Genomic DNA, 72,089 nt, shown 5'->3' on the forward strand with positions numbered 1-72,089 from the left:
TCTTGGATTGTTATTGTTGTGGCACAATTCCACAAGTTTTCTTTGTGTTCATTGGATCTCCATGTTCTCTTCATATTATCATGTATATGCTTGAGACAATATCTGTGCTTAGCACATGGAAACAACTGAGCAATGGCTGTCTGTAAACCCTGTAAGGAAATAAAACATAGTTAGTATATTTCATGCAAATATAGTAAATTTAAGATACCAATTACATACCTTTTGTCTATCACTTACAAATGTGAAGTTTGAGTTTGCATATAGGTCTGAGTCATCTCCTAAAATCTCAAGAAACCATTTCCAGCTTTGAGTATTCTCAGACTCAACAATGGCATAAGCCAGGGGGTATATTCCATTGTTTGAGTCTACCCCAACTGCAGTAAATATCTGTCCTGGGAAAGGGCCCTTCATAAATGCCCCATCAAAACCAAGAAAATCCCTCAGGCAAGCTCTAAACCTTTTCTTCATTCCACCCAGACACACATAAATTCTTTTAAATCTTCTTGAGGTGGCATTGGAGTTGGGTTCAGACTCAAATTCTAACCTCACAGCTGTATCTGGATTGGTAGACTGTAGCTCTTAGACATAATCTCTGAGAACCTCATACTGTTTTCTGTAATCCCCTTGCACTTGTTTTTTTTGCATTAGATTTAGCCCAAAATCTGATGTATAGAGAAACCCACTTGATATTCCTTTTGCAGTTGCTCTTTTAAAGCTTTCACAGGGATTGTTGGGTTTAATTCAACCTGATCCATTATTTGCTTCCCAATGAACTTTGCAGTTGTAGATCTCACTTTTCTTGTATGCAAGCATCTGTGTTCGTGGTTATATGTTTTAATCATCCAACTACCATCTTTATTTGACCTAGAACCTTGTATCACCCAAGTACAAGGGGTAGGTTCACCGACATCACCCTCATTAAAGGCTATAGTCCCTTTGCATAAAGCTCTTAACCTTATTTTGTCGTTTTTCTTGAAGAATATATTCCTCCTGGTTTCCAATGCATGCAATTGTATTTTTTCCTTTAACTCCTTTTTATTTTTATATTTTTGTCCTATCCTAAAAGTAACTTTATGTATCTCCCCTTGAGAGCACCTTGTCTCCTTCCTTAATTCTTTTAATAAAATTCTCCTTTTCCTTTCCATATCAGAACCCTCATCCATTGAATCCCATTGGTCATTATCAATTACATCCAAATCTTCATGGTCTTTAGGGTCTTCATCACTATCATTATGCATGGGATTTGTTACTCTCTTTTCCATAAATTCAGCTTCCAGATCAACACTCATGTAAAAATCCTTTATATCTACCTCTACTTCAGGAATTATGTTATCCTCATCTACCCAAAAGTCACTGTCATCACTATCCTCCTCCCCACCACTTCTTTCATCACTATCCTCCTCCCCATCACTTCTTTCACCATTATCCTCCTCCCCATAACTTCTTTCATCCTCAGCTACATTATGAGTAACTTCATCTTCAACTCCAGCATCCATCTGATAACCCCCCATATCTACATCATCTTCAATTCCAACATCCATCTAATAACCCCCCATATCTACATCATCTTCAACTCTAGCATCCTTCTCATAATTCCTCATATCTACATTAGCAATAACTTCATTAACTACCTCCTCCCCTTCATCCCCTTCCTTCTCTTCATTGAATCCATTATCAAATTCAGAATTAGATTCTAAAATCTGTTGGTACAATCCAAGATCAAATTCATTAGCTGCCTCATCAAAATCATTAGGTGCATGATCCTTATCCCCATCTATATTAGCTTCACTAACATCACCCATGGCCAATTTCTTATTGCATGATGACAAAGATTTGTCCTTGGTCCAACTCCTTTTCCTATTATACTCAGGGGATAATGAGAAAGCACCTTTATTATGTAAAACAGGGGATATTGACAAAGCACCTTCATTATGTAAAACAGGGGATAATGACAAAGATTTGTCCTTGGTCCAACTCCTTTTCCTATCACTAGCTTGGTTATAAGTTGTGGTGGTTTCATGTTCTTCAATTTCATCTAATTGCTCAATAGCGACCTTTTTAACAGGTTTAGGAGCCATAAAGTAAGTAATCAATTTTGTAAAACCGTGTTCAGTGTACACCCTTATGACTTTATGCTCCTTCACATATTGGGCAAGATTACGAACATCATCATCATTTCCTAGGGCACATAGTCCAAAATGCATGTCTCCTTTGGGCAACCGAAAATGATAATAGATAACTGGGGGAACTGAGTATCCTAACCCTTTCATGATGGCATCCATTTCATGAACATAAAACTCTTCTATATCGACCATGTCAACATATGTCACAATTCCATCAATGTAGTTCACATCTGGAAACTTTGTGAACTCTCCCCCATGATGTAGCTTGATGGTAAACATAGTAGGGTATCCATCTTCAAAACAAGAACAAAAAGGAAGTTTCAGATGAGAGGATTTCACATAAAAAGGCAACTTAGTGAGCAAAATAAAAATTACGTACCATAAACCACCCTTGCGTTGAATGCTTTCTCATACAACCTTACATTCCAGATTGGAACTTGCATTAACTGATCAACTCACTTGATCGAAGCGCACAAGCTGGAAATGGGATTAGGGTTCTTGATCCTCAGTTAATGAAAATCGAAGTGGAAACGACTATCTATGTAATTAAGACTATAAATGTGAGTATGATCGACGCTTTTATCCGTATGGCGGTAAGGGATGGATACGTAAAAGGAATTTATTAATTAAATATAGGGAGTAAAATAGGGAATGACGAAAATACCCTCCATTTGACAAGTCAAATGGATGGTAACGGGGAAAAAGTGACGGCAGTATGGATAGCAATAGTATGGCCGACCATTATGGGTATAATGGTAGATGCCCGGGACCAGGTTATTATTATTTCTTTTTCTGCTTTTGTGTTAAGCTTCTTTATTTTTTTTAATAAATTATTCGCTACAAACGGTTTTTTTTAGTGAACGTGTCACAGCTTCCTCCTATTTTTTTTTTTTGTAAAGACGAAGAAAGTTAAGGTTTTGGACCAAAGTGGCAACAAAATGCAAACCTATGGACCATCAATGCTAGCCCAAACCTTTTTGGCCCAAAGTGACAATTTCCACCTAACCACAAGGACCATTCTTGCAATTTCGTCTATTTTAAACATAGACTTTAAGCGTTCGACTTCTTTGAGATCAAAATTATCTAACATTGTTGACCATCAACTTTCAAATTCTTGTGGTGAACATTGAAGATTCCATAATGGTTATAAACATTGACATCAATCTAAAAAAGAAACACATAAACATCAGTATTAAAGTTGAAATAAATTAAAACTATCATTTGAATCTCAAAAAACAAAATAATTACATAAACATTAATATGTGAATCATGTACACAAATGATAAACTTTAGGATGTCTAGTTGGTTATAAACATAGATAGGAATCAAGAAACAAAGAAACATATAAACATAGATATACATTTTCAAATAACATAACAATGTGAAACCTGTACACAAATGATCATAAATTGACAAAAAATTTGAAAAAAGCACAATTCACAAGAAAATTTATATAAAATAATAACTAAGATGGATAGACAAATATTTACATATTATTTTTACAAATAACAAAAAAAAATCATGAACAAGTATACACCTTTTCCTCAAGTTTTTAAGTGATGTGCCACATGTATAGTCTATGCTTGGATTCAAGAAAAAAACTAACAACCTTCTTCATTGATTATTCTTGATCTATTACAATCATCATGGGTTGATTGACAAATGCTTTACGACACTCATCGAACAACCACACATATGCATTTGCTATGTCACGAGCTAGTAAACCATCAGTAAAAGTAACATAATGCTTGTGGTGGTCAACTCCATTAAAAAGAACTAATACCATAGAATACCTGAAAACAGTTTTTAAAAATTCACACAAAAATTATAGTTTTACAAACATAATAACTGAACAATATTATAATAAGGAATAAGAATTACTTGTTTGTTTGATAAGTAGCATCAAAAGATAATACATCTCCAAATTCATTATAGTTGGATTTCAAAGTATCATCAGCCCAAAAAAGTCCAGTAAGATGATCATTAACATGTGTTTGGACCTCAAATGAACATTTTGAGAAATAAATTATGATTTTCATTATATCCACAACCATTTAGGAATCTTTGACACCAACTTTAAAATTTAAATCTCTATGAAATTTTTTATAGTCGACTATAATCTCTCCCATAAAATCAAAGCCATCCTTCATACTACTCAACAAGTTATAAGCTTTTGAAGCACCAATGTTACAAGTACCAACCTTATATATAAAGGATTCATCAAGAAAATCGATTTTTCTATTAATTCTTAATAAGTGCAACTAATCTTGAGCAACAAGTTCATGGTTGTGATCTTCAACAAACACATAAATCTAGAACATTAAAGAACATACATTCTTGAACTTTGAAACATGGCATCTTTTCTTCTTAGATGAAGTTTTCCTTCTTTTAACATCTCAAAATTTTTCATCAATATTTTCATTCTTGAACGACTGTAAAACCAGAACTACTGCATGTAGAATATCTAAGACGAACTATGCGATCATTATATTTTTTTTGACATGAAAAATTGACATCAAAACCAGATTCTTGTCCATAAGACTTATAAAAGTCAATGCCAATCTCTAAAGACTTAATATGAAAGGCTTTTTATGTATTAACTTATCGTAACAAACAAGCTTAAAAGATTTATTATAGTAGAGTTCAAAAACAAAACGATCATGAGAATTACTACTACTTGAACGATCAATATTCATACTTTAAGATGAGTGATTATTAACTGCAAAAGCAAAAAAAACATCTTTTTTATTAAATTACATAGAAAATGTGAAATTATACTAAGAAAAAAAAAACTTACTAAATTCTTTATTAACACTAAAGCACAAATAAACAAGATAACAATTAAACTTTAAAATATATGCACAACATAACATTCTCAAAATCAATAAAACTTTAGAAATAATTTGAAATTATTTAAATATAATAATCTAATTGATTATTTAAACGTTGAAGATTCATTATATACAAAGAAATGTCGCAGATGAATGATTACAAGAACAAACGAAGAAAAAAACACTAACATCAAATGTATATTCAACATTCGACATAAAATTAACAAATTAACAATAGAATTATAACTATTTGAAGATTAAATGGTAAACTCATGACATTTGACAATCAAATAACTACAATAAAAATAAAACTAAGAGATTGAGATACCTTTTTTAGAGTAGCTGTTATTTTGTAATCAAATCATGTGTAGATTTTAATTGGTAAACTTCAAATTTGAAAAAGTGTTTATTATATAATCGATGTTATATATGAATGTATAAATTATTTGATTTTCTGTAAGGTATATAAATGAACCCTCTACAACTTTCGATAGACGAATAACCTGGAGATGATAATCTTGGTAAACTTATATTGTAGACTCATTTAAAGTAGGAATTTGCTATTTATATTGAAACTTATAAGTTAGTAAGTTTAAATCTTATTTTTAGTCATATTCATTAAAAATTGATAGTAACTAAATTGATGGTAACTAAAAAACAAATAAATTTATATCAAAATTACGTATTATTATTTAACAAACATTTACATTATTTTTAAAGAGAACTATATATTAATAATATTTATGAATTTTAACACTATTTTTATAATGCTTTTTATAGTTATTTATTTATTGAGTATATTGATAAAACTAGATTTGTAAGACTGATTACCCATGAATGGAATAATTATGAGTGGATCAATACATTGAACTTTATCCTCTCTGATTAAACCACGTTGAGAATAATTGAATATGCAAAATCTCTCTCTCTCTCTCTCTCTCTCTCTCTCTCTCTCTCTCTCTCTCTCTCTCTCTCTCTCTCTCTCTCTCTCTCTCTCTCTCTCTCTCTCTCTCTCTCTCTCTCTCTCTCTCTCTCTCTCTCTCTCTCTCTCTCTCTCTCTCTCTATAAGTACTCACATCTTTGAAGCAAATCTCATTCAAACTTCACTTGCTATCCACTTCTCTCTCTCTCTCTCTCTCTGTCTCTCTCTCTCTCTCTCTCTCTCTCTCTCTCTCTCTCTCTCTCTCTCTCTCTCTCTCTCTCTCTCTCTCTCCTTGTATTTCTATTATATCTATAGATATATCCTTGTATTTCTCTTTCACTCTGGTACAAGAATGTCTACCCCAAAATCTTCTACTAAGATCCAATCCCTTGAAGCCAACCCTCATATTGACGTGGGTTTTACGATACTGCAAAGGAACACATCCATTCCTCAGCCAACAGAAAGAAGAGGCCGAAAAAGGAGGCGGAGCCAGGGCGGTTCCTTGGTGTCAGGAGGCGGCCATGGGGAAGATACGCAGCGGAAATAAGAGACCCCACAACCAAAGAAAGACATTGGCTTGGAACATTTGATACTGCCCAAGAAGCTGCCCTTGCATATGATAGGGCTGCCCTATCCATGAAGGGTACCCAAGCAAGGACCAATTTCATCTACGCTACTGATCACGCTAACACCAATTTTCACTCTCTAATATCTCCTCTTGATGTTCAAACCTTATTCCAGCCTGCACAACTCTTTAACGCACAGCCTTCCCACCATGCTACGACCGCTAAACAACCAATCAACCCTACTAATTTCCCCCAGAATCCAAACCAATCAGGCCTTGACAAGTGCTACCAATCCTCCATTGATGACCACCATAACTTTTTGATTAGTGAAGGTGACAACTCTGGTTACCTCGGCTCCATTGTACCTGATGATTACTTAAACCCCAGAAAAAATAACGGGAATAACGTAAATACAAGTCATGATGATCCGACAAGTCAGCGATCATACTGGGATCAAAGCAGCCAACTTTTTCCTTCTAATGATCAGCATGAGTATGGCGATATCTGGGGTGGTAGTAACGATAGTTCATGGGAGACGTTGAACGGATATGAGCTTTCAGCAATGGTCAACTATCCAGATACATCATCCATGTGCGAGGAAGAACGTCAGATGGTAGGTTTATACGATTCAAACTTGAGTTATGAACTAATGGCTGGTGCTAGTAGCAACGTGACCAATAGTTCAACGAGTACTAGCTGCTCCTATAGTGACATAATTGGCGTTGGGTTTTAAGTTTTGTGTGTTGAGTTTTGTTTCTCGAGTAAGTTTGTTTCAATACATGTTTAAGTCTACCTTGATTTAACCGAATATATATATATATAAATCTAAACATTGAGTTCTGAATTATAACGACTAGTTTTAAGATATTTAAGGTGTTAACCCTATAAAGTGTTTACGTACACCTAAGTTACCCACACATGTTAATGTGTGGGAAAATTCCCACATATATTTTTATATGTGCACTGATAATTTTTAGTGACTATCAACACTTAGGGTATGTTAATAATACTTTTTACCGACACTTTATTTTGGTGTGAAAATTTTACTCAAAAATCGGTCATGCGTAACAAGTTTTGTATCCACACATGTAGCAAAGTTTATTAATACAAACTTAGAAATTGAATATATGTGTTGACAATTTGTTAACTTTCACCCGACACATTATTTTACTATTTTTATCAAAATGACGTGGAAATTTTACTACCGATACATATTTGAATATTACATATATGTTTGGAAAATTCATTAAATTTTAACCGATATATATTGTTTACATGTTTTTTTTTTTTTGGTGTGATATTTACATGTTAATGTGTAGTTACGTAGGATAACCAAATTTTGATCAAAATTTATTTTGACGAGTGTAGTTTAGTATCACATATATGATATATATTAATTAAAACTATAATATATGTACAAGTAGTGTATATATCACCTACACATATTTATCAATATTTTATTTGGGTGAAAGTTATTTAACTTTATGACAATAAAGAAAATGACGAAGAAAATAAAACCATGTCCAGATAATTATAACAAAAACAAAAAAAAAAAAATAAAAAAAAAAAAAAAAAAAAAAAAACCTCAAGGATCCTTTAGCTTTATTTATAATTTATTCTTAAAATAACTAAAAGACTGTAACGGACTTTTTAACAGATTATGTTTAGTTTTGTTAAATAACCAATATATATATATATATATATATATATATATATATATATATATATATATATATATATATATATATATATATATATATATATATATATATATATATATTCCGCTGAAATTAAAATAAAATAAAGATCATGAGATTTAACCTCAACAACATATTTTACATTTGTCCCACTAACCCTCCGACGTACCCAAACGACATACATGCTATAATCATAAAATGATTGTATAGCGCTACTCGTTCATTTCTCCTCCGCTACCATCCCCACCACCACAACTGCCATCGCCACCACCAATACCACCACCTCTGACACCATCCGACCCCACTACTGTCATTTCAGTCACTTATATCACCGTCACCTCTACAATCACTACCTCTTCTGCTACCAAATATCATAATCACATATGATTACTTAATCTGTGAACAAAGATATATGTATAATCATTTTTGATTAGGCGTACCCCACTGCTGCTGGTACGCTGGAGCATTAGAGTGACAAATAAAAAATATATGGCTGAGGTTGAATATCAAGATATCTATTTTGTTTTTAATCTCAAGTAAACCATCCCTATATATATATATATATATATATATATATATATATATATATATATATATATATATATATATATATATATATATATATATATATATATATATATATATAACACCCCGAATTCGAGAGGTGCTGTGGAAGGGCTTCAATTGTAAATTAAGGAAAGGGACTTGAAGAGTAGGCATGCTTACTCGCCGAGTCGGAGAGGGATTTGTCGCGGGTTTAAGTGGCCAACTCGCCGAGTCGGCGGCTTGTACTCGATGAGTTGGTGCTGAAGGGAGAAAACCCTAATCCCGGGGGTTGTGCCCTATATAAAGAACATTATAACCCACCCTCAGCCTCTTTTTCTACCCTTTTGAGATCCAGAACCCCTAATTTCGTTTGTGAGAAGACTTGGAAGCAAATTGGTGTGATTTGTGAAGGGATCTTGAAGATCAAGAAGCTTGGATCAAGGAGACTTGAAGAGATCCGAATTATACTTCAGTGGGAGATCATTTTGGAGGTAAGGAATCGTTATCCTTGGCCTTCTCCTTTCTAGTTCCATTTTCATGGAGTTTTAGGGTTTGGTTGGAGAAATATTGATGAGATCTTGAAGCATGAGTTAGATCTGGAGTTGAAACTCTAGATCCGAGTTCTATATGGATTATTGATGCAGAAAGCCTTTCTAGGTTTTATGCAAAAGCCCTTCCCCAAGATTTAAGTCCCTTTCTAGCTTGGTTTTTGGTATTAGTGATTCGGTTGGGGACTCAATGATTTGGTTAGGATGGAACTCAGAGATCGTTGGACTCGACGAGTCTTGGGGCGACTCGACGAGTTAAGTCGTGCTATGAGAGTTTTCTAGATATGAGAACTCGGCGAGTCGACGGGTTGACTCAGCGAGTAGAGTCAATCAGGAAGGTTGACTTTGACTGAGGACTTTGACTTTGACCTTCAGGGGTATTATGGTAATTTGGATATTTATGTCAATGGTTATTGATGGATATAGGTGTTGGAGTTTGAGGTGATGCTTCGGGATTGTGCTCTTGTGATTCGGTTCGGCAGTTGCAAGGTGAGTTATCCTCACTATACCAAGGAGAACCCGTTGGATATGTTATCCTAGTAGTGTTAAATGTTGAGTATGAGTTAGTGTTGCATGCTAGTGGTTATGCCAGTTAGGTAGACCTGTAGGACTACCTGTGATGTTATATGATTATTGCATGCTCAGTAGTTATGTTATATGTTATGCGGGTTGGGTTGAGGTTGTATTTGATGTGTGTAAAATGCACTAGTTTTAATCCTACTTTTAAATTATAAATTTAGCACACAAAAGCACTGAACCTGTCTTTTAGTGGTGTAGTTGAATAAGTAGAGTGTCAAACTCAGGGAATGAAAATTAAACTAATAACTAATTTTAACTAAGCAAGTAATAAAAGTAAAGATTTTTCTCTAGTTTTACAAGACTAGAAACTTAAACACTCCACCTAACAAGTGATTAACTAAAAACTAAAACAAGTAAAAATTCACCAAATTTGATAAAGAGTTTCTGTTTAGGTCCAACCAATTCACTCCTATGGTTATTTGTGTAAAAATGTGATAAATTAATTGTTATTGGTTACCAACTATAGTGGTTAGATTCATGTTCACTAATACTAACCCTTAGACAATTAATCAATTCAAGCAGTGGCCAATTGTTTAAACTAATTAATTCCCTAGTTCAATTATTTGGATTAAATAAGATTTGTAATTGGTTAATCAAGTGGGTGTTTCAATTAACCTCTTGTTTGTTGGTTGGTTTCTCAAACAAGCTTACACATTAATTTACCCATTCACTTATTAATTCTAGTTTCATGTTCATTATTCCTAGACATATGATAAATTGGTCACATAAACATACGAGGTTAACAACTAAGAGATGTTCATGCAACTTAATTGTCTTCCAATTAACATAAAATAGTTGTGGTTAATGCATAAGGTTCTTTAAAAAACTTAATTTAATAAAATCACCAATAAACAATTAACAAAAGTAATAATTAAACCATAGGAGTAATGTGGTTCTTCCTAAACAGAAACCATCCGAGTTTTAGCTCATGATTACAAAGAAAACAAGCTCAAGCACGAATTTGATTAAGCTAAACATAATTCAATCCTAAGATTAAGTGGAAAATATAACCTAATTCGCCTCGAAACTTCAAAGATCAAAGGTTAGGGTTCTTCAGGTCTTCGAAGGTTTCTCCAATCGTAGCTCTATCCCCAAGGAAGCCAGAAAGTCCCACAATTCAGATTAAGACCCCATATTTATAGTTATCACAAAATAGGGGCTACTCGGCGAGTACGTCGTGGACTCGTCGCGTACTAGTGTGAAATCCGTGGACGGTAAGGATTTTTGAATTTCTTCGGGAACATTCTCATGGACTCGCCGAGTAGGTGTGTGGTTTTTCCTTTTTCTTCATTCTTTGGTCTCTAATTGCTTCTCCTTATTCTTTTTTACTTCCAAGCATGTCTTTTGAACTGAAAACACAATTAAAGCATTATTAAGTACCTTTTGTCCACATTATGCACATAATTAGCTAAAAATGAATAAAAATATATGCTAAACATATGGCTAATTATGCGAATATCAAAATACCCCACGCTTGACTTTTGCTTGCTCCCAAGCAAAATTGAATTTTAACACATTAGAATCACATAAGACAACTCCAATCGAACCCAGCCATTATGCCAAGACCGCAACTCATGCATTTGTGTCTAAAATTTTCCTAATAACCCCCATACTCTAAATACTCACAATCCTCATAAACATTCGCCCACTTTTCCCGAACAATGCTCATTTTATGCATCCCTCCGAATCTATCCGCACAAAACCTCTTAACCTCAAGGTATTTTTGGTTTAGCAACCCAAGCATACATAATCTAGACAATTACAATTTATGATACCACATTGGATCTCTTTGGAATTCTTCACTTCTTTGATCTTTAATCTTTAATTCCTTTGAATTTACCACCTTGTTGTTTGATTTTTGGTATCTTCAACTTTCTAAATTTCTTCAGAATTTTTGATTTTTTACTTCATACTTTAATTTTGATGCTCCAAAAATTCTTCAAAATTTTCTTGTAATTCTCTCTTTTTTTTAACATGTAACTCATTTTTTTTCACTCAAAACCCTATATGCTTAAGCAGGGGCCCTCAACTTCAACCTTTATTGGTTAACGATAATAATTTTCCTGAATACATTTCTGGTACACGATGCTAAACATATTGCATCCTTCGGGCTAAGCGAGGTCGTGTTTTTGTCCCATGATTTCACTAGAATAAGGGGGCCACAAATGCACTATAACGTATATAGGCTCAACTAAACACTTGATTTTTCATGCAATCATCCACACAATTCTAACATGGAATCCTAATTACTTTTTACCAAAATTTTCTAAATTATATCCTAAGTAACATTTTTGGTATGCAATAATGCAATTTTTTTTAAAATATACCTAAATTATGATATTAGGATTCTAAATTTGCTAAGATGTAACCAACCCCCTACCCCACACTTAATTCATTCAATGTCCCCATTGCATGGTATGCATGAAAATAAAATAGAAAAAATGAAATATAGAGAGAATTGAAATAAACCCCCCTGGGGTATCAGTCGCGAAGGTGATTTTCTTCAACTAAGCTCCAACTTTGAATGACTTTAGACATGGGAATAGCTCTTCCATGTCTTGGGTGTCATGTCGCGTGTGGTAGACTTGAAAATGACTCAAATATGTAGGACAAAGCTCCTAGAAACCTCCAGTAATGACTCTTCACAAAAAAGTTGGATAAAACTGCAACGAACGTGCCCAAAACAACTCTGGGATTCAAAAAATGATGATGGACTCGGCGAGTAAGTCGTGTACTCGGAGAGTATATTGCCAACTTGTAGTAATGTCGTGTAATTACCCATGTACTCGCCGAGTAGGGTATGTGCACTCGGCGAGTAGGCGCTAAGTTCAGAAAAATGTTCTGCTCGTTACTTCTCGACTGAGGTGTTGAATTGGGGTAATTCAGTGACTTTTCTTCTAATTACTTCAGTAATAATGCACTTTATCACTCCCAACTATAACGGACTCAACCTTAACGGAAACCCTTCGCACTCTCATTTGAATATTCCTCTCTTGAACCTTGACCCTTAAGACGTCTAAATGCATCCTAGCCTTCTAATCCTGGAAAAAAATGCAACCACAAGTGAAAGCAACAAAATAAAAGTCCTAAAAAACACAATCATCCAAGTTCAACAATAATCCAAAACCAAACACAATAAAAACAAATAAAAACACAAAACAAAAAATCTTCAATCTTCCTCATCCATGTTCGCTCCTCCAGCACCACTACCTCCTTCTTCATTGTTCCTACGCATCCTTTCATCCCAATTCGTTATATAGGGATAACCGGGCCCGGGTCTTGGGTTGATGTTCATTTGTTGCAAAAGATATTCGATTGATGCATTGTTGTAGTTAACTCCCCGCCCAATGTCATCCAAGTACCTTCGATATTCAACTTGGTTCCACCCGTCATTCTCATCTTCCACCGGAATAACTGTTGGGTCTTCCCGGTCCCTCTCGCTCCTTTGCCTCACCCGTCGCCCCGGCTCCTCGGGAATAACCGCCTCGTCCTCATGTGGAATGACATAAGAATCTCCAAATTTTTCTACAATTTGTGCCCTCCGATATAAAGTAGTGTTGAAAGGAGGGGGAGAAATGACGGTTAGTGCCCTCGCCTCTTGCAAATCCAAGATCCCGTATGATCGCACGAGCCTAGTAACGAACATTCCTCCATTGATTTTGGAGGTCACATTTTCTTTGACAGCCCCATCCGAGAGATATTTGGCCAAGCAGTAAGGAAGGTTGCAAAAGACATCAGGAGTAATGATGCTCCAAAGGTAGAAGATATCAAGTGTCGGGACTTTGTCATCGTCCATCCGCATGTTGATTGTGTTAGCAATGAAGCGGTCGATGAGATGATGAATTGGTGAGCGGATATGGCCTTCTTGTGCGGAAGATGGAATGTATACCCGGTTGGCAATGGTGTTCCACCAGGTGGAAGCAACAACCTATTCAGGGAGGTCCTTATGGCACTGCTCCAAGAAGGTTTTAAAATCTTCATTCATCATGGCATTTTGACCATAAATGCCAATTCTCCATACTAGCTCCGCCATGCTGCATTGTCGCAGCTCCCCACCAAGTGAAAATGAAATAACATTGGAATTATAATACTCACTACCACCCCGGAATGAGATGGTAGCGAAGAATTCCCAGCACAACTCCGCAAACACCGGCTCTTAGATCTTGAACAATTGTAGCCATCCATCACAAATGATGGTAGAATCTCCCACATCGCAAGATTTCACCAAGTAAGGTTTCAGTTCTTCCTCCAGCCCAATCTTCCCCAACCAATCCCAGTTTATTGCATTGGGAAGGTGGATCTCCTTCTGCTTTAGAACTTCCAATCTGTTTTTAGCATGGGCCTGTGAGGATTTAGAAGTTATTTAGCGAAAAGAAAGCCACGGAATGTCTCCTTGGCTCCCCACTCGTGAAGTTTGGCCTCTTCTGGACATGGGTCCTGCAAAATAACATTAAGAAAGCACAAAAAAACAACACCCAACAATTAAAATTAAACAACACAGATCTGTCAAGTCCTATAATCGCCAAGTTCAAGAACTACTCGGCGAGTAGGAAGAACATCGGGACCAGATTTCTCTCAGACCCATATGGGTTAATTAAAACACCCAATTTTGCATAGGGGTTTGCTAATTCATAGTAAAATCAAAACCCTAGAAATTAAGGAAACCCCCAAATCCGAGTTTTGGACAAAATAAGGGCTAAGAAGTGATAAAGCTTTAACCTTTAACAAGTATTGGGAGTACAAGGGTAATTTTTAGAGTGAGTGAAAAACCCTTATTTACAGATTATATACTACCTGTGTAAATTTTCTACTCGCTGAGTAGAAGAGTGCTACTCGCCGAGTAGATCCGCGTATTCGCGATTTTCTGGGCTTATAAAGATGTACTCGCCAAGTACGCGTATAAACTCGGCGAGTAAGTCTTGCAGATTGAAAAAACTTATTTTTTTTTTGATTTTTAAAACACCACCCCACACTCTAAGCATTGCTTGCCCTCAAGCAATCATTTAAAACATGTTTTTAGAGGAAGAATGAAAATAAAACAGTACCTAAGATATTAAAAAGAAAATAAAGGGAAAATAAATTCAAACTCTAAACGCGGGTTGCCTCCCGGAAGCGCTTATTTTTAAGGAGTCATTAGTTGGACTCCTTCCATGCTATGTTTGTGCCATTCCCTCCAGCAACAGCCCTTCTTCTATGTCTTCATTCCTTGGGATTCCTTCTTCATATCTTTTTACTCTATGTCCATTAACCTTGAAAAGGGTACCATATTTTTATAATAACTCTATAGCACCATGTGGAAACACCTTCTTCACTTGAAAAGGACCATCCCATCTTGACTTGAGTTTGCCCGGAAAAAGCTTTAGTCTTGAATTAAAAAGTAACACCTTTTGCCCTTCATGAAACTCTTTATTACCCTTGATCCTCTTGTCATGCCAACTTTTGGTTTTCTCTTTATAGATTAAAGAACTAGTGTAAGCATCATTTCTAAGTTCCTCAAGAGCATTCATTTGCATCAACCGGTTGTTCTTGAGCTCCGCTATGTTGAAGTTGCACATTTTTAAAGCCCAAAAAGCTTTATGCTCGATTTCCACCCATAAATGACATTGCTTTCCATAAACTAGCCTACATGGTGTAGTACCAATAGGTGTTTTGAAAGCTGTTCGGAAGGCCCAAAGTGCATCATCTAGCTTGTCCGACCACTCTTTACGATTGCTCCCCACCGATCTTTCCAAGATTCTCTTCAAGGCTCTATTGGTCACTTCGGTTTGCCCACTCTTTTGTGGATGGTATGATGTAGAGAATTTATGAGTTACCCCATATTTCCTTAGCACATTTTCTAGTTGATCATTGGCAAAATGAGTGTCTCGGTCACTTATAAGAGCTTTTGGGACTCCAAATCTTGAAAATAGCTTCTTCAAAAATCGCACCACCACCCAAGCATCATTAGTTGGTAATGCTTGCGCCTCCACCCATTTGGATACATAATCCACCGCCACTAATATGTATTTGTTGCCTTTTGACATGGGAAATGGTCCCATTAAATCAATCCCCCAAACATCAAATACCTCGCACACTTGAATACTTTGTTGTGGCATTTGATTTCGGGATGAAATATTTCCCGCTCTTTGACATGCATCACATTCTTTGACAAATTGAGCTGCATCTTTAAAAGTTGTGGGCCAATAAAACCCAATATCAAAGATCTTCTTAGAAGTGTAGTGTGCTCCATGATGTCCACCGGTGGGCCCGCTATGAAAATGCTCCAAGATTTGTCGGCTTTCATTCCCGAACACACATCTCCGTATGATTCCGTCTGCGCAACTTCGGAAAAGTACGACTCATCCCAAAAGTAATATTTTATTTCTGAAAAGAATTTCTTCTTTTGTTGGCAGGTAAGATCTTTTGGGATGTACTTGATAGCTAAGTAGTTAGCTATGTTCGCGAACCATGGTTCTTCTCCCGTGGTCACCATAATGTATTCGTCCGGGAAGTCATCTCCAACTCTATCTTCTTGCAATTTCGGGTTTTCAAGCCTTGATAAGTGGTCGGCTACTACATTCTCCATTCTCTTCTTGTCGCGTATCTCGATGTCAAACTCTTGAAGAAGTAGAACCCATCGTATCAATCTTGGCATGGCATCCTGCTTGGCAAACAAATACTTGATAGCAGAGTGGTCAGTAAAAACAGTTGTTTTAGATAAAACTAAATAAGGGCAGAATTTATTAAAGGCATACACCACAGCTAATAATTATTTTTCGGTGGTGGTGTAATTCTCTTGGGCCGAATTTAGAGTTTTACTTTCATAATAAATGGGTCGAAAGTGCTTATCAACCCTTTGACCAATGACAACTCCTCAAACAAAGTAACTAGCATCACACATTATTTCAAACGGTAACTCCCAATTCGGGGTAATAATGATCGAGGCATTAGTCAATTTTTCTTTCAAGAATTCAAACGCCTCTAAACACTCCTTAGTAAAATTGAATGGTGCATCTTTTAAAAGCAATTGTGTTAGAGGTCTAGTTATTTTAGAAAAATCTTTTATAAAACGCCGATAAAAACCCGCGTGTCCAAGAAAACTTCTAATGCCCTGCACATTAGTTGGTGGAGGTAATTTGGCAATGGTGTCAATCTTTGCCCGATCCACTTCAATTCCCGATTTGGAAACCTTGTGGCCTAGAACTATACCCTCTTTGACCATAAAGTGACATTTCTCCCAATTAAGAACTAAGTCAGTCTTTTTACACCTAGCAAGCATCAAATCAAGGTTAGTGAGACAATCATGGAAGGAAGATCCAAAAACAGAAAAACCATCCATAAAGACTTCTATGAATTTTTCCAGAATGTCGTGGAATATGGCTGTCATGCACCGTTGAAATGTCGCGGGTGCATTGCATAACCCAAAGGGCATGCGTCGATAAGTAAAAGTCCCACTTGGGCAAGTAAAAGTGGTCTTTTCTTGGTCCATGGGGTCTATGGGTATTTGGAAATAACCCGAAAAGCCTTACAAGAAACAATAGAAACTATGGCCCGATAATCGTTCTAGCATTTGATCAATAAAAGGTAAGGGAAAATGGTCTTTACGAGTGGCATCGTTTAGCTTTCGATAATCGATGCACACTCTCCAACCGGTTACCGTTCGTGTCGGAATAAGCTCATTCTTCTCATTGGTTATGACCGTCATTCCTCCTTTCTTGGCACCACTTGGACCAGACTCACCCACGGACTGTCAGAAATAGAGTAAATGATCCCCGCATCTAAGAGCTTGGCTACCTCCTTCTTGACTACTTCTTGCATGTTTGGGTTTAATCTTCTTTGGTGTTGTACAACCGGCTTTGCTCCTTTTTCTAGGTTAATCTTGTGTGAACAATAAGAGGGACTTATACCCTTGATGTTAGTAATGCTCCATGCTATAGCCCGTTTCCGCTTCTTCAATACTTGAACTAGTTCTTCTTTTTCAGATTCGGAGAGGTCAGAGGCTATTATAACTGGCTTTTGATGGCCATCTTCAAGGAAAGCATACTCCAAGTGATCTGGTAACGTTTTGAGCTCGGTTTTTGGGTTCTACATGTTGTACTCGCCAAGTGCAGGAGAAGGAATCGGCGAGTCAATTGCTGAATTTATGAATTCCATCTTTTCTTCACGTGGACTCGGCGAGTAGATCGGCCCTACTCGCCGAGTATCTCTGTCAGATTGCTTTTTTATTTCTTCATACCCAACTTCTTCCAGCAGCCTCTCGATCTCCAGTAAGTCTTTTTCAGCATCAAATTCTTCATCAAAGATAGTGGACTTGTTGGAATCTTCATTATCACACTCCTCCATCAATTCATTAAACATGTCAATCGAGAATGCCATGTCATCACTATTCGTTGCATGCTTCATAGCTTGATCAACCCCGAAAGTTACTGAATCTTCTCCTACCCGTAAAGTAAGCTTCGAGTCTCTCATGTCCACTATAGCACTTGCCATGTTGAGGAAAGGTCTTCCAAGGATGATCGGGACTTGAGGATCCGCTTCCATGTCTAGAATAATAAAATCTGCGGGAAATACAAACTTGTCCACCTTGACCAATAAGTCTTCACATATTCCTCTTGGAAATGTGACTGTCTTGTTTGCTAAGTGAATTTCCATGCGGATTGGCCTTGTTTCCGGGAGATCCAATTTCTTGAAGAGTGAATAGGGCATGAGGTTCACACTTGCTCCCGAATCAGCCAAAGCATGGATGGTGGCCAAGTTGCCAAATTGGCAAGGAAAAGTTAAGGTTCTTTCTTCTTTTGTAATTTGTTTAACATGGCAGCTGATCAGTTTTCATTAAGAACTACTTCTTTCACCTCCTCCATCTTCCTTCTATTGGTTAGAAGCTCTTTGAGGAACTTTGCATATTTTGGCATTTGAGCGACGACTTCAATGAAGGGTATGTTGATTTGAAGAGCTTTAATGTGGTCGAGAAACTTTTGGTACTCCTCTTCCTGCTTTTCTTTCTTAGCTCAGGCTGGATATGGCAGTGGAGGCTGAAAGGGCTTTTCAGGAACTTGTTCTTTCAAATGTGGCAGTCGACTCGTCGAGTCCATATTATGGACTCGGTGAGTAGAGTCTGTGTTATGCAAAATTTTATTTTGATTTTTTTTTTCTGCATCCTTCTTTTGCAAGTCTTTGGGTGCTTCATTCTGAATGGGGGCCATAGGAGTAATTATCTTCCCACTTCTTGTTGTGACTATGTTTATGTGCGCACCTCGTGGGTTGTTTTCGGTTTTACTAGGAAGTTCGCCGGGTGATCTTTGATTGATTTGTTGAGCAAGTTGCCAAAGTTGCGTTTCAATGTTGTGGATGGATGCTTGCTGATTTCTAAGCATGGTTCTGGTTTCTTGGATTGCAACATCATGATCATTATGTCTCTTTTCTAAAGCAGCTACAAATTTGGTAAGCATCTCTTCCAAACTTGGTTTTCTTTCTTGTGCAGGATCCTCCGTTTGGTAAAAACCTCTCCCCTTTTGCTTGTACTTCTCCCCCTTAGCCTTCTTGTACTCATCATAAGGGAGCCACTGCTTCTTTTATTTACGCCAATCTTCATCATATCGGTCCCCACTTGAGTAACAAACTTGCACCTTTTTGTTGCCATTTTCATCCAAGTCACAGTCTCTAGTAAGGTAAGGCCCATTGCAATTCTCACAACCCACCCAAATAGCATGTATCGTTTGATCCATTTTATCCATCCTCCTATCCATGGTTTTTAGCATAGCCATGACTGCTGACAAGTCTTCTGAAGCTGCATAAGCGGCCCCCCTAGTCACATCATTTCTTGGATTATGGTATTCTCTAGAATGCTTAGAGAATTCTTCAATCAATTGCTTTATTACTGGAGGTGCCTTTTTCGTGAGTGGACCTTGCGAGTCAAATAATTGCCTTGTGGTAACATTTACTCCATCATAAAAGATGGAGACTTCTTGTTGACTATTGAGGTCATGATGTGGGCAATTCCTTAGCAAGCTCTTGTACCTCTCCTAAACTTCATATAGTGACTCTCCTGCTTGTTGTTCAAAGTTAGCAATGGCTTTCTTGAGCTTGTATATCTTGGATGGCGGACAGAATTGATCAATGAATTCTTCTTTCATTTGGGCCCATGTAGTGATCGATCCGGGGGGCAATGACTTGAGCCAATCCTTTGCAGCACTCTTCAAAGTAACCGGAAGCATGCGAAGTAGCTGAGTTTCCCGAGGCACATTTGGAACATTAAAATAATCAGCCACATCATTGACCTCATCCAAGTGCTTGTAAGCATCTTCATGGTCTTTGCCGGTGAAGGGGATCTCCTTGAGTAAAGCAAGAATGTGACCCTTAAGCTCAAAAGTAGCAGTTGCAGGAATTGCGGGTTGCACAAGTCCCAGGCCAGTGTCATCGCGGATCCTCTTCTTCCATTCTCCCATGGGTATTTCATCAATGTTAGCCATGGTAAGTGCTAACTCGTCGCCAGAATCGTAGTTGTGCCTGTATGTAGGTTCTTCTTCCTCCTCGGTGTCATACTCGGTGTCTTCTTTGATCGGGTCTTCGCCTGCTAAAGATGCGCTGGAAGCTCCTGATTTGCTGCTCTTCTTTTTCCAAAAAATAGTCTTCAAGTTAGACAAAGGTGACTTCTTAGGTGTATTTGAGCTTTCCACGTCCTTGCCTTTGTTTTTTCTCAATACGGATTCCGAGTCTTCAAGCGGGGGTACCAGCGGAGTGTTGGATCCTCTGGTTATGAAAGTCCTGAAATAAAACCAAAAAAACACGTAAAAAAAAAAAATGCAACTTAAATAAACGAAAAATAAATCAAAAGCAGGCTACTCGCCGAGTAGGTGCAAATGCACTCGGCGAGTAGCGTGTTTTATGAAAAAAATTAAAACTAAAGGTAAAAAATTCAGAAAAAAATACTAATGGATTCTAAAACCTAACCTACTTACTGAATGACTAAAAAATTAACTTTGTGCAAGAAAACTCACACAAAGGATCGATAAAATTAGGAATTAGATTTAATTGTTGAACCGTTCCCCGGTAACGGCGCCAAAAACTTGATGTATGTAAAATGCACTAGTTTTACTCCTACTTTTAAATTATAAACTTAGCACACAAAGGCAGTGAACCTGTCTTTTAGTGGTATAGTTGAATAAGTAGAGTGTCAAACTTAGGGAATGAAAATTAAACTAATAACTAATTTTAACTAATCAAGTAATAAAAGTAAAGATTTTTCTCTAGTTTTACAAGACTAGAAACTTAAACACTCCACCTAACAAGTGATTAACTAAAAACTAAAACAAGTAAAAATTCACCAAATTTGATAAAGAGTTTTTGTTTAGGTCCAACCAATTCACTCCTATGGTTATTTGTGTAAAAATGTGATAAATTAATTGTTATTGGTTACCAACTATGGTGGTTAGATTCATGTTCATTAATACTAACCCTTAGACAATTAATCAATTCAAGCAGTGGCCAATTGTTTAAACTAATTAATTTCCTAGTTCAATTATTTGGATTAAATAAGATTTGTAATTGGGTAATCAAGTGGGTGTTTCAATTAACCTCTTGTTTGTTGGTTTCTCAAACAAGCTTACACATTAATTTACCCATTCTCATATTAATTGTAGTTTCATGTTCATTATTCCTAGACATATGATAAAGTGGTCACATAAACTTATGAGGTTAACAACTAAGAGATGTTCATGCAGCTTAATTGTCTTCCAGTTAACAGAAAATAGTTGTGGTTAATGCATAAGGTTCTTTAACAAACTTAATTTAATAAAATCACCAATAAAAAATTAACAAAAGTAATAATTAAACCATAGGAGTAATGTGGTTCTTCCTAAACAGAAACCATCTGAGTTTTAGCTCATGATTACAAAGAAAACAAGCTCAAGCACGAATTTGATTAAGCTAAACATAATTCAATCCTAAGATTAAGTGGAAACTATAACCTAATTCACCTCGAAACTTCAAAGGGTTCTTCATCTCTTCAAAGGTTTCTCCAATCGTAGCTCTATCTCCAAGGAAGCCAGAAAGTCCCACAATTCGGATTAAGACCCCATATTTATAGTTATCACAAAACAGGGGCTACTCAGCGAGTAGGTCGTGGACTCGCTGAGTACCAGTGTGAAATTCGTGTACGGTAAGGATTTTTGACTTTTCTTCGGGAACATTCTCATGGACTTGCCGAGTAGGTGAGTGGACTCGCCGAGTAGGTGTGTGGTTTTTCCTTTTTCTTCATTCTTTGGTCTCTAATTGCTTCTCCTTATTCCTTTTTACTTCCATGCATGTCTTTTGAACTGAAAACTCAATTAAAGCATTATTAAGTACCTTTTGTCCACATTATGCACATAGTTAGCTAAAAATGAATAAAAATATATGCTAAACATATGGCTAATTATGCAAATATCAAAATACCCCACACTTGACTTTTGCTTGCCCCCAAGCAAAATTGAATTTTGACACATTAGAATCACATAAGACAACTCCAATCGAACCCAACCATTATGCCAAGACCGCAATGCATGCATTTGTGTCTAAAATTTTCCTAATAACCCCCCATACTCTAAATACTCACAATCCTCATAAACATTCGCCCACTTTTCCCGAACAATACTCATTTTATGCATCCCTCTGAATCCATCCGCAGAAAACCTCTTAACCTCAAGGTGTTTTTGGTTTAGCAACCCAAGCATACATAATCTAGACAATTACAATTTATGATACCACATTGGATCTCTTTGGAATTCTTCACTTCTTTGATCTTTAATCTTTAATTCCATTGAATTCACTACCTTGTTGTTTGATTTTTGGTATCTTCAACTTTTTGAATTTCTTTAGAATTTTTGATTTTTTACTTCATACTTTAACTTTGATGCTCAAAAAATTCTTTAAAATTTTCTTGTAACTCTCTCTCTTTTTTTAACATGTAACTCACTTTTTTTTTCACTCAAAACCCTACATGCTTAAGCAAGGGCGCTCAACTTCAACCTTTATTGGTTAACGATAATAATTTTCCTGAATACATTTCTGGTACACGATGCTAAACATATTGCATCCTTCGGGCTAAGCGAGGTCGTGTTTTTGTCCCATGATTTCACTAGAATAAGGGGGACACAAATGCACTATAACGTATATAGGCTCAACTAAACATTTGAGTTTTCATGCAATCATCCACACAATTCTAACATGGAATCCTAATTACTTTTTACCAAAATTTTCTAAATTAAATCCTAACTAACATTTTTGGTATGCGATAGTGCAAATTTTTTTTTTAAAAATATACCTAAATTATGATATTAGGATTCTAAATTTGCTAAGATGTAACCAACCCCCTACCCCACACTTAATTCATGTAATGTCCCCATTGCATGGTATGCATGAAAATAAAATAGAAAAAATGAAATATAGAGAGAATTGGAATAAACCCCCCTGGGGTATCAGTTGCGAAGGTCATTTTCTTCAACTAAGCTCCAACTTTGAATGACTTTAGACATGGGAACAACTCTTCCATGTCTTGGGTGTCATGTCGCGTGTGGTAGACTTCCAAATGACTCAAATATGTAGGATAAAGCTCCTAGAAACCTCCAGTAATCACTCTTCACAAAAAAGTTGGATAAAACTGCAATGAACGTGCCCAAAACAACTCTGGGATTCGAAAAATGATGGTGGACTCGGCGAGTAAGTCGTGTACTCGGTGAGTATATTTCCATCTTGCAGTAATGTCGTGTAATTACCCATATACTCGCCGAGTAGGCTATGTGCACTCAGCGAGTAGGCGCTGAGTTAAGAAATTTTTTTTGCTCGTTACTTCTCGGTAGGCATTCCAGACTCGTACTGAGGGCTCGATGGCAATCCAGATACGAGCTGAGGGCCCGGTAGGCATTCCATACTCGTACTGAGGGCTTGATGGCAATCCAGATACGAGTTGAGGGCCCGGTAGGCATTCCAGACTCGTACTGAGGGCTCGGTGGCAATCCAGATGTGAGCTGAGGGCCCGGTAGGCATTCTAGACTCACATTGTGGGCCCATGGGTATTACTGTCTGTAGGGCTGTGGAACCGTTACGCGCTGTTCTGTTCAGTTTGTTATGATACGTTATTGCTGACATGGTTATGTGGACTGTATGTGTATCGGTATTTTGGGGGTAACTCACTAAGCTTGAGTTTTAGTTTATTGTTTGAGGTACTTCAGGGGATCGTGGCAAGGCAAAGGTGTGATCGTACAACTCCTCACTTTTTATTACTTTGTTTTTGGGATACTCTGATATGATACATTTTGAAAACAAGTTTGTAATAGTTAATGGATTTGAAATGTCTTTTTAAAGTTTAAATTGGCTTGAATTTTTCGGGTGTTACAAGTTGGTATCAGAGCCTTGGTTTGAGTGAATTGGAGGAACACTCGTGTAAATCCAGTCTCAAATAAAGGAAAGGATTTTCAAAATGATTTTTCAAAAAGGTTTTCAAATGAGTAAAGGAGGATGCAGGGTGTACGATCAGTCGGAGCCAGTAAGTAGACCCCAAAATACCATACAAGCTATTTGATTATGAGATATGTTAGAACAACATGCTAGTACTAGGCTAGGGATCTTCAGGAATGGCATGATAGAATTGCCTGATTACATGATGCCTGCTAGCCTAGGGTGTCACACCCCCGAACCAGGCGGCGGAAACGTTCGGGGGCTGTCGTGACTCAATTGAATACCATAACATTGAATATATATGAAACGTAACAACATTCGTCACCATGCATTAATATAATACAACCAATAAAGTTTACATGAAGTACATTGTCTCAAAACATTACATTCCCAAAAATAAATTGTTCAGTTCGTTAATAAGTAAACTGCAAGCCATCACTGAGTACATTTTCCTTTGATTCACTGGTTACCTGAGAATACAAGTATTTTGAAAAAAACGTCAACATGTGAAATGTTGGTGAGTTCATAAGCGGTATCTGAAGAAAAACAATGTTCGTATTGTTTGAAAACCACCAGAAAATCCGATATTTTCTGAAACGAAAAGCTTTTGAAAACGTTTGTGAAGATCCATAGGTATGCTTGTTTGTTTCTATACTTGTAAAATTTGTTCATTAGAGCTGTGTACATTTGAATCCGTATGTATTGAAAAACCCTAGGAAAACCCGATATTTTCCTAATTCTTTGAATTCCATGAATTTACATTGAAACCATTGCAACGTGTGAAGTTGTTAATACCAGGCGACGTTGGATTATTTTTGAGCATGATTAATTGCTACAAACACGCGTTACACAAATGACTAGTTTATAGCTATACTAACGATCCCGTAGGCGTCGTCCGTACTAATCACGTTATCCAACCGCCCTGACTACGTGTAGTCCCACATCCGAAGAGAAAGAGGACATGAAGGCCTCGATGACACCATTAACTGGTTGGGGATAAAAAAAAGGTACGAGGGGTCCCAGACCCGCCTCGCATGAAATGTAGACTCTACTAGCAATACCAAAGGACCCTTGGGGACAAGTAGTATACAAGCCATTGAAAGTCCTTTTACGTTGTGTTAGATCGGTAAAACCCAACACTTCGTAAGATAGAGGTCTTCGGGCCTTAAGATCAGGTCATTGGGCTAGCTAGGCCCAACAAACAAGATTTTACACTTTTGGGGCCCAAAGATGGTGCGTAGACATCTGTGCACACTCGCATGTATATTGAATTCCCAAACGTTACTTGTATGGATCGTAGTGTCGTAGTGTCATAGTGTCGTCGTGTTAGTAGTTTCGGATTTTTATTGGTTCGAGACCGAACCAATTCGTTTAACGACTTTTGGTATTGTAATGTATTGTATTTCGTTGATAGTCGCGGTGCCATTATTTGATCAATTTGCATGTATTGAATAAGCCTTGGAAGTTTTCTGTTTTTAGCCCCTCATTGTTTCTAAAATTTACTTTTTCAACCCTTTAATTGAATACTTTCCGGTTTGGTCCTTAAATCAATTTTCTTGACATTTTAACACCAAAAATTATTGAAATTAATATTTTTCAGCATATTTTTCATAGAAAACAGTTTAAGTCCCTGAAATTTCAGTTTTCTCGGTTATAAACCTTCTTTTTCGCAATTTTGACAATTTTGGCCCAAATTGTAAAATTTTTGCAACTTTGGTCCTTTTTAAATTTAAAAAGTATTTTAAACCTTTGAAAAGGACTTGGAACACTTATAGTCCACTGTTTTGCAGAAAAATATAGTTTTGGCCCTCCAAAACAGAAAATCTCGCATAATGGGCCTCATTGGGCCGAAAATGTCATTTTTAGCCCATTAAGCCTGAAATTTATGTTTTTAATCCCCTAAATGAGTATATTTCCAGAAATTGTGTTAATGAAACTGTTTTGACACACCTCATCCATCAGAATTCGTGATATGTCAATTTGGGCCCTTAATTTTGTATTTTTCACATTTTAGGTCCAAAAATTGTGTTTTTAGCCCAAAGAAATTGTTACTAAGCCATTTAGCTATTTTTCTAGAAACACTTTGTATGTAGGAATATGTTTGATGCTAAGAACATTTAACATAAGGTATATCTCGGTTTTGAGGGATTTTATGGTTAGATCCAACATTGTAACACACGAAGTCACACATATAAGCATGGAAAATCATACAAAGCATACAAACACATATAGATCTACACTTTCACTTGTATTCCCCCCCCCCCACAAAACTCATAAAAACAGAAAATAGGGGGTATGAAGCTCACCTTGTTTGAAGCTTTCGGTTTTTGAAGAAAAGATGGAAGAAAATGAAGTGATTTTTCGGCCTTAGCACCTTTCCTTGGTAGATCTCGAGTTTGGTGACTTCTAAGGTGCATGATCACAAGTTGGAATAGATTTAGAAGAGGTTTTTGATGGAATGAAATAGCTAGATCATGGATATAAGTAAATACTTACCTAAGATGATGATTAGCTTGAAAGATCCTCTTGGAAGTTTCTAAGTTTCGAGATTTTTGAGTGGGGAGGGAAGAGTTTTCTTGAGAGAGTTGAGAGATTTTTGTGAATGTGTGTGTGTTTGAGTATGGCAGAGAGTGAGAGAGAGGAGAGAAGAGAAGTGATTTTGAAGTGATGTTTGCATGGAAGAATGAGATATAATGCATGGATATCCAATGAATAAAAATAAGGTGGCATCCAAAGTCAACTTCTCCTCTTATCCTCTTGGATTTGGGCCTTGGGCCGAGAATGTGAAAGGAAAAAGGAAAAATTTGGGCCTTTGCCCCTAAGCCCAATATTAGAGTTAATCTTGGGTATGTTTTAAGTCTAAAAGAATGTGGTAGGATTTTTATATTTTTATTGGACTAGTTTAGGTTATTCATGTATTAAAGCTTTTACTTCATTCCATTCTAGGCCCAACATGGCCCAAAATGTTGAAATAACCTGGTGTGGGTCCAATTAGAGCCCAAATTAGGGTTCTAAGCCCATGATAGTCAAATTGGAAGCTTATTGGTCCATTTGGATCCAATTAGGAAATCCTAGTCCAAAGTGGACTTAAACAAGGGCTTCTAGGGTCTCCAATTGTTTGATGACTATTTGTGGTACTTGCACGATGTATTTGATTGAAGTTTTTGAAGTCATAATCATAGGTGTTACACATGTTCCTAAGTTTTTGATTCACATTAGTTTCAGTGTATAGATTACATGACACAAAATTTTCAGTTGTGACATCATCCCACCGTTAGAGGGAATTTCGTTCCGAAATTCTGTTTGAAAGCTAGATTTGAGAATGCTAAAATAGGTGAGGGTACTATTGCTTCATTTGATCTTCGCGTTCCCACGTGAATTCTGGCCCACGCTTTGCGTTCCACCGTACCTTCACGATCGGGATGCAACTTTGCTTAGTACGCTTCACCTCCCTGTCCATGATTTCGATTGGTTCTTCGACGAACAGGAGATTCTCATTGATCTCGATTTCGTCAAGAGGAATGACAAGGGTTTCATCTGCTAGGCACTTCTTCAGATTAGAGACATGAAACACGGGGTGTACACCGTTTAGCTCCGCGGGTAGTTGTAGTCTGTATGCTACTGGGCCTATTCGGGCGACGATTTCGAAAGGTCCAATGTATCGCGGGTTCAGCTTTCCCCGTCTTCCGAAACGTATAACCCCTTTCCAGGGTGAGACTTTCAACAGTACTCGATCACCGACCTGGAATTCTAAGGGCTTTCGCCGTTTATCGGCGTAGCTCTTTTGTCGGTCACACGATGCTTGTAATCGAGCTCTTATCTGAACGATCTTTTCTGTGGTTTCGCGAATGATCTCCGGTCCTGAACGATCTTTTCTGTGGTTTCGCGAATGATCTACTGTCCCTATCCGAGATGATAGATTTTGGCACTCCATGGAGTCTTACGATTTCTCGTAGGTACAAACGCGTCAGTCTCTCCATCTTGTAGGATTCTTTGATTGGCAGGAAATGGGCAGATTTCGTCAGTCGGTCGATTATTACCCATATGGTGTCCAGTCCGTCCGACGTCTTGGGCAGCTTGGTCACGAAATCCATAGAAATCCCCTCCCATTTCCACTCAGGGATTGTCGGTTGCTGTAACAATCCTGAAGGTTTCTGGTACTCCACCTTTACTTTGGCGCACGTAAGGCACTTACTAACATAGGTCGCGATTTCCGCCTTCATGTTAGGCCACCAATAGTGTTGTTTAATGTCCAAATACATCTTGTCCGAACCAGGATGAATGGAGTATCGTGTCTTGTGGGCTTCCTTCATAACGGTCTCCCTAAATCCTCCGATTTTTGGGACCCAAATACGGTTCGTGAAGTAGTATACCCCATTCTCCCTTGCTTCAAGGTTCTTTTCCATCCCGCGCAATGCCTCGCTAATTCTATTTTCCGTTTTCATAGCCTCCGACTGGACTGATGCAATTTGAGTGGCCAGATGAGACTGAATGGTTATCGAGTGCGTTTTCATATGGCGATTAGAGTACTCCTTCCGACTTAATGCATCAGCTACCACGTTGGCCTTGCCTGGATGGTACTTGATCTTGCATTCGTAGTCGTTTAGTAATTCCACCCATCTTCGTTGTCTCATGTTCAACTCTTTCTGATTCAGGATGTGCTGGAGGCTCTTGTGGTCCGTGAAGATGGTGCACTTTGTACCGTACAGGTAGTGCCTCCAGATTTTCAGAGCGAAGACCACGGCTCCCAGTTCTAGGTCATGGGTCGTGTAATTTACTTCGTGCGTCTTTAGCTGGCGGGTCGCATATGCTATCACTCTTCCACGTTGCATGAGAACGCAACCTCAGCCCTGATTCGACGCGTCACAGTAGACTACAAAATCTTCTGTTCCTTCAGGTAGAGATAGTACAGGAGCGCTACAGAGAGCTCGCTTCAAGGTTCGAAACGCAATCTCTTGTTGGTCTGTCCACTTGAATGGCACGCCCTTTTGCGTAAGCAAGGTAAGCGGCTTGGCGATCTTAGAGAAGTTTTGGATGAATCTCCTATAGTAGCCTGCTAGGCCTAAGAACTGACGAATTTCTGTGGGCGTAGTCGAAGTTGCCCATCCTTCCACAGCTTTGACCTTAGAGGGATCCACATGAATTCCGTCTTGGCTAACTATGTGGCCTAGAAAATTCACGCTTCGGAGCCAGAACTCACACTTGGAGAGTTTGGTGTAAAGCTTTTCCGATCGCAGAGTCTCTAGGACTTGTCGGAGATGTTGGCCATGCTCCTCTTTGCTTCGAGAATAGACGAGGATGTCATCGATAAACACAATGACGAAGTTGTCAAGGAACGGTCGACAGATTCGATTCATTAGGTCCATGAATGCGGCAGGTGCATTTGTTAGACTGAAGGGCATTACGACGAATTCATAATGTCCATAGCGGGTTCGGAAAGCGGTTTTAGGAATATCCTCTTCCCGGACTTTGAGTTGGTGGTATCCGGACCGTAGATCTATTTTAGAAAAATAACTAGCTCCTTGGAGCTGGTCGAATAGATCATCAATTCGTGGGAGTGGGTAGCGGTTTTTAACAGTGAGTTTATTTAACTCTCTGTAATCGATGCACATTCTGAAAGATCCGTCCTTCTTTTTGACAAAGAGCACCGGAGCTCCCCATGGCGAGTAGCTAGGTCGGATAAATCCCTTGTCCAGAAGCTCACTGAGTTGGCTGGACAATTCCTGCATTTCAGCAGGAGCCAACCGATATGGTGATTTAGCGAGAGGAGTTGCTCTTGGAACGAGGTCGATTCGGAATTCAACCTGTCTCTCTGGGGGTACTCCTGGAAGATCTTCAGGGAACACGTCTGGAAATTCACACGCTACCGGAATATCTTGGATGTTAGTTTCTTCTTTGGTCTTGTCCACTATGTGAGCCAAGAACGCCAATTCGTTCTTTTGCAGATGTTTTTGTGCCTTGATGCACGAGATGAGACGAAGATTCGTGCTGAGTTTGTCTCCGTAAATTACTAGGGTTTCGTGATTTGGGAGACGAAGGCGAACGGCCTTCTCGTGGCACATAATCTCAGCATGGTGGGGGCTTAACCAATCCATGCCGATAATCACATCGAAACTCCTAATTGATACTGGCATTAGGTCTATTTGAAAAACGTGTTGGTTGAGGGTTAGGGTACATCCGATGTAGATTTCCTCAGTGGATTCGGTTTTCCCATTGGCCATTTCCACCGTATAGGTTTCATTTAGCTTTTGGGGTTGTTGTTTTAATAAATATTTAAACTTCTCGCTTACGAAACTTCGCTCCGCTCCGGTATCAAATAAGATGCATGCATAAGTGTGGTTTAGGAGAAACGTACCGGTCACAACTGCGGGGTCCTGAACTGCATCACTCTGACCCATAGTCAGCATTCTTCCTGCTCCTCTGTTTCCTGAGTTGTTGTTAGGGCCATCTCGGCGGAAATGCCCCGTCCTTCCACACCCGAAACAGGTGTGGCTAGGCCCTGCATTGTTGCCGCCGGCATTGGTGTTGTTGTTATTGCGGTAGTTGTTGTTGTTGTTGTGGTTGTTTCCCTGACTTTGGTTCTGAGGAGGGTATGTCCTGCAGAACCTTGCAGTGTGTCCCCTTCGGTTGCAACTGGTGCAATGGAGTTCCCTGCATTCGCCGTGGTGATGGAGGCCGCACTTATTGCATTTGGGGAGATTACCGGAATAGGGTCTTGAAGCATTTGAAGTAGCTGAGGCTGGAGCATGTGGTGTGGCTGGAACCGGTGCGGTGACAGCGTTCACTGCCACTGTCTGGTGCTTTTTAGAGGCCTCGGGGCCCTGACGCCCCTTTCTCTTGTTGCTCCACCCTTTCTTGCCATCACCCTTCTTTTTCTTCTCAGTCTCCACTGGCTTCTCGCCCTTCTTGTTGTTATGATCATATAACCTCTTTGCCAATCTCTTCGCACTGTCAAACGTTTCAGGGTTCGCAGCTATCACATTCCCTTGAATGGGAGGTGTCAGTCCCCAGATGATTCGTTCAACCTTCTTTCCTTCTGATGTGATCATACCCGGGCACAACAGAGATAGTTCGCTAAATCTCGATATGTAGGCATCGATGTTCGCATTCTGCACAGTGAGGTTCCATAGTTCCTGCTCCATCTTTTGTATTTCGCCTCGGGGGCAGTACTCAGCCATTAAAATTTCTTTCATTTCTGCCCTGGGGATAGAGTTGGCGACAGGGAGCGTCATAGCTTCCACGTGTCTGTTCCACCAAGTGAGTGCTTGGTCCACAAAAGTACAGGCCGCGAACTTCACCTTCATCTGCTCGGGGCAATCGCATATCTCGAATACCGACTCTACCTTCTCGATCCATCGCTTCAGAGTGATCATCCCTCCAGTGCCGTTGAAAGTCCGTGGTTTAGCGTTTGCGAAGTGCTTGTAGGTGCACGTTTTAGTGGGTCCTTGATTCGTCCCGTTGTTCGAACTTCCGGATCCTTGCCCGTTGCCTCCTCCGTTGTTCCCTCGGTGAAGTTGTGCCAAAGCTGCTGTGACCGCGGCAGACACGGCTGCCTGGAAAGCAGTGGTGTCGACTTCGGGCGGGGTTGGTTCGGGATTTCCGCGAGTAGCTCGGCGAGGCATCTTTCTGTCATGAAACGTGAAGATGTTGAGTGTACGTGGTTTCTGTGAGGTTGTGATCCTACTAACTAGGTGTATGGTACGAACCTAAACATTACTACCATCGGGCATACAATCATAACGTCTCAACACATAACAACTGGTAATATCATAGCAAAACACACAAAAGTTCATTAATATTATCCGCATGTAATACAAGAAAATTTGCTCGTAAGAGCATACATAAGTGACACTAATCCGACAACATAACGGCTCCATGAGTAGTGTAGTCACTTAAACATAGAGCCGAAGTACATAACATAGTTCCTAATGACCTACTATGATAAGTCTATCCCTAACCGCGATGAGCTGCGTCAGGAGGTGGTGCCGAAGATGTGGATGCTCCCTGAAGACGAGCCACCAAGCGTTCTGCGTCCTGAAGTCGAGACTCCCACCTTACCTGCCTCATGTGAAACTCCCGGAGGACGTCACGCGTCTCCTGTTCCGCATGCTCGACCCTAGTCCACAACTGGCGTACTTGATCAGCAGTGCCCTGAGCAAGGTCGCCGGTGTCCCGTAATCGTCTCACCATGACCGGTAGGGCTCGGTCGGCCGGTCCTCCGTCCCTCAGGTCAAAGAACTCACGTGACATGCCAAACGGGGGTCGCTGTCCCTGATGTCTGCTCCATCTCCAAAGATCAATGCCCCAAGGAGGGGTAGGTTCAGTGGGACCCACACGATAAGCAGGCACCCTGATCGGGTAAGGGGGGTTGATGACCTCGGAGTCTGCGTCCGAATCACCCCCTTCGCTGTCATCGAGCTCCTCTTCGAAATTTTCTTCTTCTTCTTCGGGTTCGGCAGGCTCGCCCTCGACTTCTGCCTCCGGTTCCCCGTCAGATTCCTCTTCGGGGTCTTCCTCAGGTTCCTCTTCAGGCTCTTCCTCAGGCTCCTCCTCCTCTAGCCATCCGTTGTTTCCCTGATTAGGGAAATAGGGGTCTCCAGGGTGATGAAAGCCAGCCATGCTGTCTGCGCGAGTACGTAAATATGCTAACATTATTCCTAGGGTACTATGACTATTATACAGACTAAGCGAACGTTCTCTTTTTGGTGATACGGGGTATAGTTTTAGGTTCCCTAGCTATCCCGATCTCATCAAGACGTGTGCTAGTTTTACTTTGGAGAGAATGTAGTTGATCAGGCTACATTCACTCCTAGGTATCACCAAGAACAGTCCCGAATTAACCGAGATACCAGTATTATTTTGTTTGATTCGGCGTTAGGTCCTTATTCCTAATGCAAGGAAGCGTGTTTTATTTACTTGTTTTGTTCAGAGTTATGTTAGTCCTTCTTTTGGTTTATAGTTGCATATCAATGTGTGGCTCGACATGCTAGTTCACTATAAACAAAGCTCTGATACCAACCTGTCACACCCCCGAACCAGGCGGCGGAAACGTTTGGGGGCTGTCGTGACTCAATTGAATACCATAACATTGAATATATATGAAACGTAACAACATTCGTCACCATGCATTAATATAATACAACCAATAAAGTTTACATGAAGTACATTGTCTCAAAACATTACATTCCCAAAAATAAATTGTTCAGTTCGTTAATAAGTAAACTGCAAGCCATCACTGAGTACATTTTCCTTTGATTCACTGGTTACCTGAGAATACAAGTATTTTGAAAAAAACGTCAACATGTGAAATGTTGGTGAGTTCATAAGCGGTATCTGAAGAAAAACAATGTTCGTATCGTTTGAAAACCACCAGAAAATCCGATATTTTCTGAAAAGAAAAGCTTTTGAAACCATTTGTGAAGATCCATAGGTATGCTTGTTTGTTTCTATACTTGTAAAAATTGTTCATTAGAGCTGTGTACATTTGAATCCGTATGTATTGAAAAACCCTAGGAAAACCCGATGTTTTCCTAATTCTTTGAATTCCATGAATTTACATTGAAACCATTGCAACGTGTGAAGTTGTTAATACCAGGCGACGTTGGATTATTTTTGAGCATGATTAATTGCTACAAACACGCGTTACACAAACGACTAGTTTATAGTTATACTAACGATCCCGTAGGCGTCGTCCGTACTAATCACGTTATCCAACCGCCCTGACTACGTGTAGTCCCACATCCGAAGAGAAAGAGGACACGAAGGCCTCGATGACTCCATTAACCGGTTGGGGATAAAAAAAAGGTACGAGGGGTCCCAGACCCGCCTCGCATGAAATGTAGACTCTACTAGCAATACCAAAGGACCCTTGGGGACCAGTAGTATACAAGCCATTGAAAGTCCTTTTACGTTGTGTTAGATCGGTAAAACCCAACACTTCGTAAGATAGAGGTCTTCGGGCCTTAAGATCAGGTCATTGGGCTAGCTAGGCCCAACAAACAAGATTTTACACTTTTGGGGCCCAAAGATGGTGCGTAGACGTCTGTGCACACTCGCATGTATATTGAATTCCCAAACGTTACTTGTATGGATCGTAGTGTCGTGGTGTCATAGTGTCGTCGTGTTAGTAGTTTCAGATTTTTATTGGTTCGAGACCGAACCAATTCGTTTAACAACGACTTTTGGTATTGTAATGTATTGTATTTCGTCGATAGTCGCGGTGCCATTATTTGATCAATTTGCATGTATTGAATAAGCCTTGGAAGTTTTCTGTTGTCAGCCCCTCATTGTTTGTAAAATTTACTTTTTCAACCCTTTAATTGAATACTTTCCGGTTTGGTCCTTAAATCAATTTTCTTGACATTTTAACACCAAAAATTATTGAAATTAATATTTTTCAGCATATTTTTCATAGAAAACAGTTTAAGTCCCTGAAATTTCAGTTTTCTCGGTTATAAACCTTCTTTTACGCAATTTTGACAATTTTGGCCCAAATTGTAAAATTTTTGCAACTTTGGTCCTTTTTAAATTTAAAAAGTATTTTAAACCTTTGAAAAGGACTTGGAACACTTATAGTCCATTTTTTTGCAGAAAAATACAGTTTTGGCCCTCCAAAACAGAAAATCTCGCATAATGGGCCTCATTGGGCCGAAAATGTCATTTTTAGCCCATTAAGCCTGCAATTTATGTTTTTAATCCCCTAAATGAGTATATTTCCAGAAATTGTGTTATTGAAACTGTTTTGACACACCTCATCCATCAGAATTCGTGATATGTCAATTTGCGCCCTTAATTTTGTATTTTTCACATTTTAGGTCCAAAAATTGTGTTTTTAGCCCAAAGAAATTGTTACTAAGCCATTTAGCTATTTTTCTAGAAACACTTTGTATGTAGGAATGTGTTTGATGCTAAGAACATTTAACATAAGGTATATCTCGGTTTTGAGGGATTTTATGGCTAGATCCAACATTGTAACACACAAAGTCACACATATAAGCATGGAAATCATACAAAGCATACAAACACATATAGATCTACACTTTCACTTGTATTCCCCCCCTACAAAACTCATAAAAACAGAAAATAGGGGGTATGAAGCTCACCTTGTTTGAAGCTTTCGGTTTTTGAAGAAAAGATGGAAGAAAATGAAGTGATTTTTCGGCCTTAGCACTTTTCCTTGGTAGATCTCGAGTTTGGTGACTTCTAAGGTGCATGATCACAAGTTGGAATAGATTTAGAAGAGTTTTTTGATGGAATGAAATAGCTAGATCATGGATATAAGTAAATACTTACCTAAGATGATGATTAGCTTGAAAGATCCTCTTAGAAGCTTCTAAGTTTCGAGATTTTTGAGTGGGGAGGGAGGAGTTTTCTTGAGAGAGTTGAGAGATTTTTGTGAATGTGTGTGTGTTTGAGTATGGCCGAGAGCGAGAGAGAGGAGAGAAGAGAAGTGATTTTGAAGTGATGTTTGCATGGAAGAATGAGATATAATGCATGGATATCCAATGAATAAAAAAGAGGTGGCATCCAAAGTCAACTTCTCCTCTTATCCTCTTAGATTTGGGCCTTGGGCCGAGAATGTGAAAGGAAAAAGGAAAAATTTGGGCCTTTGCCCCTAAGCCCAATATTAGAGTTAATCTTGGGTATGTTTTAAGTCTAAAAGAATGTGGTAGGATTTTTATATTTTTATTGGACTAGTTTAGGTTATTCATGTATTAAAGCTTTTACTTCATTCCATTCTAGGCCCAACATGGCCCAAAATGTTGAAATAACCTGGTGTGGGTCCAATTAGAGCCCAAATTAGGGTTCTAAGCCCATGATAGTCAAATTGGAAGCTTATTGGTCCATTTGGATCCAATTAGGAAGTCCTAGTCCAAAGTGGACTTAAACAAGGGCTTCTAGGGTCTCCAATTGTTTGATGACTATTTGTAGTACTTGCACGATGTATTTGATTGAAGTTTTTGAATTCATAATCATAGGTGTTACACATGTTCCTAAGTTTTTGATTCACATTAGTTTGAGTGTATAGATTACATGACACAAAATTTTCAGTTGTGACATAGGGTTTCCTTTATGTGAGACTGACATCATTACTGTAGTTGCTTAGTGTATGCATTACGGTCATACATAATTAAGATCTTATAGCCTGTGAATGTTTGATTTGGCCTTATTTTTTGTTCTTGATTGATTGGGAGCTTAAGGTTGGATTGGATATTCGAAAGTCTATAGGGTCTAGCGTTATGTTTGGCTAGCATACACTAGTGCTGTAGGGTTGGTGGAAGTTTCATGGATGAGTGAGTTATGTGGGACTGGTAGGTCAGTTGTGAGACAGTTAGTTTTCCTCTAGGAGTGAGGATTGAGTGCTCACTATGTTTATGTATATTGTTAGGGTGTTATGGTGATACTTGAGACAAATATGGGTAGGTGTGGAAGGTAGTATGGACCCGTACTATTGAAAGCATAGGACCCATACACGTTGCAAGGAAGTCACAACCCCTAGGGTTTGGTTGGGAAATGGCTCTTTGTCATTATATGGGTTATCAGAGACCTTTCTGGCGTGTTACCAGAATGGTGGTTATGAGACGTCTTGAGACCAGACTTGAGTTAGGATCGGGAGCTGGCAGCCAGGATAGGCTAGCATTGTTAGTGGACCGTGTCGGTTAGATTATCCGGGAGGAGGTGATCGAGATTTGTCCAGGGTCAAATTTCGGAGATGTTTGGGTCTATCAAGACCACCATGGTTGAGTACCTTGATGAGCACTATGTAGCCATTCTTGAGATGGCTACCACAACAGCTTCAACAGTTGTAACTGCGGCAGGAGGAAGGAGCTGGTCGAGCTTGCAGTATCGGGACTTGTCACTGGGACATATTTTGGTTAGCAGTGGACTGTAGTAACTTGGGATTGGAGAAATGTTCCATAATCGTTCACTCCGCGGGTTGAGTGGGAGAAGTTAGTATATTAGTTTCCTGGTTTGAGGCCTTAGGGGTCTTGCTTGAGGCCTGGATTCGAGTTGCAGGGATTCCGAAAGGGAGCGATGATTATGATTAGTTAGAGTTTTGTAGCTGGAAGTTGAATGGATAGTAGATGGATAAGAATGTCGTTTCCTAGGGCAAGGATTATACTCTTCCAGTTGTTCGAGCTCTAAGCTCCGAGCGTTGAGTAGGCTTGCGACCCTAGCATCAGGTTGTGTTCCAACTCGGGTTAGTTGGTCACCAGGATTGGCGACAATATTTTAGCGTTAGTGAGCGTGGGTGGGTCGATGTGACATGAGTAGTTTGTGAGGTCCGGTTCGCCTTGGATCTCTTGTATTGGGCTGTAAGGATTGATTGTACGATCTATTGCACTTTTGGGGACTGGAGACTATGTCTTGGGAGTAGTTTGTAACCCGGTTTAGGGAAGAGGTTGCTTTAGCTACTGTAGTTCATATATGCAGGATGATCGAGTTAGTGAGTAAGTGAGGGTGCGAGACCCTGAATGATAGTATTTCTAGAGCCGAGGGTGGGAGATTTGTCGGAGCACTTTAGGAAGAAGGGTATTATGTGGTAGGTTGCGGACAGAGTCCTATGGGATAATTATTCAACATTGTCAGGATTCAATGGTTTTTAGTAATCATTATTAAGTGGCGTATGAGATCGCCAAGGGAAATAACTTGTTGCTGAAGTATTAGAAGAGTATCTATCTTTGGACTTCAAAATTTGAGAGTGGGATCATTCAAGCATCAGGGATTGCCAGCTAAGTTATGTTGGGCTTCACACCAGTGGTGGTCGTTAGTGTTCTAAGTGGGGGAGAATTGGTAATTCTAGGTTGAGCATCAGCCATTGAAGGTTTTGTCTGTTGTTGCTCAGATTATGTTTTCCAGAATAGTCGGACAGACATTATGTTGTGAACCCTCAGGGAGCAGGAATTCTCCGAATGGGATTCAAGAGGCGACAATTGCGAAGCTAGGATCGTGCCACCCATTCCCTTATGCAGTGCGTTTATGTTCCCAAAGTCTTTGGGGTATGTTTCTCCCCAATGGTGAAATAGAATTTTGATTTGTATTAGACTCATGTTGTGGTAATCTTCGGGATAATTGTGGACGTCTTCTCGGGCTACTTCTGTATTGGTAGAATCGGATCAGTCTCAGTCCAGTATGGGCTTTGTGGCGACTGAATGTGAAGTTAAGGACTCCCAATTATGTTCATGGTAGTGGTTCTTCATGTGTAACAACGGGTATTTATGATGACATTAGAGTTGATTCGATGTACGTGTGATCAGGTTTGGGTTCTAGCCTGCAAGTTGGATCTAAAGTTCGTTTATGATTCTATTCTGGGGTCGAGTTCGACTAAGGGTGGCAGGATTTTGGTTGGATAAGCAACTTGATCTATAGGTGGATCATGCATAGTGGGATTTCAACATGGTAGCATAGGTTGGTGTTGGAAAGGACACTGGTTAGGTTTTCTTTTAGACAAGGTTGATAGTTTATCAGGAGCATTCCAGTCATGAGATGAGGGCCAGGTGGGGTATACCAGACTCATGTTATGGGCTCAGAGGCAATCCAAACCTATGCTGAGGGCCTTGTAGGGGCATTCTAGTTATAGGCTGTGGGCCTAGTGATCCTAGTAGTCCATTCTTCTGTTGGAGCGCTTTCGGAATGGAAACATTATTCAGGTTCAGGCGAGCCGTAATCGGCTGCAATGAATCATAAGATTTGTGCAAAATACAAGGGTATGTCCTTGAACTTCAAGTTATGAGTTTAGACCCGAGTTTCATATATACTGGTATTATGATCTAGGGTATTCCATCCCGAGGATGACTGAACCCTATGATTGATTGGATTTAAGATGTTTGGTATTCCAACCCGAGGGTTGATTGGGCCAAACATGTGTTGAGTACGAGGGTATTCCATCTTGAGGATGACTGGACCCGTCATAGGCATGCCTGGTATTCCAGCCCGAGGCTGATTTGTCCAAGTATGGGTTTTTGGGCTTATGAACTGATTATTATATGTGTGTGGTTTAGGAACCAAAGGAAAACATTGTCATGATTATGGTTTCATATATATATATATATATATATATATATATATATGTATATATATATATATATATATATATATATATTGGTATCATGATCTCGGGGAACGATCTAGACATGCTGAAGGTTCTGAGAGTGGTCCAGACAGGCTGAAGGCCTGGAAAGGCGGTCCAGTCATGCTGAAGACTCTGTATGTGTTAGTGGATTAGTATGAGGAGAATGAAGGAATATGTCGCCATGAAATGGTATCGAGATGGTCCGGCCCCAAGTATTGATCATGATGATGCGGTTGGCTAGATGTCGTGCGTGGGCCTAGTTAGTATGTAATCGGATTCGGAGTATATGAAAGTTCGGGAATAACAGTTTCTCTACATAGATAATGTAGAGTGGAGTTTAGCTTAGTGACACTTATAAGTGCGGTAAGGGTTATTGCGTAGATTTCCTAGAAAGGAAAGGTATGTAGCTCCGAAAGGAGTGTGGGTCCTCTAAAAGGAAAGCAGTAGTGTAAATGGATGATCAAAAGTACTTCGGTTATCGATAGTAAGCACTGGGGTTGTACCAGATATATGGAAGCACTTACGGGTAGGATGCCCATTGAGGTTGTGGCAATGTTGGATGATGTGCTGGCATGTTTTTAGTATCCTTGGAAGAGGAGGAGAATAGTGGTTCCAAATTGGAGATTTGGATAGAGGAAGGTGAGACAGCAGGTTAATAGACTCGGGAGTAGTCTGGACCCGTTATGGGCGTGCCCGGTATTACAGCCCGAGGCTGATTGGGCCAGGCACAAGTGGTTACGCGAGATGTTTTGTTGATGGGTTATGGGAGCTGAAGGATGCGATATCCTGTCAGTGCGTGAGGTATAGAATCAAAGGGAAAAACAGGGTTCATTCCAGGTTGCAAGTTATCTGGGTTATCGCCAATCATAGGCGAAGGAAGATGGATTAGTGTCTTAACAGAGCTCAGTGGGTGTTTGTGGTATCTAGCCTTCGCAAGGCGCGAAGGTGTGTTCCTGATTTGAAGGGATGGTATCATCGGGTGATATGTGACTGATATATGGTGCTATAGAGTTGAAAGACCGATCGTTGGCTTGGAATAGTGGCAAGGATGCCATGTGCGAATAAGCCATTTTAAGAGAGATATAGAAGTAGGGTTTGTAAGAGCATGAGTTGATTGAGAAATCGGAGTCCGTAGTGCAAGGGGTTTGTTCTGAAGCGTATATTGTAGTAGGCTTCGAGGATGACAGATATCATATCACAGAGTTCTTGCGCAAAATATGTCTTCGTTGTGGCTCTTGATTTGATTGAACTTGAATTTGTATTCTGTCTTCAGTTTGAGTTCGTCAATCAACTTTGAATTTCTTGAGATTTCTTCGGTTAAGTGCTTGAAATTTTGACTTAGGGAATGTATATGATAGTTGTACTCTTCTTTTCTTCTTGACTGTGTGGATATGATATAAGGTCCTTAGTTACCCAAGGGTAACGCGTGTCAACAAATAGGTCATGTTCTGTGGGTCCAAACTTGTCGATAAATGTTCATTTTAAACATTTAAAAGCAAATCATCCCAAAACTGTTATTACCGCCCACGAAGTGTTTCAGTACACCATTTTTTTTATTTTCTAAGGCTAGGGTCTCAGATTACGAAGTTTCAGTCCCCCAGTTATGATAGTTGATTCTACACTTCCAAATTCCAATAATGACCCGGTCGCTTCGGACTTTGATTTTCCATCTTCGCAAAGCTATCGAATGTAAAGAGTATCCCGATCTCGTATTTTTTTCAACATAACAAAAACATAAAATCTTTTTGTTTTTTTAAATGCGAATGAAAACATTTGAAAAAATGGAAAATATTTTTTTTGTTTTTTTTTCTATATTTTTTTAAAGAAAAGCTAAGAAAACAAATTGAAAACTAAAAACTTAGATGAAAAATGTTTTAGGATTTTTAAATTATTTTTTGATTTTTTTGTTGTTTTTGTTTGTTTTAATAAAAAGCAATGCAATAGAAAATAGAAAAAAATACTTTGTACAAAAAGATGAAATCCCCTCCCTAAGTGTAAAATAAAGCATTGTCCTCAATGCTTGGGAAGGAGAAGGAAATGTCTACTGAGGAGGAGGTGGAGGCAGAAGTCGGAGGAGTACTTCCTCACAGAAACTACGAAGCTCACCTAAAAATGTCGTCTCAACATGTCGAACATTGAGATAAAGGTTTTCGATGCACTGCTGGAGGGTAAGGTATTGCTGATAGGTGAGAGGGGTGTTGGGGTCAATGTGAGATGGGGATGATGGGGTATCCTGAATTCCAGGCTGAAAGCTAGTCTGAAAATCAGTATGAAAATCAGTATAAATCCGATCAGGAGAAGTTTAATAGTCGTTGTTGTGCACAGCTCGAATGGGAGTCGCATCCGCATAATACAGATGTACAATATAGGATGATGGTCGGTCAGGATGAGAATGCAGCGGTTCTGCTGTGGCTGACGCGTACGGGAAGATGGCACAAGATTCGACGCGAGAATCCACTCGTTCGAACTAATGGGATCAGCAAGGGCGATTACGGAAGGATCGGTGACTCAGAGATACTAAGAACATCCACTCAACCAAAGGTGGCCGTTCAGAGCGAGTCGCAACATACAAATAGCACAAAGGTTATCTAAGGTGAGGCAAAATGAATCATTTGCGAAAATTGGTACTTTGTGGGATTAAGTCACCAAGATGCGGGTGGTACGATCCGGTTACAATGCACCAGAGTATGAAGAGTTTAGCTTTCCTGGTTTTTGTCATTTCGATTTGCACGTAAAGAATATCACAAATAATTTCCAAACCAGTTTTCAGGACAGGATAGACAATACTACTTTGTAAGGAATATGAGGAGTCATAATCGTCCATGCCCGTGATAGATGTCCAAAAAGATCGTACGTTAAAACTGATCGGGAACTAAAGACGGTTCATGATAGGCGCATAAAAAAGTACATAGTTGATTGACATGAACGTTATGGGGTGTGCTGAAACAGTGGAACATGAAGTTATCCTCGTGGTTACCTTCACTCATGGTTGGTAGAAATTCTCTGGTCAATAGAGGTGAGGTGGAAAAATCAACGTCTAAAATTCTCTCCCAGCTAATGTTGGCGAAAGGGCATGGATGCCATCATAAATATGGAGCTGGTGTAACACATCAGAGTTAGGGGACCAAGCCTAAGCTACAACATGTCACTTACTAACCTGCTGATAATAGTCCAAGGCAGCTAGGGATCCTAAGTCAATACTCACATCACCTTCCTAAATAACAAAGGAGGGGGTTGGGTTGTCAGCATTTCGGTGCCGAACGGTATGTCTGGGAGGCATATTTCGGGGCAGTGGGTAGGGACAGGTCTGACACAATTTTCCTCAAATAATTATATTAAGCAACTAATCCCAAGTGGATACGCAAGCCCGCATAGATATATGATAGAAAATGAAGAGTGTCAGCTTCAGAACGAATATACAAGACTGCGCATTGAGCAACACTGTATTTTTCACGTCCATTTTTTTGATGTTTCAAATTTTGTTCAGATGAAACTCTTGTAATATGTGTTTGGAACAAACGCTTCAAGTCTCACGTCCTGTAAAGCTCTAACGATGCGTAGATCTAAAAAAGAAACTTGCAAAATCCAAATTTCAAAATAAGGAAAACAAATTTTTTTGGAGAATTTCAACTGTAGAATAAAGTTTCTAGTACCGTTGGAACGTAGTAGAAGTAAAAGGTAAGAATTTGATACCTTACTTGATTAATTTGGATGAGAAATGAACAATTTATGAAGGTTTTTGAGAGAAATGCAAAAACATAGAAAGAGGAAGACTGAAATCTGCGAGTTTGATTGAAAATGAGGGTTGCGATCGGAATTTATAGCGAAAATCACAAAACCTGCGATTGCATAAACACAACCTACGATTGCATGTTTTGAATTTTTTCATGAAAACAGGTTTCAAATCTTCAAAGGTCATATTCGAACGTAAATACACAAACATGCGATCGCATCTTGGAACCTACGATCGCATAAACATAAATTCCGATCGCATTTAACATTTTTCTCAAAAATCTAGTTGGAAATCCTCGAACCTCACACGCGAACACTTATGTGATCACATGTTTTGAAAAAAACATGACTTTTGAAAAAAAAATTAACGCGAACCTCTCAGTGTTTTCTTTGTTTGAAAAACACGATTTAATTAACTGAGAAACACACCAAAAAAGAATAAAAATAAGTTGCAAAAAGAAATAAAAAACTCCAAACACCCGGGTTGCCTCCCGGTAAGCTGCCCGTTTTTATTGTCGCCGACTCGACGTTGTTACTTGGTTCCTTCATTTGCGACAACTCAGGACCACTACAAGCTCCACTTCTTCGTTCGTGACTTGAAAACCTTCATAAAAAGGTTTGTGCTATTGACCATTAACCTTGAAATTTTTTCCTATTTGTTTGCTTTTAATCTCTATGGCACCATGATCAAACATGTTTGCAACAACGAAAGGTCCCACCCAATGATACCTCAATTTACTGGAAATAAGTTTAAAACAAGAGTGATACAAGAGTACCTTTTAACCCGTAGTACATACCTTTTGTGAGATCATCTTGCCATGAAAAGCATTCGGTTTTTATAAATCGCTTCATTATTGTTAGCATCATTCATGATTTCTTCTAGCTCTTCAATATCCAACCTTCTTTTCCTACTAGCTTCATCCATGCTCATATTAAGTTTCTTGACAGTCCAATATGCTCGGTGTTCTAACTCCACCAGAAGTCGACACAGTTTCCCAAAAACGATTTGATAAGGCGAAATTCCAATTGAAGTTTTATATGCTGCTCCATGAGCCCATAACGCATCATCTAACCGAATACTCGAATCTTCCTTAACAGGGTTGGTCGTTTTCTCAAGGATAACCTTAATCTGCTGGTTAGAAGCTTCAACTTTCCCGTTGGTTTGTAGGTGATAAGTAGTCGATACCCAATGTGTAACACCATATTTCTTCAAAACAGCCTCGAGGGTGCGGTTGAAGAAATGCATGCCCTGTTCATTGATGATTGCCTTTGGTGTCCCGAGCCAAGCAAAAATGTTGGTATTAACGAAATCGACCACAACCTTCACGTTATTTGTCTGAGTGGCTTTTGTGTCAACCCGTTTTGATACATAATCCATTGCCAGCAAGATGTACACAAAGCCAAAAGATAGTCGAAATAAACCCATGAAGTCTATGCCTAAACGTAAAAAATTTCACATACTAAGATCGGGGTGAGTGTCATCTGATTCCGAGATCTTAAAGACACAGTCATCTAGAACCGGTCACAAGTTTTGAAAAACAGGAACGAATCGCGAAAAATATGAGGCCAATAAAGACCACTGTACAAAAATTTGTGTGCGGTTCATTGTGGACCATAATGCCCTCCACAAGCTTCAGAATGTCATAAATTCAGAATTGATTTAACTTCATCTTGGGGAACACATCTTATAATAACTTGATCATTGTAGTGTTTCCATAAATATGGCTATTCCCAGATATATCTTTTTGCCTCCTTTATTTTATTTTTCTAAGCTTGGGTGATATTTGAAGGGAGTTCTCTGGAGGCCAAGTAGTTCATTATATCGGCAACCATGGTGGATTCTGAACAACCAAAAGATGCACATCAGGAAGGATTTTGCAGATCGGTGTCGGGTCTTCAAGTGGGATGAGTCAGCTCAGATGATTAGCTACCAGATTTTTTACCCACTGTTGTCTTTGATCTCTATATCGAATACTCGTAGCATCACAATCCATCTGATCAGCCTTGGATTTGAATCTTTCTTGGAAAGGAGATATCGAATGGGTGCATGGTCAGAAAAAATTATGACTTTTGTCCCCATCAAATATTGTTTGAATTTCTCCAGCGTGAAAACAATTGACAACAACTCTTTTCTGTGGTTGAATAATTTGCTTGCACGTTGTGGCAATGTTTGTGAAGCATAATAAATGACATGGGGGACCCGATCTTTCCTGTAACGACGTAAATTTCAAAAATGATTTTTCATTTTTAAAACATCTCACATCTCATAAGTAATTTCAAAACTCATATGTATCAATTGTTATCACAGTAAAAACACATCCCAGAATCTCAAATACATAACACATAATGCTCCATCAGTGTGTACAGATCATGTCGGCGCCTTCCCGCGATCCTCGATGGTACCTGAAACACATATTACATAACACGGTAAGCTTAAATGCGTAGTGAGTTCCCTAAAATACCACATACAACACATAAGCCACTCGAGGCTATAACTCGGTATGACCCTCTGGTCAATGTGTCTCAGCGAGACCCTCCAGTCCCGTAGCTCGTGGGACCCTCCGGTCCGGTCTAATCGAGGACCCTCTGGCCTCAAGAGTCTTTGGACCCCCTGGTCCGGTCTATATAACACATAGCATACATATAACACGTTGCACATAAATCTCAGACATACACATACACATAACATATAAGACCCTCCGGTCTGCGCATAGATATCACTCTAGGTAATGTATAGTGAGAAGACTCACCTCGGGTAACTTGGATAAATCTCGAATCTCGAATACTGATCTCGCCTCCTCCTAATCACATACAAAATTTCATCTAATTAACAATGACTCTCAAAGGCTAGATTAATCCCCCTTATAATTCCTTAGAAGGGAAAAAGACCATTTTACCCCTCCAAGACCCAAAAGCCCAATTGGTGACCAACCCTAAAAGTTAATGGAAGTCAACTTAGTCAATGGTCCAACTTTGACCACACTCGTCAAGTGCACTCGTGGGATTCGACGAGTCATGCGTATCTTCTGAATCCTTCTATGACCTCACTCGACTCGTCGAGTTAACCTTTCACTTGACAGGTTACCACTGATCACAAATCGCGGGGCAACCCAACTCGACTCGTCGAGTTCTCTCATGGAATCAGCGAGTTTCCTCCAATGGCAACTCCCAAATGACCTTCTGAGGTCAGATCTGTTTCTCTAACTTATAGATCTTACCTTTAAACACTCAAAAGTCACGTAAAGGTCCAAACTTTATGCTCATGCAACACTCATATGGCCCTATTTGATGAATTAGCTCTTAATATGACAGCCAAGATCCACAACCCACAAGGGACTGCATAAAGTTGGCTGATTGGAACTCTGTGGACCTCTCATGGTCCAGATCTAAGGTCTATTTCTCATTGGGACTTCTGATGCTTCTTAGTCCAACTCAAGAAAGGGTAAAGAAACCCTTGATGCCATAAGCCTACACAACAAAGAAGAAAAGGGCCGAATTGTTACCTTAAAGTGAAGCCTCCTTGCCTGAAAGTCTCAGAACAACAACCTCTGTTGAGAGAAATAACTTGAGACACACTTGAAGAAACGTTAGAACAAGTATGATTGCGAAATTAGTTAATCTCAAAGGATCTAAAAGCTCAACAATAATAAGTTAATATGTTAGATGGTTAGATAGTTAGTTGCGGAAATATAAAGAAACATAAATGACAGCAGGTGATATATCAAGTAAACACATAAGTTGATTCATAACATGGAATGCATTCAAACCAAGTTAGTGAGTGAGATTAATATTAGTGATACAGTCACAAGTGAATTGCTCCGAAGAGAGGTATTAATCAGTTGTGATCGAGAGGATTTCAGAGAGTAAGAAAGATATGAGATAACTTGAAGATAATTAAGATCTAGAGATGAGTAAGAAGAGATCTGTATTGATTGATAAAGAGTGAGCTCTATTTATAGTGACTCAGGAAATACAAGTGATTCACTCTCTAAGAGTAGCCATGCAAGGCATACTGGACAATAAAGAGGAAGTTTGAGGGGAAAGTGGATTTAAATTATGTGTTTCTATGCATAAATCTACATGAATTAATTCAACATTAGTTAATTTGGAATTGAATTGATAATAATACATTAATTCGTATCCAATGAGCATTGTCATAATTAATAGTTAAACCATTGAGGGAAAGTGGATTTAAACTAACATAAGTGTTCTTATTACTTGATTGAATTTTGTTTGAGAATTTAAGTTTGTCTAAACTTGCAAAATGAGATAAAAACAAATACTTTTCTAGAATTTTAGGTTAATTTAATAGTAAGTAGGTTAACCAATTAATACCGTTCCCTGTGTTAGATACCAGACTTACCCAACGCTATATTATAATCAGACTAGGTACAATGCATATAGGTGCATAGTTAGGAAAAGTTTGTTAGGTTATAAATTCAAAACTAGTAGGTGCTTTTGTGCATGTCACCTACTCTTGAGGAAACCATCTGGGTTGCTAAGTATTTCGATGAGATGATCAAAGGCAGAACCGCCAACAAGGTTGAAGTTGGTCAGAAGAGGAAGTTTGAGGGGTCTTCAAGACCCAAAAAGAAACATAGGTTCCAGAAGTATGACCTTAACAACAAGAAGTATGAGGATAGGAATGAAGAAAAGTGGTGTGAGAAGTGTAAAAAGAAGCAATATGGGAAATGCTATAGAGAAGTGACTTGTTATAAGTGTGGGATGATCGGTCACTATTCCAAGGATTGTACTACTAATGATAAAGTATGTTACGAATATGGAGACAAGGGGCATATGCTAAAAGATTGCCCACACATAAATGAAGCAGCAAGACCGAATGCCCCTCCAAAACTAAATGCAAGAGCATTCCAAATGATCCTTAATGAAGCAAGAGAGGATGCAAGGGATTAGGAGTAAGCATTTATAAAGTAGCCAATTAAATAGTATTATGTGGTGTAGCCTAATATAAGAGGCATATTATAGGGTGAACTTGAACATCTATGTAAATATTTCAAGAAATAATATAAATCTTGGTTTTGTTATCTAGTGTGTTAAGTTGTTATGTGGTGATTTGGAGAACTGAGAGATAATACTCAGAACGAGTATGAGTAAGTGTGAAAGGTAGTAGAGGCTCATACTACCGAAAGTACAAGACTCGTACTTGGATCAGGGAAAGTCACAAGGTTTACAAGTTGCTAGTAATTGATTCCGTTTTATTCATATATGTCATTACCATCGTTTCGGTAATGACTATGAAGGTGACTATTATTCTAACCCTGGTGGTCATATCAAATCGAGTCCAACTATGATAAGTGTGTTACGTGGTTCAGAGAACCATGATTGATGTAGCATTCGATTTATGCCAAAAGATTGAAGTGAAAGATAATCAAAGCGATCAATAGAAGTATTGTGATCACCATTAATATAAAAAATCTTATAGCTAGAAGTGATACATGCTAGAATATGATTATATCACATTAGAACATGTAGAAAGGTATATTCCATTCTGGAATCTGGCTCAAAAAGACCTGAGTCTAAAGCATTGCGTCATACGATGGGAGGTCATTAGAACATGACCCATCTGTCTGATATGGTAAATGAAGTAAAGAACTTATCATAAGTTAAGACTATTAATAAGGAGTAAGAGTCTCTAATAAGGATTGAGTGTGTAACTCGAAGGTTACAATTGAAAGTCCAACATAGTACGGATAGCAGGTGCAAGATTGAGCACTGTTAGTAGTCAAGAAGTCCAAAAGTTAGATACTCATTTGAAAGGACATAAGAGTTACAATAACCACCTAGGATGGAAAGGTAACGTATGTAGTCATTATACAAGTCATGTTTCGTTGATAATTCCGAGACATAATCATCCTAAAGGGGAGATAATTATAACGCCCGCAGATTCGGGCTAGTCAGTTTAGTGATAATAAGGGTTAAAAATGACTTTTAGATAGAAGATTATTTATGATAAATAATCTTAGCCAAAGTTATAGTATATATCACAAGGATTCCATACATATAAAGAATGCTAAAATCCAACTTATAACGAAGAAGTTATGACCCGTTAAAATTTTGCGACTAAACCGACACAATGTTGCGTAACGTAAGAAGTGAATTTTTGATAAAATACTTCTTAGCCTTATAGATATAGGTGAAAGATGTACTATACATTAAATCGAACTTGTGGATATAGATATCGTCCAAATCTAACTTTGTATGAGGAAGTTATCATTTTTTAAAGACTTTGCATAGCAGTACACAACCCGGATATCGAATTTTAGATCGATCGATTTTTAGCCAACACAACCTAAACGAGAATTGAAGATCTTGTTAATAGGAGCTCAACAATTTAAAGATAGATGAAAACGGACGTCGGATGACAAAGTTATGAATTTTTAACGAACTTAATTGTCTAAGTATGTTAAAATATTACTTTAAAAATAATGTCAAAATTAGATGACAGGGTCTACACGAAAGTTGTGGGTCACGTCGCTACCTACACATGGATATAAAGAATGTCAAATATGGAGTTCGTATGGGAAAGTTACACATTTTAGAAGATAATTAATTTTTGGAGTAATTTGTGTGTGACACGTGGCGCGATCTGAGCCACTTCTTCTTCCCCACGCCTTGCCACCAGATGGTGAAACTTGGCACCTCGTGTAGGGATTAGAAACACACCATGTTGGTTAGTTTCCCAGCCTATACATAGAGGTGCAAATCTCTCATTTTCTTCACACCTTTCTAACTCTTCTCCCCCCTCTCCCCAAACCCTTAAGGCTTTTCTCTAGCCCTTCTTAGGAGTTAGTAACGAGTCGTGGAGCGCCAGAAGGCTTTGAGAAGAACAGATTTTGGCTCAGGAGTTCTGCCCGAGCAGAGTCCGTATCCTCGCTAAACCCCCTTTTAAGCGAGTTATGCGTCCCCGACTTTACGTATAAATTATGTTTATGTTCATTATGGTTATTATGAACCTATAAACAAGATTTATCAGTGATTCAAAGTTGTTTTACTGATTGAACTACTTACGGGAGAGGTTTCTAGAATGGTCTCATTGGTTTTGGTTGTTGGCTATTAGAAAAGCTATATAGAGAAATGGTCACGCATCTCAACTGTCCTGCCTGGCTGATCCTTACGTGATACATCACGATGTAGACCTTGAGTTAATGATAAATTTAGACTAACAATTAGTCGCGATAAATTTTAGACTAAAATCTAGTAATAATGATACTAGGTTTCATCAAACGAAAATAAAATCGTTGGAAGAGAGGCGCTGCCCGAATTTCGAGTCATCAGTTTAGCAAGTGAGTGCATAGTTAATTTCATCTTACACATAGATATGAAGTATTTAATATAAACTACATGCTATGTGTGCATATCATCTGTGTTCCCGAAACCCATGATGGATGAACGATTTATACATGTTTTACTTGATTTAGAACAATATATGTAATTTTATACCTAAAAATATATTGGTTAAAGATAGGTATATGAAAGATGATATGGATAATGAGAGATGAAGGATGATATAGATTTTGAGAGTTTAAAGATGATGAGAATCCTTGACTTAAACGATGATCCAATCATCTAGCAGAGTATAGATGACAACCACAAACTATTCTAGACAGTCCGATGGAACGCTAGTAGGCCCACAACTTGTAGGTGTTTTTAAACTACGTGTTCACCAGATGTAATCTAAAAAAAAACTGGTAGCTATGGACTTAGTGCCTTACAAATGAATGTTGGCAGCTATGGATTTAGTCCCCTATAGATGAACATTAGCAGCTATTGACTTAGTGCCTTATGAATGGACGTTTGTAGCTATGGATTTAGTGCCTGATAGATGAATAATGGCAGCTATGGACGTAGTGCCTAATAGATAACTTTGGTAGCTATGGACTTAGTGCATGTTAGATAAACCCTGACAGTGATGGACTTCGTGCCTATTCCATAAGACAATCCATAGGAATGAATGAATAAAGGATAGATGATTCTTAGGGTAGATCCTTAAGAATAAAGAAGATAAAGGGGATGGGTAATTGGGTGAATTATCTGATGATTAAACATAATAATTATATTATTGTGGGTAGAAATCCCTATGTACTCACCAGGTTTCCCAACATGACCCACTCAGTTTATTTGTATCATAGGTATCGATGCGAAGAAATATTACACTGAGAGATTAAAGGAGATGTAAATAATTAGTATAAATGAATGTAAGGTATGTTTATGCTTATGTTTATGTATTGACAATGACACCCCAACGTGTTGGGTACAGTAGATTGTGGCATTGGGCTTTTTATCTTAGTCCTTTTTGTGTATGACTTGGGCTTGTCCAACCATCTTTTATTAGGGTTTTAATATAAATAGAGTGCATGCATGCACCGTGTTTGATGTTTTTTTAATATCATTTATTGTAACCCTACCACACTTCTACAATAGGAATTCTTCATAGAGTTCTTCTGAGGTTGTGACTTATCAATCATTCGACATCAGTTTGATTCATCTTGTGTTCTTATTTACTTTGTGTTACTTGTTAAGAATCTTATCGATCTTAAAGTGTTTTAATCTCTTCAATTGGTATCATAGCGGGAGGCTGTGTAAATAATATGTATCTCTTTTGTTAGAAGAAAACTCTTAGGGTTTCCGCTTTTATCGAATCCATTGGAGCCGTCATCACTTCATTGACGCTGTTCCTAGATCTTGATATTACCCTAAATCAATATTTACAAGTCTGATTCTTGATAGGTAAAAAGATCAAATCATGTCTCTTGACGAGTCTCAAAACAATCCCATCTACATCTCTAACAACATTGGTTCGACCACAAGGATTCCAATCCTATATACTCATGAATATGAAGTCTGGGCTCTTCATTTTGAAGACTATGTTCTCGGCTCAGAGGATAACAGATACTTGATCTGGGAGGTTATTACTTTCGGTCCCTTCGTTCACTTAGGAACCAACATAACCATCAAGACACAGAAAGAGTACAATCATCTAATGATAGATGTCAAAGAAGTTCCTCAAGACGAGAAGGACAAACTGATCAGAAAAATATGAATGAGAGGAAGCAGTTTTGGCAATCCCAGAACTCCAACTTTTTGCGCAATGAAAAGGCTTCCAACCAAAAGACGAAAGCACATTCACAGGCGAAACCCGAACAATGTTCACACTATCATTCCGGTGCTTCACAGAAAGAAAATGATAGTTTCGCTCATAAATCATCTGTTCCTAAAAGATTCTTTGAGAAAATCAATCATCCTCAATCTCAATTGAAGAAAACTCCTATCAAGGATGATAAAGGAAAGGGAAAGCTCGTCTCAGATTCTGAAGTTCGAACAAAGAAAACGATCACTAACCTTAGGAAGGATAAGATGGAATTTGTTAAGAATCAACATAAAGAAAAACAAACTGATTCAAACAAAGCGAATAACAAAATCAAGGTTTTCACCATTAAAAGGAAATATGAAACCACCTTAATAAAACGCATGTATACGCTTGATCTTTCTGTTGCTTTTCCTTGTTCTGTAAGAGGCTCACCAGGACCCAAGTTAGTTTGGGTTCCTAAAACTGTTTAATTTTTGTAGGATATACATGACGACGAGTTTGACGATGAATGGTATATAGATAGTGATTCCTCGCGTCACATGACGGGAATAAAGGAAGAGATGAGAGAGTTTCATGCTCTCAAAGATGATGGATTTGTATAGTATGGTAATAATTCTTTTGGAAGAATATAAGGATACGGGATGATCATAAATGGGGATTTTTCTATTCGGAAAGTGGCTTATGTGGAAGGGTTGCAACACAATTCGTTGTGGGAACTGGACTGAAAGTTTCCTTTGATGATCAAGGATCAGAAATTATAGAGAAAAAGACGAAAACAGTTCTATTGAAGTCACAATGAAAAGGGGGAAATGTATCCCTTAAAATTGAATCCCATAAGAGCGAAGCCTGATGTATGTCTGCTAACGAAGGCTCACTTTGATGAAAGCTAGCTTTGGCACCAAAGACTTCCTCACCTTAACTTTAAAGACATAAACAAGCTAGTTCTTGGTGATCATGTGCAAGGCCTTCTTCTCTTAAAGTTTGATAAGGATTACTTGTGTGCAACATGTGAGCTGAGGAAACAAATCAGAAAGGGTTATCCAACTCTTGTAAACACTAAGATCATTGGGCCTATTGAGCTTCTACATAATTGATCATTGTGGACTATATGCAGTCGAAAGTGTCAGTAGTTGTAAGTTTATAGTTGCTATTGTCGATGACTTTTCACATTTCACTTGGGTATATTTTCTTAAACAGAAATCAGAGGCCACTCCAAAGCTAAATAACTTTATAAAGCGAGTGGAAGTTCAGTTGTGAAAGCTGGTTCGTAACATCAAAGCGACAATGGGCCAGAATTTAAAATCAAAGAGTTTGAAGAATTCTTAGCTGATAAGGGAGTAACTCACAACTTTTCTGCTCCCTACACTCCATAGCAGAATGGCTTAGTTGAAAGAGGAAACCGTTCCTTATGCGAAGCAGCCCAAACCATGCTTAGTTTCGCTTGCTTGCCTTTGTACTTCTGGGCTGATGCTATTTCTACTGTTTGCTACACTCAAAGTAGATCCTTCTTGAATAAGCGATTTACCCTTACTCCATATGAAATATTAAATAATTGCAAACCTAACGCCAATTTTTCCATATCTTCGGTTCTAGGTGTTTTAGCTTTAATTCCAAAGAAAACTGAAACAAGTTCGACGTGAAAGCAGATGAAGGTATCTTTCTGGGTTATTCGCTTACCTCCAAGGTATATAGGGTTCTCGACAAATGATCCAAGAAAATAGAAGAAACCTATTATGTCACGTTTGATGATAATTATCTAAAGAGGAATCAATCAAGTGAAAGTCAGACAAGAGACATCTTTCCAACACCAAGTCCATTCACAATTCCAATAGCTGACCTATATGAGGCATACATGCTCCTTTTTGATGAGCTAGAGAAGGCTATCAACTCTGAAGCAAAAGCAGCAGATAATAACGTCGATGAAATAAAGAACATAATCGATGATGCCACAAAAGAAATGGAAAGTGAACCTTCAAGCTCAAGCGAACCTCCAAAAGAAAGCACTCCATTGCAGGGGGAGGTTTGTCTACAAAAAATAAATCTGCTTCACCTTTCCAGGGGGAGAACCCATCACCAACCATGACCCATGATAGTCCACTCGAGGGGGAGAATTCTAAACCTGATGTTGAAACTCTCTCATCATTCGAGGGGGAGAATCAAAATACAAATGATGATTCGGATACTCAATCAGAATTCGAAGAGGATGTCAATGCCAAACTAGATCCTGCTTATGATCCATCGTAACCCATCACCAACCATGACCCATGATAGTCCACTCGAGGGGGAGAATTCTAAACCTGATGTTGAAACTCTCTCATCATTCTAGGGGGAGAATCAAAATACAAATGATGATTCGGATACTCAATCAGAATTCGAAGAGGATGTCAATGCCAAACTAGATCCTGCTTATGATCCATCGTACCCTCCACTCACAAAATGGACAAGAGATCATCCGAAAACTCAATTTATTGGTGAATCATCCAAGGGATTTCTTACACGCTCTCAACTGAAAGTGAAGCTAACCACTTTATTCTCTCAAGTGGAATATTGCATGTTTAATTCGCTTGTCTCCAAGATAGAACCGAAAACTATTAGTATTCCACTTGATCACTTTGATTGGGTTCAGGCCATTCAAGAAGAACTCAATAAGTTCGAACGAAACAAGGTTTGGAGACTGATTCGCACACCACCTGATGCTTTTGTGGTAGGTCTAAAATGGGTGTTTCGCAACAAGATAGATAAAGAAGGCAACAATATAAGGAACAAAGTGAGACTTGTGGTGAAAGCATATCGTCAAAAAGAAGGGATCGACTATGAAGAGACTTTCACTCTAGTAGCTAGGCTAGAATCATTTCGAATCTTTTTGGCATATGCAGTACACAAAAATATTGAAGTATTTCAGATGGACGTGAAGTGCGCTTTCCTGAACGGAGGACTAGAAGAAACCGTATACATTGAGCAACCACCAGGTTTTGTGAATGAAAAGTATCCCAACCACTGCTATATTTTGGACAAAGCCGTATATGGTCTAAAGCAAAATCCTAGAGCCTGGTATGAAACTTTAACTCGTTTTCTTAAAATTTCCAAGTTTAAATAAGGTTCGGTTGACCCAACTTTCTTTCATAAGAAAGAGGATGAACATTTAATGATTGTCCAAATTTATGTCGATGACATCATCTTTGGTTCCACAAAATCTAGCCTAACAGCTGAATTCCGGAAGTTGATGGAGACTAAATTTGAGATGAGTTCAAGGGGTCTAATTAATTTTTTCCTTGGATTGAACAGAAGAAAGGGACCATAAGGCATTTTTATCAACCAGGAGGCTTACAAAAAGACTTTACTGGCGAAGTTCGGCATGATGGGAGATTCGAGAGTGAAGGTGCCAATGGCATTCGGGACGAAGCTAACACCATCACTGGAAAAATCGGTTGCTGATATGACGCTCTATTGCCAAATGATAGGGTATTTAATGTATCTTACAACTAGTAGACCATATATTATTTTTTTGTTTGTTACTGTGCCAGGTTTCTAGCAAATCCATGCGAACCTCACATGGTGGCAGTTAAGAACAACTTTTGATACCTAAAGCGAACCTTATCTCTCGGCATATGGTATCCTGCAAAATCAGGATTCTTCGTTCAAGCATTATCTGATGCCGACTAGGAGGTTGTGGTCTAGATAGAAAAAGCACCACAAGCGGTTGTCAATTTCTGGATGGGAAGCTCGTCAGCTGGCATTCCAAGAAACAAACATGTGTATCCTTTTCCACAATCGAAGCTGAATATATAGCCACTGCATCTTGTGCTTCGTAGGTCATTTGGATTCAAATTCAGTTAAGAGACTACAACCTAAACATGAAGCGCATCCTAATCTACTGTAACTCTGAAAGCGAAATCCGATTTTTTTACAACACAATGCAACACTCCAAGACGAAACACATAGCACTGAGGTATCACTTTATCAAGGTTCACATGGAAGATGGTTATGTCTCTAATGACATCACTAACATCCCAAATAAATAGTTTGCTTTATTTCTATTTCATTGGCACACTCTTGCACGAAGATCTTTATGATTTTCCAAAACTCTTATTCGTGGCACTAATGGTAATTATCAGTTATGCAGTTTCGCTTCTACGTCGATGTTGGTCTTATATGTTATAAAGCGAAAGGAGCTTAGTCTATTTATTTGGGTTATGAAGTCGGAGAAAAAGTCGTTTCTTTGAAAGGAAGTTGAAACATTTAAATAAGATGAAGAGATAGTGAATGGATAAGTTTCAAATAAAGGCGCATGAAATATGGAACGTCACCTATCATCACACCGACTAGCACGCTTCTTGGGGGTAACAGTTGTCAAATCACGTCCAATCAGGCGTCGTTTCCAAAAATGTCGCCTAGTGGGTCATTTCATATTTTCTATCTCATGGTAATCGTATAAAAGGATTTCTCATTATTATTTTCTTCTTTACTACTCACGAAATCTCTCTAGCATTCAAACGGCAAAAACTCTCTACTGTTCATCTTCCTCACCAAGCTTCAACAATGGCATAATTGTCTTCAGTTCAAGAACACAACACTCAATCTTCTCTCCTTACGATCAAGCCTAGCCAAAACCTGATCATCGACTTGACTCCATTCAAGTATGATGATTTTATGTTGCAGATCGTCAAATGCCTCAAGTACTCGCTACTGGTACATGCTCTTTCCAAGGTTGAATGTGTGCCAATGTCTCTCCTATCTCAAGTTTACTCTTTTACGAAGTACATCAAGGCTGAGGAGCAAATTATATTCGAGATTTTCGAGAAGAAAACTTTTGTCTCCAAAATTAGGTTTTGCTCTCTTTTAGGGCTAACTTATGTGGAATAAATGGTGAATCCTGACTCGATTACGACTACTTAGATCTCCGAGATGTTCTACAACATGGGGTACACCGATCTTCCCTCCACCATTACCAAGGTTAAGAAATCTTGCCTCCCTCTTCAATGGAATGGGTTGTTTACCCTCCTTTTTAAGGATTTTTCTGAACGAGTAGCTGGATCCGACGGTGCAAGCAAAGCTTTTATGACCATTATATATGGTCTATACCATGGCATCAATCTCGATTATGGGTCTATTCTCTCTACTCAATTAGTTCAAAGTTTGAATTCATCCTCTCGTCACACTGAGATTTCATGTGGGAGATTCTGGACCATCGTTACCTAAAGGGCTATGGAGAAATTTCAAGTCCCAGTTATGGTGGATTCTTTATTATCTTCAATTGCTACTTTCCACACCATAAAGATCATCGTGGCTGACTCTTCAAAGTTTCCATTCATCGGTTCCATCCTTGAAACGACGTACAAGTGTGTTTCCAGGGCTAGTCTCATCATTATGGAATACAAAAAATTACCTTTTTCGAGCCCAAGAGCACTCACTCCCGAGATGCAACATTCCCTTGATGAGGCTGACAAGACAAAGAAAGGAGCTAAGAAAGGGTACAAAAAGAAGGAAGTTCACGAGGGTCCTTCTACTAAACTTCTAACGACTAAGAAGCGAAAGGGTCAAGCTGTTGAACCTTCGGCTCCTAAGAAGCGAAAGTTGCGGAAAATGAATCTCAAGCTAAAAGTGTCCTCCTCAAGCGATTAAGATTATGTGCCTTCGGATCATCTAGTAGAAGAGTCAAGCGAAAGCGAAGGTGATTCTCAAGCGAAAGTTTCTAAGGGTTTTCCTCGAGGTGATTCGCCTCTACCTTCACCAAATCATGTGGTACATGTTACTGAACCCATTCCATCCCCACCTCGCTCTTCTGTTCCTATTTCGACAACTCCTTGCCCTCCTCTAGTATCCACTCAACCACCAACTTCTACACCATTACCACCACCCCTTTTCACCGAAACAACCACCACCACCACCACTACCACTACTACCGAACCACCTTTTGATGTCAACGCATCTGATGCGGGGGAAAAAACTTATGGTTTTCACATTCCTGTTACTTCAAAACCACTTTCCCCACTTCACTCTGATGAATCTGACACCATTCTTGGTGGCAATGATGTGGAGTTCGATAGATTCCACTATAGCACCTTTACCATTCAAAGCGAGAATAATGATGATGCCCTAGTCACGATAAGGCATCTTAAGGATCTAAATGAGAAGCTCAATTCCTTGCTCGCTTCTACCTCTACCTTTTCTACCACTGAATTCTTTGAAGCAGCGGTCAGAGCCCTATTCTCTACACTGGTTAAACAGCATCAGGAATCCATTGATAAAGCCAGCAAAGTTATGGAGGCTTCTACCACTTCTTGTGAATAGGTGACCGAGAATGTCGAAAAACTAATCTACAATGCTTGTTTATTTTTGGAATTCTTCAGGTGACTGCTGAAAAGAATGCGAATATGGTGAACGTTTCGATTGAGAAACTCACCACTTCGCTCCAAGCTGAGAAGGAGAATTTTAAGAAAAATCATATAGGAATTCAAGCCGGTAATACAGAGCTCCAATCTTCAATCAATTATCCTGTTGCTAAACTCCAAGCTGATTTAGCCATTGAAATCAAGGTCATGGATGAACTGGCTCTTCGAACTACTTTGGTGAAAAGAAAAACTCTACAGGTCAATCAAGCAAACAAGCTTATTGATGAGCTTTAGTCTGAAAAGATAGTCATGAAGACATGTATAGGAGATGTTAGTGCCCTTATCACAAATTTGCTTGATGCTCATGACTCGGTTCTTACAATCAGTTTTCATCGGCACTTAGCAGAAAAACTCCATCCAAGACTTGAGATCTTGCATCGACTTGAGGGTATTCCTGAGGTGGGGGATCCTTCTAAACCCTTGGGAGGGGGGGAGGGGAAGTTACTCAAGATCCTCCTACTCAACCCCTATAACCGAAACAACTCCGCTTTCTCCAAAACCGAAAGTTGTCAATTAACCAAAGGATAATGTAGCTTTGAGTTCCAAAGGAAATAAAATTATTGGTGAAAATGAAGAAGAAGAAGAAAATGAAAAAGTGTTAATAAAGCAAAAGCACCGTGATCAAACTGAAGAAAGGGAAAGAAAAGAAAAAGAAGCCCATGACATTTTGTAAAGAAGAAAATCTCTTTTTCCATTATGGACATTGGAAAAGTTATTCAAAGAAGCAATTGAGTCTCCAAGCACTCATTGGATTGAGCCAATCATTTCTTTTGACTTGGAGAATTCCAAAGACTCGTAGTTTGATATGTCGATCACATGAAGGGCATTTGTTTTCCACTGCTTCGAGCCGATAGCATCAATTCGCTCTCCCTGATGTGAAAACTAATAGAGATTTAATTGATTACTATCTTACTTTCTCTTAGCCTCAGTACTTGACCTGGAGTGCATAGAAGATTACATCGGTCAAGGTACTACAACCAGTCGCTGCAGGAAAATTTATCAATGTGAAGTTTCGGGTGACTCGAGGTTCTGAAAACTCGGTTCATGAAATCTCACTGGCTGATCTACCGACCCTTAACCCCTACGATTGGATCCTACTCACAAACTTCTTTCTAACCGAAGAAGAGAAGTATGATCCCCTTCTTGCTCACATAAATAGAATGTTGGTATCTTACATTCATCAAGTAGCGAAGCTGGATCAGGAGATCGCTTCTACTTTGAGGAAGAAGCCAACTGTCAAACCCCTTGGTAAAGCAAGTGATGTGAATAAAATGAAAATGGGAAAAATAGATACAAAATATCACATGGTGATGTTTATTCATGGAGAAAACCAAAAATGCTTGTTCGCCTTACCCGACAAACATCTGTTCTCACGTGTTTGGAGCATATATTGAGTATAATAAACAGGTGCAAACAAAATGACGATGCTGCTAAAAAGAATTTCAATGACATGCTTTGCTGGTATATTCTTTTTCGTCATACTCTACTGGCTATCATATCGAAGCTATTCAAGACAGTGAAGAAGACAAAACAAGCACAATAGTAGATTTCTCTCGCCTCAATTGACGTAAAGGGGGAGATTTTTGGGTACAGAAGATTGCGTCAGTGGGCTTTTTATCTTTGTCCTTTTTGTATACAACTTGGGGCTATCCATCCGTATTTTATTAAAGTTTTAATATAAATAGAGTGCGTACATGCACCGTATTTGATGTTACCATTAATATCATTTATTGTAACCCTACCACAACTCTACAGTAGCAATTCTTCATAGAGTTTTTCTGAGGTTGAGGCTTATCAATCATTCGACCTCTGTTATATTCATCTTGTGTTCTTATTTACTTTGTGTTACTTGTTAAGAATCTTATCGATCTTAAAGTGTTTTAATATCTTCACAACGTTTTAATATAAACAAAATACATTCCTTCTCAAATGCTTTGATAATATCATTATCATGATTTTTGGGAACAAATTCTGGAATATTATTCTTTAAAATGGATAATTTGATTTTTAAATAAGCATAAATAATTTGGGGATGTCACATTGGTGTTCCTCGTGGGTGCCATTTCTTAATTCCTAAAGTTACAGTGGCGTGACTTAGTTTATCTTATTCATATAGTTAGGGTCCTTGTGGGAGTGGTTATAATGTGGAGTGGTAGTGTTAGCGTTAGTCCAACAGTAAAGTGATAACACGTCACAAAAATTTCGTACAACCATATTATATTATAAGCTTTGTAATATTTTATAATGTTACCAATAAAAGGAGTGGTTAGTGTAAGAAAATACCTATAGCTAACAAAATAAGAAAGTATGCCATAGTTGCGAGCTTTTCTAAATACACTAACCCAAAAAGTATCGATATGTCCATCCCAGTTTTCATGCTAGGAAAAAGTATAAGGGCTTGTGTCATAGAGGATTCCCCTACCTCATAGTGGAAACCAATATCCTCCTTTTATCTCCATGCTCTAATCTAAGGCATCCATGTGTAGTCGCTACAATCCTTCTTCGATGGAGGAGGGGATGCTACTCTCTATTGAGAAGGTTTAGTCATAGGCATCCTCGAGGTAACCCGAGTACTTATAAAACAGGGTCGGTATCATTAGGGATTAGGAAGGAGTGACAAGATCTCAGTAGAGGTGGTGATATCCTTTTCGTCCTCGTCTGACTCATAATCTGAGTTGCTATGCCCAAGATGAGCTGGTATATAGTCAAGCTCTTAAGGGTCCGTGCTGATGGGGTAGAGAGTAATCAGGCTCAGAAGTACCTAAACCAATGGTGTTGTCAGCCTTCATCTGATAACTTTCCTCCATCGGCTCCTCATCAGAAGCTGTGAACATCCTTGTAGTGTCTATGGGATTGGCAGTGCCAAGTAACGATCGCTCCTCCACTAGGAAGGAAGCTTCCCTCTCTGATCTGGTGTCCATCATGACTCTTTAGAAAACCTGCATAAGATATCAAACATGAAAGAGTTTTATGAGAGATAAGAAGATCAATTATATACTATATAATATCTATTTGTATGTATTCAATAGCTAGTAACTATAACTCCTATGTCTCCCTACTATGTTGTAAGTCATGAATAGTGGTTCCTAATCCAATAATCCTCGAGTGTAGATGTCATTAAGTTAGATGTCCTTTTACATAGAAGTCTCTAAAAAGAAATCTCTGAGTGTAGAATCCGTAAAACTAAGCATGCAATCCATAAGTCCTCAAGCGTTTAGATCGCCAACCACCGAATCTGAGTTTGGTTGTGCGTCAGTCGGACCATAATAAAACTAAGTTGCGCGTTCTAGGTATTGTTGTGGTACGACTACTATACTATGCCAACTCTAAATACTGTTTTTGACATAAATTCCTGAGTTGTGATTTTGTGGACTCGCATTGGGGTATTAGATATTTTTTTATGAGCATATTCATATCGCTTTATATTTGTAAATCTTTGTTTGTTTGGTTATATTTTATTAATTCTGAAGGTTCTATAATCCTAGACTATCAAATAAGGATTAGCTCGGTGAGAAGTACCAGAGGGTAAGACCATTTTAGCATATAGCCGTTCTGTAATCCAGCAACCTAAGCATAGTTCAAACTAGCCACCTCTCACGTATCTAGTCGAGTAGTTGTGTAATTAATGATAATACTTTTTAATATATTATGCTTATATATTAAACCTAATTAGAGTGTAGCCCTAGATCATAGTTGTATTTCCTAAGGAATTACTGGTTCACTATAATATGAAGCTCTAATACTAATCTATCACACCCCGGTTGAGCGGCGGAAACGCCAGGCTCTATGACATAGTGATGTTGGATCTCAGGTTAAAGGCATTCATTGAATAACATATTGGAATATCATGCCACATTGTTTTTCTTATTTAAACAAAATATATTACATAGTTGTCCAAGATACAAATATATCACAAAACCAAAGTATAATAATAACACACGTAAACTTCTAGCTACAACACCAGGGTTGCCTCCCTTGTATTCCACGCTCAATCTCTCGAGAATACATGTGTTTTGAAAGTCAACATAATGTTGGTAAATTCATAGGTTTTGTTATTATAAAACATATTGTAGTTGTTTAGTTATCTTATTTATCCTGAGCTTGCTCCTTCGAGTTGAGTGTACTATCAATACTTTCTTAGATCATTTCCTAGTAGTAGTTTATGATAGTTAGTTTGTGTTTAACAATGTTAGGATGAGATCCTACAATCGAGTTGTGTCTGTTGAGAGTTCCCCAAAAATCACGATGCTTCATGGGACATCACAAGTGTGTTTAGAAAGTTATGCCAGCTTTGACTTGCCGTTAGTTTTTAGCTAGCAACCACATGTGAGAGTGTCAATCTCGTATATATCTACACATATCTTTCCTACTCACTTAAGATTTAATGATTATAGGTTGGGACTAGCTGAAGGTTATTCAACATGTTAATGAATTGTGTCTCATCTAACCTCTTGTTGTGTGAAGCCTCCATTGGTCGGTCGTGTTGTTCTTCTTCATTGTATTTATACGAGATACTTATTATATATATATATATATATATATATATATATATATATATATATATATATATTAATCATCTTATACATATATATAATCAAGTTGGAGTGTTTTGTGTAGCTGAGTATTTGGGTAAAGTAACCACTAGGTACTAAGCTTTATCTAAAGGGTGGGTATAATAATGACTAGAGTATCAATGTTTTCTAGCAACTGGTGTGACAACCCGATATTTCGAGACGATATGATGGATCACAAGTCAAATTTACGTCAAAAATTAACTTTCCTAAACTCTTATTTGGGTTAAATAAAGTAGTAGGAATCGTATCAAGGTTTTCGTACATATAAAGAACCCTAGAATCCGAGTTATAACGAAGAAGTTATGACCAACCGAAGATTCTCGGCAAAACTGGCAACACTGATAGACGTAAAATGCGAGGTTTCAATACAATAATTTTTAGCCTTAGGTATCTAAATGAAAGTTTTAGATATCATTATACCATAAGCGTACATGAAAAGAACGTCCAAATCTGACTTCGTATGAGGAAGTTATGATTTTTCAAAATTACGGATATAACAGTAGACAGCTAAAAACTCGAAATAGACATCGAGAGATTTTAGCCGACACAAACTAAATGAGAATCGAAGGTCTCAACAATGGAAGTGCAACGGTAACAAGTCTGACGGAAATAGACGTTAGATGAAGAAGTTGTGGAACTTTAACGGACTTTTCCTGTCCCAAACTATTATAATATAATATTAAAAAAAAAATCAAGATTTGTCAACGGAGTCTAAACGAAAGTTATAGATCGTAGTCTCACCTTCGCGTGGATATAAGAACATCGAAAACGGAGTTCGTATGAGGAAGATATGAAATTTTGAATTTTACTAAATAATTAAAATATAAATTTAATTCAAAATCCGGTATTATCTGAAGGAGGAGTCATCAGACCAATCCAAGTTACGCCCAGCGTACCCTCGTACGCCCAGTGTACTCGGATGCTAGGCTTCGGCTCGTCCACGTCGCTCCGATGCTTCGACTGAGGATGCTCTCATGCATGACGTTGCGTACGCTCAGCGTACCCTCGTACGCCTACCATACGCGAGGGATTCAGACCCTATAAAAGGGATGCGAGGATGCGGGCCATTTTTGCTCAATTCTTCCCTTTCTCGCGCCGAAGCTCTACGTTTTGAACCCTCGGAGTCATCCCAAAGGCCCAATTTTCATATCCAAGTTGGGAAGGAAGTTTTACGCTCCCGAGATTACCGAGAATCTCGAGAGATCCGCTTTCTCGAGTAGATGTTCTGCTCGGTTTTCGTCTCGGTTTCTTCAATCTATCAAGTGAGTTCATACCCCTATAATCACCACTTTTAAATGTTTTGTAAATGTTTTTATATGCTTTTAGGGGGGGGGGGATACAAGTAAAACACATGATTATTATCGCGTGTTATATAAAGTTTCATTATACACTTTTTATGAACGGAATCATATGTGATTTATAACTATTATAAGGAAACTTTCATATGCAAAATATGTCACGATAACATCATATCTTTTGAAACGAAAAATGTTGTTATATATATAAATCAAAACCTTGCTTATACTGTAAGTATATGTGTCCATGTTAGGCACTACAAAAATTACACTTTTCATAACAAGTGAGCGTTTCACTAAGGATTACTATACCAACAAGACACACTTTTAGAAAACTATAATAGGTATAGTTTTACGAGAACATCACGAACTTTTACATACTAGAAATACCATTTCAAGGAGATACATTCATGTACAAGAACAAACGAACGTTTTCATGTGTACTTCAAATAGTTTTCTCAAACTTTTTTACATGTTGAAATACTTTTAGAAACTGTCTTACAAACTATATGTTTCCTTTTGAATCTGTTATAGTTGTATTTCAAACAAAGGTTTTCTCACACTTAAACTATTTTGTCAAACGGTTTTCGATTCGATTTATAAATTGACTTCATGTCATAAATTCTTATTTATTAACCTTTTCAAAGGTTTTACAAAACTTCTTTTATGCATTTATATTATAAATTGCATGCCTCTATATGTATAGTTATATAAGAAATGTTTAAAAGACTTAGGAAGGCTATCCACCCTATTTCCTTTTCCTCGATTTGGATGAGGTCTGAGGGGATATTGGATACTCGTTCGAAGGTCGTTTAAATATTAGTTATATATCATATGTACATATATAGTCATAAATGTTCCATCAGTTAATTCAGTTCCGACACTCTTGGGTAGCAAGGGTGTATAAACCTACTTGGACACTCATCAATTACATTCTAGTAAACTATTATAGGAATAGTTTCGGGGATACAAAACATTGTCCCTATTACAAGAAATTACACCAGAGTCAGTTCATTCATGGGTCTATACTACATGGTATATGAAGGGATACTCTTACAGAGATTCCTCTTACATGGATACATTTATATGGATACTCTTACAGAGATTTCTCTTACATGGATACATTTATATGGATACTCTTACAAAGATTCTTCTTACATGGATACACTTATAGGGATACTTTTCCATAGATATTATGTGGTAAGAAACAATAAGGGACTAACCATTCCTAAACCCGGTTGTTAGCAACAGAGGTAATGATCATCTGCGGATATCTACGGTTAATACTTATACTAGGAAGACATTTAAGGAACTAACCATTCCTTCCACCTGCTGTTAGCTAAAGAGGAAAATGAACATCTACGGATATTCATAGTGAGAACATTTCGGCAGTCGCGATGTCGTGTTTATCCTAATACCAAAGGATAATACTTATATGGATATATTTTCCCTATTACTTTTATTTTGTGATACATTCATGTAAACGATGAAGTAGACTATATATATTGTTAATAGTAGTCATAAAGGGGAAAAACCATCTTTGTTACAACAAAACATACAAGTCTTGGTAGAAGACTACTTTCAAAATAGTCAGGTCTTGGTTAAAGACTATTTTCAAAATAGTCAAGTCTTGGTAGAAGACTACTTTCAAAACAGTCAGGTCTTGGTTAAAGACTACTTTCAAAACATTCAGGTCTTGGTAGAAGACTACTGTTTATACTAGTAGATAATATGGGATTTTCTAGGAGTTTTCAAAACATATACAAACAATTACATTGAACGATTTCAAATGTTATCATCAAACTTATACGAACAATGACATTAAATACTTATGAACTCACCAGCTTAAATGCTGACCTACACTTTCAAAATAACTTGTATTCTCAGGTCACCAGTAGAAGGGTACGCTGACCAGGTTTTGCGAAGACGGAGCAGTCAAGACTTGTCTTTTATTTTGATTACTTGTTGTAATGTCTTATTAATGCAATGGACGATGTTGTTGGTTGTTTACTACTTCACATTGTTGTGATACATACATGACGTCCTCCCCCCCCCAGAACGTTTCTGCCGTTCTCGGTTTTGGGGTGTGACAAATTGGTATCAGAGCATTGTTTACAGTGAATTGAGTATATCAACCCATAAAAGATATACTAACTAGAAATGCAATGGGATTAAAATACTCTGACTTAGATTTTATACTTCTAAATAATAAAATATTTCAGTAAGTATACGTGCCTGCATTCATACTAAAAATCGGTGACACAACGACAAGAACAAAAGTATTACGATTGTCGAATATCACAAGTAAGCTTGGGGATGTATAGTCAGTCTTGGGAGTGGCATAGCCTGATCAACTATGCTGGTCCGAGGAGTGATTAGCATATGCCCAAGAATGGTTGTGATGTAGCAACAATTCTCAAAACTTACTAACATTACCACAATGAGAACATTATAACAGAACCTAAGTCTAAAATACCATAGGGGTGTTTTGTGTTACCATAATTACTTACTTGAGAACTAAAAAGGATCATCATTACTAAGTTGATAGTTGCTAAGTGGATACACTAAGGCTATATGTAACTAGGATGTTATAGACTTAGAATCGGTGAAGTTTTTGCTTTACCCTTATTCCTTGTGAATTAGGAGTTAAGGTCACTTAGTCGAAAGCCTATCCTGTGTTTATTTCATATGACTAGTATGCACTTTACAAATAGCGATGTAACTAATGAAGATTTTCTAATAATTATATATATAGTTTGTCTAATAATTATTTCCTTACCCCAAATTCTCGCGTAGATAACATAACTAGACTCCATCCCCACGACAACCCGTACCTTCCGAACAAAGACAATGTAGGATGGTTTGAAGAAGAGCTAGAGAGTGATCATCCAATCCCTTTGAATGATCACCATGCTGAAAACCTTTCGGATGTTGATAACTCCGAACCCGAGGTTGAGAACCTACCCCAAGCATCTCCCGTTCCAATTCCTAACCCTCGACCGACTTTTCATGGCCCGACGCCCCCTTGGGTAGAATGTTTGGAGATAGGGAGCCAAGAGCAAGATCAATCTGTGTCATTTGATGGAGACCGAAGCTTCTACAACACAAGTGAAGGAAGCTCAGCAAACATAATTCTTCCAAGTCTGGCCACATAGTTGCCCGAAACGAAATTCAGGGCAGGACGGCTCTCCAACGTACCTAAGAGATTAATGCCAATGCCAGAATGCATACCATTCGCACCAACCACCTTGATCACAAGTGAGAGATCCGAGAGAAACCATGAGACCCTGCTGCAAGCACTAGCTGAAACCCGAGCCGAAGTCATAGAGCTCCAAGTACGCCATAAGGTGTACGAAAGATGCCTGCTTGATATAGAACGTCAACTAGCCGAACTAAGGGTTTACCATAAGGGTGATCGTCGCCAGTAGTAAACGCCTTACTTTATTTTCCTTGTAAAAAGGAATCATTTTCTGTCTATACTCGATGTGGCATTTTCTATGTAACTATATTGTACTGTAAGTACATTTGGTTAGGTCTTTATGATGTCAAGAACTATCTTCTATGGATATGATGTAAGACCTTTTACAAGGTCATTTTTCCCGAACTTTTACGTCATGAATATCAAAGATATTGACAGTCGGCTAACTTCTGTGTCATTCGTTATTCAAGTACTCTTATCATACTTTCATTGGAGTCTATCTGAAACATGCTTTAGTCAAGTCATTAGACTATAGTAATTTAGCTCCGGAAACATTCCCAAGTCTCTTTTAGTGGTTGGATCATGTTATTCACCAATCAACGATACCTCAGCTTGAACGACAAGTGTCTTGAGAACATTCTACGAACTTAGTTCCACACATTACTAGGACTGCATCATAGGGATGTAGGTCAACCCTTCATAAACACACTTCCACTCAATACTAGAATTGAATCATAAGGACGTCGGTCAAACTTTCGAGGACATAGTCTTACTCTTTACTTGAACAATCGAAGTACATCTAGAGTCAACCAGAATCGCTCACAAAATCTTTATCTTTCATGTTACAGAATCATGTCGTCCTCCGGAAATAATCAGCCGAGCAACGAGGCCCCTATCCTCCATATCGACGCCGCTACATTACAAGCTGCAGTAGCAGCTGTTGTGACAACTTTCCTTACACACATCAACTCAGGCAACACAAGCAAGACCGACAAAGGAGTCAAGAGTTCCGATGGTAGTACCAAACCGGGAAACCAACAAATGCCAACAGTCATAGACTTGCGAAACCATAAGACCGAAAGGAAGAGACGATATCGCCAAGCCCTAAAGGAGCGCAAGAGATCCCAAGGACTTGCCATGCCACAGCAACATGTGGCAACTCCGGTAGATTGCTTTAGGAAGCAATTTCCAAGGTGGTGTAATGAGGAAGGCACTCGTGTCCACATAACACCGACTAAACACCTCACTCCCGCCACCAAGGCTAGCACTAGCCAGTCATACCACCAATGCGGGGAGATAGGGCACCTCAAGAAGGATTTCCCTATAACAAAGAACTATGGCGCAAACGATAGGATTCTCAGGATCACAGTTGCCGGAGAACCTACTCCGAACCCACGTTAATGTAATTTAAGCGTTTCATTGTAACAGACTTATAAACCATACAAAACTAGTGCAACCAGAGTATTATCTTTTGCGGGATACCGTCGGTATAGGTATGCTCGTGCTGCGTATACTTGCCTTTTGTAGTATACCTTATTCGCAACAATATTCTTGTAGTAGTCTAAAGTATTGTAACTCTGTTGACGATTGCACGGTTTTGTTTTGTCTATAAACGTCTTATGTTCAAATATAATATCTTTAAGTTTCCTTATGATTCCGACATTATCATTCAACTTGATTCAATTTGATTCTCACAAAAACAGCTTCATACATACATCTCTTTCTTCGAAATCTCCTTTCCAGCGAAGCCATCATATCAGAACACCAAGTACTCATGAATGGAGTACCTCATAGTTCTTTTCCTTTCCGAAGAAGTCCCCGAAGTACCACTCGTACAGTACGTCAAGTTCAAATCCAAAGATCCATACGGCTGATCTGTCGCTGATGAATGTATACATAGGGGTGATATATAATCAAGGTTCTACGGGTTTAGAATTGACGATTCCACTTTAACTTCTTTTTCCTCGATGGGATGTGAGATTAAAGAAGAATTAGTTATTGGACTACCTTTTCAATCTTAATTATATAAGACTCGTATACATGAGAGTATGATCGTTGAACCATCTATGAATTCTAATATGAACTTCAGGACGGAGACTGCCCAAGACTACGAGTGATCGTGTTATCATGCGAATTAACTTAGAAGCCAACCACATGCCCTTCCTGTCGATTGGGACAAGAGAGACAGATAGAACAAAAATACATATTCTTTTTCCTTAATTCATGAGTAATCATACTTTCTTTTAGATCTTCATGACATCTAATCAACCACAAGGTTCTGACGTCATAATCAGTATGAATTGGTTGTGTTCTTATGCACGAGGAAAGGTCACTTCCTATACCTGAAGACAGCTTAAGACACAATAAGTTATCTATACATCACATGATCTTGAGTCAGGAGCAGCGGTAATTGCTTTGAAGATCTGGAGACACTACTTGTAGGGTACAAGATGTACTATTCTCACAGTCCACAAGAACATTCAACATACGCTCGACCAAGAAGAGTTATCATGCCAGTGAAGTCAAACGAAGGGAGCAAAGACGTATCCCGATAGTGAAAGGTTCGCTGGAATGCCAAGCGAGCAACCGAGTTCACTTAAGAACACTAGAAGCAAATAAAACTTCTAACTGTAGCATGATTACCAATTCTGTTTAAACTCTAATTTCGGGACGAAATTACCTCTAACGAGGGGATGATGTGACAACCCGATATTTTGAGACAATATGATGGATCACAAGTCAAATTTACGTCAAAAATTAGCTTTCATAAACTCTTATTTGGGTTAAATAAAGTAGTAGGAATCATATCAAGGTTTTCGTACATATAAAGAACCCTAGAATCCGAGTTATAACAAAGAAGTTATGACCAACCGAAGATTCTCGGCAAAACCGACAACACTGATAGACGTAAAACTCGAGGTTTCAATAAAATAATTTTTAGCCTTAGGTATCTAAATGAAAGTTTTAGATATCATTAAACCGTAAGCGTACATGAAAAGAACGTCCAAATCTGACTTCGTATGAGGAAGTTATGATTTTTCTAAATTACGGATATAGTAATAGACAGCTAAAAACTCGAAATAGAGATCGAGAGACTTTTAGCCGACACAAACTAAATGAGAATCGAAGGTCTCCACAATGGAAGCGCAACGGTAAAATGTCTAACGGAAACGGACGTCGGATGAAGAAGTTGTGGAACTTTAACGGACTTTTCCTGTCCCGACCTATTATAATATAATATTAAAAATCAATCAAGATTAATCAACGGAGTCTGAACAAAAGTTGTAGATCGTAGTCTCACCTTCGCGTGGATATAAAGAACGTCGAAAACGGAGTTCGTATGAGGAAGATATGAAATTTTGAAGTTTACTAAATAATTAAAATATAAATTTAATTCAAAATCCGGTATTATCCGAAGGAGGAGTCATCGGACCAATCCAAGTTATGCCCAGCATACTCGGATGCTAGGCTCCGGCTCGTCCACGTCACTCCGATGCTTCGACCGAGGATGCTCTCATGCATGACGTTGCGTACGCCCAGCGTACCCTCGTACGCCCAGCATACGCGAGGGATTCAGACCCTATAAAAGGGATGCGAGGATGCCGACCATTTTTGCTCAATTCTTCCCTTTCTCGCGCCGAAGCTCTGCGTTTCAACCCTCGGAGTCATCCTAAAGGCCCGGTTTTCATATCCATGTTGGGAAGGAAGTTTTACGCTCCCGAGATTCCCGAGAATCTCGAGAGATCCACTTTCTCGAGTAGATGTTCTGCTCGGTTTTTGTCTCGGTTTCTTCAATCTATCAAGTGAGTTCATACCCCAATAATCACCACTTTTAAATGTTTTGTAAATGTTTTTATATGCTTTTAAGGGGGGGGGGGGATACAAGTAAAACACACGATTATTATCTTGTGTTATATAAAGTTTCATTATACACTTTTTATGAACGGAATCATATGTGATTTATAACTATTATAAGGAAACTTTCATATGCAAAATATGTCACGATAACATCATATCTTTTGAAATGAAAAATGTTGTTATATATATATATATATATATATATATATATATATATATATATATATATATATATATATATATATGTCCATCTTAGGCACTACAAGTGAGCGTTTCACTAGGGATTACTATACCAACAAGACACACTTTTAGAAAACTATAATAGGTATAGTTTTACGAGAACATCATGAACTTTTACATACTAGAAATACCATTTCAAGGAGATACATTCATGTACAAGAACAAACGAATGTTTTCATGTGTACTTCAAATAGTTTTCTCAAACGTTTTTACATGTTGAAATACTTTTAGAAACTGTCTTACAAACTATATGTTTCCTTTTGAATCTGTTATAGTTGTATTTCAAACAAAGGTTTTCTCACACTTAAACTATTTTGTCAAACGGTTTTCGATTCGATTTATAAACTGACTTCATGTCATAAATTCTTATTTATTAACCTTTTCAAAGGTTTT

General features: G+C 38.4%; 2 protein-coding genes and 1 non-coding gene across 3 annotated transcripts; 2 read left to right on the forward strand and 1 right to left on the reverse strand.

Moving 5' to 3' along the window:
* Positions 1 to 6,153: 6,153 nt before the first annotated feature.
* LOC111899516 (ethylene-responsive transcription factor ERF086) lies at positions 6,154 to 7,302 on the forward strand. Its single transcript, XM_023895352.3, is given in 2 exon segments — positions 6,154 to 6,346; positions 6,349 to 7,302. Coding segments are annotated over 2 exon segments (945 nt in total). The 5' UTR covers positions 6,154 to 6,228; the 3' UTR covers positions 7,176 to 7,302.
* A 12,467-nt stretch (positions 7,303 to 19,769) lies between these two features.
* LOC111899555 (small nucleolar RNA R71) lies at positions 19,770 to 19,876 on the forward strand. The gene has a single exon (XR_002852994.1). It is a non-coding gene; the product is annotated as a small nucleolar RNA R71 (small nucleolar RNA).
* A 23,961-nt stretch (positions 19,877 to 43,837) lies between these two features.
* LOC111899447 (uncharacterized) lies at positions 43,838 to 44,407 on the reverse strand. Its single transcript, XM_023895305.1, has one exon. It carries the CDS (start codon positions 44,405 to 44,407, stop codon positions 43,838 to 43,840), a length of 570 nt encoding a protein of 189 aa, XP_023751073.1.
* Between the last annotated feature and the right edge of the window lie 27,682 nt (positions 44,408 to 72,089).

The sequence above is a fragment of the Lactuca sativa genome, chromosome 6 (genome assembly GCF_002870075.4).
Source record: "Lactuca sativa cultivar Salinas chromosome 6, Lsat_Salinas_v11, whole genome shotgun sequence".
NCBI classification, from domain to species: Eukaryota; Viridiplantae; Streptophyta; class Magnoliopsida; order Asterales; family Asteraceae; genus Lactuca; species Lactuca sativa.

Bases quoted from the DNA above. Each gene is read 5' to 3' on its own strand.
- LOC111899447 (XM_023895305.1), bottom strand. From the start codon at position 44,407: ATGGATTATGTATCAAAACGGGTTGACACAAAAGCCACTCAGACAAAT.